The sequence below is a fragment of the Glycine soja genome, chromosome 11 (genome assembly GCF_004193775.1).
Source record: "Glycine soja cultivar W05 chromosome 11, ASM419377v2, whole genome shotgun sequence".
Lineage (NCBI taxonomy): Eukaryota > Viridiplantae > Streptophyta > Magnoliopsida > Fabales > Fabaceae > Glycine > Glycine soja.
This window is the reverse complement of record NC_041012.1, coordinates 33210918-33273134: the sequence shown is the minus strand read 5'-3', so window position 1 is coordinate 33273134 and position 62217 is coordinate 33210918. Positions and strand designations below refer to the sequence as shown.

The window sequence follows — 62217 nt, the reverse complement described above, 5'->3', positions numbered from 1 at the left end:
AGAAGCGAATGGTCATTAACAAATGCAAGATCAGACGCCACCCTAATGGGCATAGGGGAGAAAACACTTATGTGGAGGCACACAAGAAACCTCAGGTGGCAAAGCACTTAGCTAGCTTGAGCATTGACTGGATAACCAAGGATGCACCCTTGGTTGGCTTGATAGTAAAAGGAGAAAGGAGGGAGGAAAAAGTCATGAGCTCGATTTTTTTACTAACAGTTAATAACTAACATTGACTGGATAACCAAGGATGCACTCCTTTGTAGTCACAACTTTGATCACTCATAGTTCATCTCAAAACAAGGGCCAATCTCACAATAGCATATGTTTGTCTAAAAGCTTTGAATGAGACTTCGCATAAGATGAAATGTAAGAGCAAATGGTTTAGAAAGTTGTTCAATAAATTTATATAATGACCAATTTTGTGAAGTTATGAGTCGATTACGTAAGTTATTTGTGTATATGCAAGTTAATTATTTTAAAACCGTTGTGCTTGTTTTTTTATTACAAAAAGTTGTGCTTGTTGAGTTTCAATAAACAAAAGTACATGTCTAATTGTAGTTGTGATGTGGCTATAGAAACCTCAAATCATATTATTACAGACACAACAAGGACCGTGGACAACAAGTTAAAATTGACTAAATTATATTGACATTTCAGATGGTTTCATCAAATTTCGATCGATACCTTTATTTTTTATACCTCTACAGATAATCATTCTTAATTGATTGAAATATGTTACATTGATATCTCCTATGTACACATTACACTGACTTCCCGTTACTAAGGGAACACGTACATTATACAATGTAACCATGTAAGGGTTGCCATAAATCCTAAAAAAAAGGAAGGAATTATGTGCATTCTTTACAAAATTCAAGTGTAATATGCTATTTAAAATAAGATTTATTAAACATATATACACTACAAGAAAAATAACCTATGCCTACAGACGTTTTTTTGCTACAGACATACACTAGTGTAGGTAAATCTCAAAAATACTTTTACCTACAACTAACTAATGTAGGTAAAACTCAACCACTTATACCAACCATTATTTGGTGTAGGCAAATTCATTAAAACTAAAAAAATACTTCTACCTACAACTATGTTATGTAGGTAAAACTCCAAAAAACTTGTGCTTATGAGTGATTAGTGTAGATAAAACTCAAAAGAATTACTACCTACAGAAGCACAGTGTAGGCAAAATTTTAAAAAACTTATACCTACAACTACGTGATGTAGATAAAATTTCACAAAATCTATGTCTATAATTAGTTGATGTAGGTATAACCTCAAAAGCCTTATACCTACGATTGTTGGTGTAGGTAAAACTCTTTAAGACTATTTGAATTTGAATACTAGTCTCTTGTTTTTTTTAGTAAATACTCAATCTCAAAAAATAATTTTCAAAATCTAGTACAAAAATTGAAAAGTTCCACTCATAAATAATTTTTAAACTCACTTTAAAAATATATAAGAATAAATTGAACTATTAAAAAAATAAATGGTCAAATTGAATATAATAAAAAATGTAATGGCAAAAAAATATATCTTAGCTTTCAATTTAAAGTACCAAATCCATCACCATTATTTTACAATCTTAAATTTCGCACCAGTTCTTGAGTGTTTCTACCTAAAATTTAAAAAATGACAATTGGATGATGAAAAATGTATACTTTGTACCACTAATGTTTCCTTGTTTAATTTACATAGCCGTGGTCTTCAGACGTAAATATAAAATTAAAACTTTAACCATGTTTTAGGATAAGATAATAATCAATATCCAAACGATTTGTTTAGTATGGATTTCAACATGAATTCCACTTTTGTCCCGCTACTGAGATACTTTGGTTTTCCATTACGCGTTGGCTTCTCTTTCATAATGTGTTTCTATAACTAACCAAAATTAATGTCAATTATGCTAGATAACATTTTGATTTCAAGAAGTAACAGCCAAGAAACAAAAATGGGGATAAAAAGCCTGATTGGTTTCTTAAAAGAGATTACGCGACGAGAGATTTTTAAATTCCAGTGAGAAAATGACAAATAATCTTTTACAGAAAAAACAAGAGGCATGAGCTTTAATATTTGTTCACGCGTATAGATCACTCTTCGAGCTCTCATCCTCTCTCTTCCTCTCTCTTCGAGCTCTCATCTTCTCTCTTCCTCTCTCTTCGAGCTCTCATCCTCCACGGCCCCGTGTTAATGCTTTAATCTGTAACTCTCTTTCCATTCAGAGGTTACTACTATTGTACGTTTTTCTTTCTCACACTCTTTTTTATTTTTCTTTAACCTAAAACTCACTCTTTCCCCGGTTTCTTCAGAACTCCATTCTCGGCTTTCTTCGAAGCGTTGAGCTAAGGGACTTGAGGACTGAAGACAGAATCACTGTGAGTTTCCTTTTTGACGTTTGTTTGTTTGTTACATCAAAATTTTCGCCACTACGCAGTGGTATTTTTTTTTGAGTTTGTATGTGACTTTAGGTTAGGAAGGAAAAAAAAAAGGGATTGGAAACTTGGCCTTGGATTGCAATGTTACTTAGTATTTGTTCTGTTCAACAATTTCGCATCGTTGTATGTACTTAAAATTTGATAGAATTTAAAGCATTTTAATTGGAAAAGATTGTTTCTAAGGGAATGGGGTTGAATCATTTGCCCTAAGCCCCTAAGTTAATTTGAATTCAGTTGGGGATTTAAGTCACTAAACTGTGTTGTAGGAGATATGTTAGTTGCCTGAACCTCTGTTCATGGCTTTTTTGAAAACCTATTCAATTCACATTGTTTCTATTGGTCCAAGTTTCCCATATAGACTACACTCTGTATGATTGAATTAATTATTATTTTGTGAGAATCTTACTTTGTACTCTGTTAGATCTCTATGAAGTTGAATATTGGGATTCGGCTTTGTACAGACCTATTATTAGTTTATTATTATGTCAAAGTTAGATTACATGATTGCTTATATATAGTTAACTTAAGGTGAGAATGAAATCCATGTAGTTTTGAGCTGGTTATTAGAGAACCTAAGACCAATAGCTTCAAATAACCCCTCTAGAAAATTGGGCTCACTTGGTGGTATGTTAAAATACACATCTGTTGAAACTTATTCAGTCCTTCAAGCAAGCTGCCTTCAACACTGGTTTAAAAACTGGCAAGCACTTAGGAGAAACAAATTGACAGCTAGCACTTTTGCTGCTGCTATTGGGTTCATAGTAAAAAAAAATAAAAAAGTGGGCAGGGTATTTTCTCTGTGAATTTTCGGTTCTCAGTTACTAACTTTTACAATGAAAGCATCTTATGGTTTAGTTTGGTGACAATTTTACCTAACATGCTTGGAAGACTGTGGCTAAGATTCTCTTCCTTTTTAATCTTATTGCTTCTTGATTTTATTTCTGTGTCTTTATTTTAAATAATCTCAGACTTTCTAACATGGAATTGGATTCTCAATTATCGCATAAATTGGAAACTTTTATGTTTAATTGGTTTTTCAACTTTTTACCAATCACGTTATTTGAGTTTGTTATAACAATTCTTTATTAATAAGTTATATGGGAAACTGTTAAATTGATGTCTCCAGCTGTTAGAGAAGATTCATTCCAGCTGTTAACTGGAGTGAGACAAGCTTAAAAGGTGATAGAACTTAATATCGCATGTTTGGAACTTTTAATTACGTGCATTTTTTTATATACGTGTACGTCTTACCCAGCTTCAATTATATAAACATGCTTCTGCAGTGGTTTTATCTTCAACACTTCTTTCAAAACCAAATTATTAGTGTGATTGTAACAGACACATTTGGTCATTCTTTGAAATTCAATTGGAAGGTGACTTTTGTCTTTTAATTTCTTGTATATGTTTCTTCCTTTTAATTATGTTTCAGACATACAGAGATTAATCTTATAAAATAGGAAGATTTATTTATGAGAATAAACTTTTGACCACGTATTTAAAAAATATAATTATTTGTCCATCATATCACACAATCAAGATATTAGTAAAAATAAATTATCACATAAATGTTTTTACTCAAACAAGTAGAGGATATTTATGATTTTAATAAAGAAATTAAGGAAGAAAAGATATAGCACATTTTTTTTGTGGATTGAGGTAGCCTGCCTACCTAATTTTCCATCTAGTTTTGGGTACTTAATTATAATCACACAACCGGAACATAATGATATTAAGTTTGATCGAAATGTATACTTGATTAGTAGGTGTGTCTTATTTTGTTGTTTTTTGGCTTGTTAGAAGTATGTGATTGTTAGATGTGATTTTTTAATATATTTTTAATTACAGGCATTGGCAGAGGAGATCAAGGCAAGATATGATAAAGCAGCTGTCAAAGTTGTTGACCTGGTAAGTTGGATCCAAATGAAATTTTGGCCATTCCTACATTCCTACATTCCTATTTAATTTGAACTAAAGATATGAGAGAAGGTTAAGAATTTAAAGAAAGTTGATAAAAACTTTGTATATACCATGAAAGAATCTTATAATTGGCCCATAGCTTAGTGCATAAATTATTTCTTATTGATAGCTAAAGATGGATAGTGCCAGATGTTGCTGTCTATGCCAAGATACATATATATGCTCTACCAATAAAGTTGTAATTCTAGTTGAAGCCATTCTCCTAAGTCCTAATCACTAATTCACTATACTTCCCAAGCTTCAATAACATGATTAATATAGACTGCAAGTGTCTTTCCTTCTGTTGTTTAACGGAAAAAGGCATTGCAATATTTGACTATGAGATTATTTGTAATGCTTTGATATATTGTTGTAGATTCTTACACTTCTACAATTTGGAGGATATACACTAGTGCAAAATTCAATTGATCTGTATCGAAGCTTTGGGTTTGATACACAGCCAGTCCTCATTGGGCTCAACATATTTCAGGTACTTTTCAAAATTATGGTCTTTCCATCTAAATAAAAAAATTTAGAAGATTATCTATTATTATTTGTTAGTTTTTTTTATTCGTGAGAACAAAAGATAATTTTAAGATAATTTATCTTTCATTAGAATTTGATATTAAAAATTTAAAAAAAAATCATTGAAAACACAATCTCAATTAAATGAAAATATTTAGGTGATAATGTCATTAAATAAAATAAATTAGTTAATAATAAAAAAGGATCACCGAAAACATAATCTCAACAAACATGTGATTTATCGTAAAAATAAATAAACATGTGATTTTTTCTTATGAGATCAAATGAAGTAATCATTAAGGAAAGAATATACTATTAATTTATTGATTGACCAGTAGCTTGTTAAGCGCCAATATGCTAACCGAATCAATGATCAATGCAATTTTTTTATTTTAACCGAATCAATGATTCAACTGCTAATATATTGGTGGTTGTAGGCTTCCAGTGCATTAGACATTTAGTTATTAGTTAAAATTCTCACAAGAGTCAAAGTTATTGTTTTGGTTCATTAATGCAGAATTAGTACTCTCAATTTGGTTCTTCAAAATTACTTGTCATCATGTTAGATTTTTTTAATTGTCATTAAATTAATCTTGTTAACATATATATGCTATGCTTGTATTCTTGTGTTTTATTTTTCATATTTTGTTTCCAGCTAGGCAATTAAAATAATTTGTCCTTTTCACTGCTAACATTATTAATTTTATAGTTGCTAACACGGTTGTGATTGACTTATACCTGGATATTTTAGTTATATTAAGCACTAATTTATTATGTCTATTTTATTCTACTTTTTCAGTTTATTTTATCAAATGGATAAGAGTTGGATAGACTACAATTCTCTTAATAAAGAGAAGTATATTAGAGGAGTTTTAAACTTTCTAGATTTTGCATTTGCGAAATCGTCAAAGGATGGAAAAATTTTATGCCCTTGTACCAAATGTGTCAATTGCAAGTGGCGCTCTCGGATGAATGTTTATGAGCACATTATTAGTAATGGATTTCTAAAAGGATATGTTACTTGGATCTTTCATGGTGAACAAGTTGGCCCATCTAGTTCTTTAGATACATCCCAAGTGGAAGGGGAGTTTGATCATGACATGGATACATTGGTTCATGATGCATTCACAATGCATGAAACTAATGAGAGTAATGACACAGATATAAATATGGAGGATGGAGATTCTAGAGAATTTATGAATGGACCTAGTGTTCAACAATCTGAAGACAATAATAATTCAGAAAAGTTATATCAGATGTTAAGGGAGGCAGAGCAAAGTCTTTATAAAGGTTGTAAGAAGTTTACAAAATTGTCATTCCTTGTACATTTGTATCACTTAAAGTGTCTAAATTGGTGGACTGATAAAAGTTTTTCGATGTTGTTAGAGCTGTTAAGTGATGCATTACCAGAGGAAAATACTTTGCCCAAATCATTTTATGATACAAAGAAGATTATTTCAGGGTTGGGTCTATCTTATGAAAAAATTCATGTTTGTCCCAATGAATGCATATTGTATAGGAAGGATTTGGCTGATGCTGAAATTTGCCCTAAATGCAATTTGTCAAGATGGAAATATAACTCTGATGATGTTGAATGTAGAAAAAAGATACCAGCAAAGATTCTTCGTTGGTTCCCTCTTATACCTAGATTGCAAAGACTTTTTGTATCACCAAAAACAGCTTGTTCTATGATATGGCATGAGGTTGGTCAAACTAAAGATGGACTCCTGAGGCATCCAGCTGATTCATTTGCTTGGAAGAATTTTGATTGTCAGTATCCTGATTTTGCTTGTGACGCTCGTAATGTTCGACTAGGTTTGGCTACTGATGGCTTTAATCCTTTCAAAACTATGGCAATTTCCCATAGCACTTGGCCTGTTATCTTGATTCCGTACAATCTTCCTCCATGGATGTGTATGAAGCAACCTAATTTTATACTTTCATTGCTTATTCCTGGTCCAAAAGGTCCAGGTATGAACCTTGATGTTTATATGCAGCCTCTTGTGGAAGAATTAAAGGAATTATGGGAAATTGGGGTAAAAACGTTTGATGCATGTAAAAAAGAGTCATTCCAAATGCGTGCTGCAATTATGTGGACTATTAATGATTTTCCTACTTATGCAAATTTGTCTGGTTGGAGCACTAGAGGCCAATATGCTTGTCCATGTTGTGGTTTTGAGATTGGCTCAAAGTGGTTGCGTTATGGTAGAAAGTTTTGCTATATGTGTCATCGTCGTTGGTTAGAGCCCGATCATAAGTGGAGATACAATAAAAGAGATTTTGATGGAACCCAGGAGTTTAGAGCTCCACCTGATCTACCTAGTGGAGCTTTTTCTTTGAGACAGATGGAATATCATGGAGTTGGGGATTGGTCACCATGGAAAAAGAGAAGTATTTTGTTCACATTGCCTTATTGGCAACATAGTGTGCTCCGTCATAATCTTGATGTTATGCACATAGAAAAGAATGTGTGTGATAACATTATTGGGATGTTGTTACAATTAGAAGGTAAGTCAAAGGACAATGATAAGGCACACTATGATCTTGTTGATATGAATATTAGAAGCCAATTACATCCAAAGATGCACCCAAGTAAAGGCAAACAATATTTTCCTAGAGCTTGTTACCAAATGACTTCAAAAGAGAAAGAAACATTTTTGGAAGTTCTCAAAACAATAAAAGCTCCTGATGAATATTTGTCTAATATTTCAAGATGTGTGCAAGTGAAGGAACACAAAATATCCGGTCTCAAAAGTTATGATTGTCATCTTTTAATGCAAGAGTTTCTTCCTATAGCTATGAAAGGTTGTTTGCCAGACAAAGTGAGTTTAGCTATATCCGATCTTTGTTGTTTCTTCAAGGAGTTGTGTGACAAGGTGCTTAATGAGAGTAATTTAGAGCACCTAGAGCATCAAGTAGCTCTAACATTATGCCAATTAGAACAGATTTTTCCTCCATCTTTTTTCACCGTAATGGTACATTTGGTAATCCATTTGGCACATGAAGCAAGAGTTGGAGGACCTGTACATTACCGATGGATGTATCCTATTGAAAGGTATGAATACTTTTTAATCATTTTAAAACATTCTAGAGTTATAAAGTAAAATGATATTATCTTAATTTGTAACCTAAAATTTTCTTTTTAGGTTCCTTTTGACTCTAAAGTCATTTGTTCGTAATCGAGCACATCCAGAAGGATCTATTGCAGAAGGATATTTAGCTCATGAATGCTTGATATTTTGTTCAAGATATCTATCTAGGGTGGAGACTCATTTTAATCAATTTGCTCGAAATGATGACTCATGTTTTGTGGAAAATGTAAGTGTTTTAAATCCTAGAGGTAGACCATTGGGGAGAAAGAAGCAAGTTGGATTCAATGTGAAGAAGAGAAAAAGAGCTTCTCGGATTTCTCTTGATAAGAAAGCATTGGTTCAAGCACATAGATATGTGCTTTTCAATAGCAACAATGTTGACCACTTTCGAAAGTAATACAATTTTTTTCATGTTCATTTATTTATTGAATATTTGTATAATATCTTTCTATCAATGATAATGCTTACTTTTTCTAACCTTTTTTACATAGAGCCCATACTGATCTTATCAAGAGACAAAATCGTCGATTATCTCCATATGAAGTTGACAAAATTCATAGTAAAGAATTTCCAGATTGGTTCCGTGAAAGAGTAAGTTTAGGAAGACTCAATAATATTAAATTTTGCATTCATTTAAAATTTTAACCATTTGAAATAAAATTGTGGTAGGTTGCTCGATTGGAAGAGCAAGACAGCACTCTAGTGGCAAATGATATCAAGTGGTTAGCTCGTGGTCCACTAGAAATAGTGAGAAGATATAGCGGGTACATTGTTAATGGAGTTAGATTTCATACAAAGACACGTGAAAGGTGCTTGAAGACTCAAAACAGTGGCATTGTTGTAACTGTTAAGACATTAAGTTATGCCAGTTCAAGAGATAAAAACCCAAAGGAGGGAGAAATCCACTACTATGGTGCACTAACAGATATAATTCAATTGGATTATTCTGGAAAATATAAGGCTATACTTTTCAAGTGTGATTGGGTTGATATAAACAGGGGTTGCAAAATTGATAACTTCGGTATGACATTAGTGAATTTCAATTATTTGCAACATACAGGGAATGATATATGTGACGATCCATTTGTTTTTGCTTCTCAAGCTAAGAAAATATTCTATGTGGAGAATAAAACACAAAATGGTTGGCTTGTTGTTGTGCATGCTAAAATCAGAGATGTATATGATATGGGTGATGAGCAATCCAGTGACACGGATCAAGGGAATGAACAAGTCTTACAAGAGATAAATCATAATGATTTGATCAGACCAGAAGCCGATGATAGTGATGATATCATTGAAGTTACAATACCTATGGAGAACATTTTACCACATGACAAGGATGATAATTATATAGATGATGATGAGAGCGATGCAGACTTCTTTTGATTTGTTTTTATTTGTTCTATTTGAACATTTGGTTATAGTTTGAGTATACATGTATTGAACATTTTGTCACATTTATATACTCTTATTCCTTTCTTTAGTTTTTTGTTCTTATTATTCATTACTCTTGTATTTATTTTTTGTTATGTATAAAAATCACTCACAATATAATGATGTTATCCGTTTTTTATCAAAATTTGTTTCGTTGTTTCCTCAATAGTTTGATTCTTTGTGATTGGAGATTGGTGAAAAAATAGCTTACAAGCAATCTAAATTTGCCTTTTAGGTAATTACTTTATTCTTCTTTTATTTTTTGGCATGGTGTTTAAAAAAATCATAGTCAATAATGTAGTTATATCTAATTTTTATTTTATTTTATTTTTTGGATTGATTTATTCAGCATACTATGGGAAAGCGCAGAAAGTTGAATATCATTCAAAATGATGGTCAATCACAAGCAAAAGAGCAATCAATTGAAAGCTCTACTGAAGTGAACCAAAATAACAACTCTATACTTGAAGAAAATGCACAATTTGAAGGAGGTATAAAGATTTTATTAACTTAATTTCTTTATTTTATATTAAATTATTTATAACACAATTGTTTATTAACTAAATCAACAATCACAAACAGAACAACACATACAAGAAGATAGTCATGTTCAGTCTCATACTTCTCTTGAAAGTGCAAATGAAAGTTCAACTAAAGGTATTTATACACATATGCTTTTTTGGCTTAGAATTATATGTACAATTCTGTTTGAGTTGAATATCTTTTAGAATATGATAAGATTAAATTTACTAGTGAGTTTCTTTTTTCCATATAGTTCAAATATGTGTGTGTGTGTGTTTGATAAATGTCATATCCATGAATGATTTAGATAAAAAGAGAACCAGAGGTTATACACATATGCTAGATGTGTGGGACTTGCCAGATGGAGAATTCATACTTGTTGAAGTAGATCATTGGGGCAATCCTATGGGTTGGGAAGGGAAAACTCTACTGAATGCAATTGGGAGCTTGGTAAGGAGACACCAATGTGCTCCTATCAATTTTCTTAGCTGGAAAGACATGCCTAAGGACTATATTACTGACATGGTTGAATTAATTCAGGTCTGGTATAAAACTTTATAAGTGTTGTTTCATCTCTCTTCTTGTAAAATTTTATGTCTTCTAATGTCTAACAAAATGATCTTTTTTGTTTGTTAATGATACTCATAATAGAGTAAGTTTCGATTTGTTCCTGAATTAACTGAACAAACAAAGAAAATATTGATTGATGACATGAGTCTGAAATGGAGGCAATTTAAATATGAACTGAAATCAAAAGGATATGATGAGAGCAAAACTAAGGAGGAAATGATTGCTCACATCCCAGATCCAAGGGTTGATCCTTCTCAATATCGTGATTTAGTACATTATTGGTGTTCTGAGAAAGGGCAGGTATACATGACAATGTCACCAACCTTTTGCTAACATAACAATTATATATTATATGTTTATTTTTATTATTGACTTTTTATATTTGTTGGTTATAGAAAATAAGCAAAATCAACAAAAGGAGCCGCTCAAAATATGAGGACTTGCATTGCATGGGAACCAATAATCTTCCAAGAAGGATTCATGAGATGGTTTGCCTTTTTTATATTTTTTTATTTTTAAATTGCTTAATACAAATAGGATGATTGATCTTTTTAACTAATGTTAGACTACAAAGGCTAAGGGAGTGCAACCTTCTAGGACAGAAATTTATATTGACACTCGAACTCGAAAAGATGGAAGCATTGTTACTGAAAAGGCTGCTATTGTAATTGTAAGAATTTTAATTTTTATTTCAATACTTTTTCTTTGTTTTGCTCAATTTTCTAATAGAAGGTTATGGGGTGAGGGGGAGTAACTAATGTGGAGATGAGTTTTGTTTAGTGATATTGAAGTATTCAGGATATTGATGTATGATAATAATTTATAAGGTGTATTTATAAGGTGTATTTATGTAGGATGAACTAAAAAAGAAAATGGTTGAAGCAGAGAGTTCGCAAAATTTACAAAGCACGCAAGATTCTACTGATTGGACAAATGATATATATTCAAAAGTCAAAGGACCTGAAAAAAGAGGACGTGTGCGTTGTCTTGGCAAGCTTCCACATCAAGCAAGTTCATCTCAAAGCTCTTATACAAACAATAGAATTCAAAAGTTGGAGAATTTGCTTGGAAACCTTGTAGCTGTGCTTAAAGTACGATTTGCAGAAGATCCACAAATTAATCAAGTCTTAGAAGCTATAGATCAAGAGGTATGAATTTATAATTCTACTTATTCAACGATTTAACTATGATATGATACTTTACAAAGAAAAAACGTTCTTTTAATTTAGGTACCTACAAATGATTCTACCGGTAAAGATCATCAAACTACAAACAATCTTAGCTAGAGGTGAGTTGAAATATAGTACTATATTTTAACTATATATATATATAGAATATATCATCATTATGTTATTTTAATAGCAATTGAATGTTATAATTTATGCTTCAGTCTTGTTCCTTTTACTTGAATGATGATTTGGAAAGCCCTCGTGCAATTGGACCCTTCTTTAGGCTCTCACGGTCAAGGAAAAGATGATGGCAGCATCAACCACATGATTATTCTGTTTGTGTGCCCACTATAAATATATAATTGGGTCATCTAATTGATCTTTTCTGGATGGGATCACCTAAATGAATTATTGATTAACTGGACCAGCTTGTGATAATATATTGTTAAATTTACACGTCCCATTTTTCTTTTTTGAGGTTTGTTTTCTTGTATATGTTATTGGGTGATATATACTTGTTAAATACATACTTGAAAGACCTATGCTAAAGCAAGAGTATTTTACAATTGGAATGAGGGTGGGAAAAATGTGAAGCAGAAAAGCAACCTTATTTTCATGTGAATGTTTGGCTATTATTGTTGCATACTCATTTTGTTTGACCATTCCATGTCCTTCCTAGGTTTTAATTATTCTCATCTGCATATCAACTTCATAAAATGTAACCCTTCAACAATTTCTAATTAATTATAAGTTGATGTAATTAATTAGTTGTGCAGAAGTATGCTAGATAAAGTAATCTTTTTGAACTTTCAACATAAAACACAATCAATTTGGCTTTAGGGTCATCTTAATTACAGTTGTCATGTAGCCCTTTGAAGTATGCCATATCTAGTAAAACTAAAAGCTAAGAACAAATATCTTTCTTGCTGTGAAACAGGCTTCATGGAGTTGCTATAATTTGTTGCTTCTTAGAGAAAAAGGTAGGAGCATGCCAAGCTTATGATGGAAGAAACATCTAGTTAAAACAAGATTCCAAATTAATTGCTGCACATGCAACATTTTAATACTACTGGGCTCTTTTTTTGTTCCATGATATTACGTATAGAAGAACCATGTTCTAAAAACATTCCCTTTTTTGTTCTTAAATCTTGCCACTGTAACCTTTTTCTAGGCAAAAGTGATGTTAATATGTTAGTCATTAGTCATAACTCCACGTGATTAGCACACAACATATACATTTAATTTGAATTTCAAATTGAGAGCAAATAAATTCTGAGGTCAACCACTAAAGATATGTTTGGATTTCTTCCATTCAAAGCTCACAATCTAGTTACAACAATCACAAATTAGGCTAACAAAAATTTAATTGTATGTAGCAGGTTGTTGTAACTTTTCAAATTTAATTAAGCTCATGTATATTTAATTAAAAATTATAATAAAAAAATAATGTAATTAGGAACTAGTTTTATTATTATATGACATTTACCTACAGAAGACCGTAGGTACAAGTAAATTGACTTTTACCTACAGTTAGAGATTATAGGTATACATTAATATCTTTTACCTACACATTTAAAATAGTAGGTGTTACCTATAGTGATAGTTAAATTTGACTGTAGGTAAAAATATATCCGTAGGTAAAGCCTATAGTGACAGACTATTAGTTGTCACTGTATACCCCCTCAAAGTTGACGCAAAAAACGTCTGTAGGACAAAGTCCTTTATACATCTACCTATGGATTTTGGACTTCTAGTGACAGATTTTGACTGTAGGTATAAGTCATTTTCCTTGTAGTGATAATTATATCCATCGTGAATAATGAACAAAAAGGAATTTTCATTTGCATCATATAATTAGTAATTTATCATTGAGTTGGTAGTATAGAATTGGAGGTAGTAGCATCAGACGTAAAGGAACCAATTGAAGCAGAGATATCTTTATCGGACCTTAAATTCGACTGAATTAAGATAGGCATTGAAGGTCTCATATGCTCAAGTAAGTCATTGCCATTGAGTAGAACTACTACGTCAGACATGGCTGGCCTCATTGCAGCTGATGCTTGAGTGCACATTAAAGCAATGCCTATGACTTTCTTCACGTCTTCTACATCATAGTTATTAGGGTTTAAGCTTTAGTCCACAAACTCGAAGACCATGCCTTGCTCATACAACTTCGATGCCTGTTATAGTCAAAACCAAGGGTCATACATTAAAATGTTACAAAAAAAAACCAATTTTTGGAATAGTTAATAGGGAGTTCCTTACTTGCCGAAGAAGATATTCTTCATTATCATCATCATCAACTTTCACATCAGTACTCTTTTGACCGCTTATGATTTCTAAGACTACAATTCCAAAGCTGTATGTATCAGCCTTTTCTGATAATTGACCATGGAGTACATACTCAGGTGCTATGTATCCCCTGACGGGTGAATATAATACAAAGTCCATAATTAGTAAAACAACACTTACACATAGCATGTTATATTTTTCCCATGTAAGATTTTAATTCTCTTTAGCTACAACTTGATGCTCAAATAAGTGTCAAAAAATTCAAGCGAATGGATATGGAGCCAATACATTTTTCCCTTTAAAATTTTCAAGCCCGGGCATTGAAGTTTTACTTTCACTTACAATGTTCCTACAACTCTTGTGCTAAGATGAGATTGGTCCCCAGGTAAGAGTTTCACCAACCCAAAGTCAGAAATTTTGGGTTGAAGTTGTTCATCCAAGAGGATATTGCTACTCTTAATATCTCTATGTATGATACAAACATGAAATTCCTCATGTAAATAAGTCAATCCCCTTGCAATGCCCAAAATTATATCATACCGTTGTTTCCAGTTGAGGGAACCTTTTCTTCTTCCTGTTTTCCAAGTTTACATGCTCAAAACATTAGAGGAAAAAAGAAGAGGGTTAAAAAAGTAAAACATACACAAATCACATGTTATTTACCAAATACGAATTTGTCTAGGCTAGTGTTTGCCATGTATTCGTAAACAAGGATTCTTTGTTGGCCTTTACTGCAATAACCAAGAAGCTGAACAAGATTTTTGTGATGAACATTACTTATAAGCATTACTTCCCTTTCAAACAAGTCATCTATCTTGCTGGAATTTCCAGGAATATTTAATTTTTTGACTGCTACATCTTTCCCATTTTTCATAGCCCCCTATTAAATAGAATCAAAATTAAAAATTATCACTACATGTATAGCTTATATATAATTAATATCGTCTTTGATCTTAGCTTATGTTATGAAGATCTTAGTTGACAAGATTACATTAAAAAAGAGAGCTTAGTATTGCAATTGAAATGTGTGGATCAACTTGAGTTTACCTTGTATACAGCGCCAAAGCCTCCTTCGCCTAATTTATTTTTCTCACTAAATTTTTTTGTTGCAGCTTTCAAGTCATTATACTTGTACTTGATTGGACCTTTCAACTCAGTTGCTCCCATTATGGTACCTGCTAAGTAAAATATGAGTTAGATTTTTCTTTATAAATAAAGTAATGGAAATTATAACTTTTTTTTTTAAAAAAAAGACATGATAATTGTGTAATAGTTGAATACAAAGCATCACTTAAAGACTTTCCAAATTGTCTTACTTCTAGGAACTCTCTTGGGACTTTGGGATCTTCTAGACCAAGCAAATAATGAAATAAGTGTCAGAATAAGGAGTGCACATGCAACACCCCCGCCAATAACGACCCACTTCTTCATTAAACCCCTTCCTCCTTCAAGACACAAAAGAAGTTGACCTCAAATATTTCCAATGATGTGTCCATTCAAGATGTTTATAATACAAAAATGTTAGTAATATATTTTTAACATATTAATTAAAATTTAAAGTATAATTTTTAAACAATGTTAATATAATCTTGTTTACAACACATCTCAATGAATCATAAATCTTATTAGGTACTATTATATCTTTTAACATAATTATTATAAAAATTAATAAATTCATCGTATATTAATATGTCAATTTAAATTTGATGAGTATAAATTTTTTTTACAATTTATTATTTTCTCTAAACTTGTTTGGACAAAGAAAGTACGAAATTATACCTAGCTCTTTAAAAAGAAAAAGTGTTGCTTAGAAAATGTTGTCATTTTCAATATATTTCAAATATTAATATAGTGTTTTCAAAAAGAGATGGCACCACTCTAGCCCATTTTTATTCAGTCAAGTCAACATCTATTAAATGGAGTAATGACATTTGTACCTTGTTTTAAGAAGGGGCTGATAAAAGTGGTTTGGTTATCAGCAAAGAAAGGTGTCTCCGAGTATCTCATAAAGCACACAGGAGGATTGACTCCCCTACCATTTGTATCTGGAAGACAATCTTGTATGCCGCTCTGTGCAATTGACAAACAATTCGAACAAGTGTCTTGTGTGAGAGTTTCAGCACATTGTGCAATGGCATAGATTGTAACACCAGCCACTTGTGTCTTGGTAGCTGTAAAGTAGCTACTAATTTTGGGTGTTGCTATTTGTAGATCCATCAGCACTTGCTGTCCAACTTCACCAAAAGCAGTGCTTTCATCTGCAGTCTCATTTCCACATATTGTGTGGCTGATAGAATTGATATTCTGGTCCAAGAACTCATTGTTCTCGTACCTCAACAGTCAAACACATTTGAAAGCATCAAACAATAAGTCAATTAATATTAGTTCTGACTTAGTTTTTCTTGAACTGCCAACCTACATGCATGTTCTTCTGATGAAAACAGATCTATGATAAAAAATTTCTTTCTGAGCTTTTGCTACCCTAATATTTCAAATGTGTATTTTCTGCAAGTTGTCAGCATGCTTCTAATATGATTCACTGTCGATTATGAACACCATATATTTGTTTGCTATTTATCTATTACTTCCTCCATTACATAAATAAAGAAAAACTAATATATATATATTGATGAAAGAAAATAATAATTTTATAAAATTAACCTTATAATTATTAAGTTAAATTCTTCATTTGGTTCTTATAGTTTCATGATTCTTACTTTTTTAGTTTCTTTAATTTACATTTTCTTTTAGTCTCTGTAGTTTTGAAAGTGATTTTTTTAGTCCCTATAATTTCATGATTCTTACTTTTTTAGTTCTTATAATTTTCAAATTATAGGGACTAAAAGAGAATTAAAATACAAATTATAAGGACTAAAAATAACACTTTTAAACTACATAACTAAAGAGAATTAAAATGTAAACTATAAGGACTAAAAAGATCACTTTCAAATTATAGGAACTAAAAAGGTAAAAATCATAAAACTATAAAGACCAAATAAGTAATTTAACCTAATTATTATATTTATAGATTTTGTAACTCATATATTAATATTATAAGAAATATAGGTAAAAAAATAATTTATGTTATATTAAAAAATTAAAATAATAATTATTCTAAAATAAATGATTTTTTGATACACGATCATTATTATGGGAGAGAAAGAATATTATGTTTGTGTTAATATGTTTTCTTAGAGTTTAGGAATATGAATAACTTGGAAAGTTGTTTTTCCTTTTTTTAATCTTTGGAATGAAAATAGATGTTGGACATTTTTGGCTTTTGTAATTTGTTGTGTTGGTTGACGTGAGAGTAATTGTTTTATTGCTCTTAGGAGCTAGAGAAGAGAAGAGAAGGAAAAGGCGCAGCTGGTTTACGAGAGAAAGAAGCAACTCAACAAATTAAGGGTGAAAGCTGAGAAGGTTGCTTAAGAGAAAGCTTGGTTCCCGACTTGATATTCGTGCTCCTGTTAATTACTGACTAGGTAGTCTCGATAATTATAAACACCTAGCTAGCTTGTTGGTAATTTGTGTTACATGCTAATTCCCAGTTAGGCAGTATCACTAGATGACAAAGTTCGTTCTCTTCAAGTATTTAAGACAGATGAATATCTAAAATTTGAATTCAATATCACTAATTAAGTTAGAATATCTTGACATTTGTATTCAGTGGTTTTTTTTTGCTTGATAAAAACACAGTCCTACTTTTTTATAGGACTAGTGACAAGCTACTCTTGCTCATTTTAGCCCTCTATTTGTCACATGTAAAATTCGCTTTCCTTGCTCTCCTCAAAGGGTACACACCAAGAGTGTCGAAAAATCATTTTTGAATTATCAGCCATAAGAATGGACTATTGAACAAGTATTAATTAGATGGATGTGTACCTGAGGATGCAGCCGTCATAAACAACATGGGCACCATTTCCGGTGGAGCAGTTGTGGATTCTGGCGGCGGCGGCAGCGAAACAGGTGGCGCAGTCAGTGAAGGAGAGGTAATTCCTGCATTGGAACATGGCGTAGACAGGGTCTGCTCCGCTGGTTGATTGAGCCGTGGCAAAGTGCTTGCTTTGGTTGCTAATCTGCGCTCTAAGGTCTGCCAAACTTGCGTTTAGATTTTGGTTGAAGTTGAACAAGTCGTGTACCGTGACTACGCTGCACTCCCATTTGAGTAGAAAGAGTTGAGGGTCTCCAACTGCACCCTCAAAGCTCCACCATGACCACAACACCAACAAGGTTAAAGCTACGAGCTTGAGTTGCACCATTTTCTTGGGATTCTCAAATTACATGATTTGTATATATCTGAGTTTCAAAATATGGAATGATATTGGCCTAAAAAAGACGTCACTTTTTTTTTTGGGTCAGTCAAGAAATTATATTAATTAAAACAAGGGAAGGTACAAGATATATCTCCCTTGGAATGATCATAAACTACCTAACATTAATTTCATCCAGTATAACATAAAAGTGTGAGTGATAGAGAACATTGTTTTTGATCACCGAAGTGCTTCGTGCACCTATACGAGGTATATAGTCAACACGGATAATTAAGCTGCTAATCAATAACCGACCTTTGTAGGTGCATAATTAAGATTAAGATGTATAAAACAATCCAAGACTCATTAGCACGTACTGACAGCATAATAATGATCTATAACAGAAATAATTGGAATGCATTTCAACTCCATGATTGAATATATAATATTGGAAATGATATTTGTTAATCAAATATTTACCCCATGTGCTTAACGCTGGCATTGTTTTGTATTATTCAATGGAGTTTATTTCTTTTTCCCCTGAATTATCGAGTTCATTTTACTTGTAAAAAGTAAAATATTTTACGCCAATTTTACATCACTCTCCTTTAAGTAATAAATAAAAATAGACATTTAAATCAACAAGATTATTTCTATATTCGTCTTTAAAATGAACTGAATAAAAAATAATAAAATTGAATAACTTATTATTTTACATTAAATTAAGAGTTAAACCTGTTGGTGCAACTAATGTGGTCAGGAACAATACAAAGATTGACAACTGACAAGTTTAATTCCTAACAAAAGGATATATGAAGAGAATAAAACAAGCTGTGGTTCTTCATCAACGTACATAAGCCTCATGTTTTAAAAGCTAGATCACGACCTTTAAAATTTTATGCAATAAAATAGGTCTGGCTTTATCCTATGAAATGTCTTTTAATTTAGGCATTATGGGCTCTGTTTATCATATCAACTACTTTTAATTATAAAGTATTAATTGACAAGGCATTTTGACATTGTAACTATGGACGGATCCACCATAGTTTAGAGGGGCAATTGCTTCCACTAAATTTATTTTTTTACTTATATATATATATAATAAAAAACAATTACCCCTATAAAAATAGGTATTATTTCTATAACAATTTTTAATATATATATATATATATATATATATATTAAAAATAAAAAATAGAATAAAATGATATTAATATCCTTTAATTCATTTCTATGTTTGATTTTGTCCCTTTAGTTTTAAAAGGTTTAATTATATTTTTACTTTTTAAAATGGGTTCAATTTGATCTTATTTTCTTCCATTGTCTCCGAATATTTTTAAAAAATGAGACCAAATTGAATTCATTTTATAAAATAAAGATCTAGTTAGAAATTTTAAAAATAAAGAAACTAAATTGAATTTGATATATATAAATTAAGAGATCAAATTGAACATTTTAAAAATAAAATAATCAAATTAAACTTAAAAAAATTAGAGGCCAAAATAATAACCTAATTTTTAGTGTTCCAACTCCTTTAATAAACATTAAAAGAAATACAATAATTCATTTACTAACTTATAGTGCATGTTTTCATTTGAGTGATTGCATCTCAATTCCCAAATAGAGCAAGAAATGAATTAAGAGAATTTGTTATTTCAGATGCATGTTTCTCTACAATTAATTTTGTGAATGATAAAATGCGCAATCACATGGGACAAGATGAATTGTTGAATGATTATTTAATTACATAAATATTTTTTTTATAATATTAACGATAAAATAATTAAAAAGTATTTTCAATGAAAATACATATAGGACAATTGTAATTTATAAAAGTCTCAGTATTTTAGATTATTCTTTTGTTATGATATTATGTATTTTATAAAAACTTATTATATGTTTATTTTATAAAAATATTATAAATTATTTCTTGTCTCCACTAACAATTTTTTTTTTTATCCATTGTACCTATGGCAAAACTATGGTTTTCAGCCTTAGCAGGAAAACTTGCATGAAATAAATATGTAAATGTTCCAGAACACGTATATAAACCCTCAAGTACTTGGTTGTAGTCAACAAAGGTAAAGGTTGCATAATATACATACATACATACATACATATATATATATATATATATATATATATATATATATATATTTGGACCTTGTGGCCTCAATAACTTAAGAGGGATAGGCTTAGAATGCAGAAGAAGCAACAACAATCAATTTAATAATGTTCTTTAAACATGCAAGACAAAATTGATTGCAATAACATAAATGAGATAAGGGAAGAGAAAATGCAAACACAGTTTTATACTGGTTCGGCCACAACCTGTGCCTACGTCCAGTACTCAAGCAACCCACTTGAGATTTCCACTATCTTTGTAAAAATCCATTTACAACTTCTGAACCACACATGGACAACCCATCCCTTGTGTTCAGGAATCCTTACAACTCAAGAGACCCTCGGCCCCTTAATCAATTTCATTGAGTAAGAAGAATGGAAGAAGAATTCTCTCTTCAAGAGAAGAATATCACAATGAAGATCCATGGATGAACTCTTAATGGATTTGCAAGTGTTTGCCCAAGAGTTTCTTGAGAGAGCATTTGACAATGAAGTTCTCTTGGAATCTCTCTCATTTTCTTTTGAGAGAGGATAAAATATTTTGGCCAAGCAAAACTCTCTGTTTAATTCGTGCCCAAGTCACCTATTTATAGGCCTTTGATGGTCATTCATAAATCCAATGAAAAGATGTGACTGTTGGCAGATTTTCTGAAAACTCTCCACTGGCAATCGATTACAATGTTTGTGTAATCGATTACACAGTTGTTTTTCTTGAACAGTTGTAACCCTTCATTTAAGATTTGAATTCCTAATGTTCAGAGTCTCTGGTAATCGATTACATATGATGTGTAATCGATTACACACTTTCAAACCATTGGTAATCGATTACATGTGCCTTGAATGACTTGAAACCTTTCATTGTGAGACAAGGCTTGATCTTGAAGAAATCTTGAATTAAGGCTTTGTTTGTTGAAACAATCTTGTATTAATCTTGAAGCAAAATGAGCCTTGTTTGATTCTTCTTTTGACATCATCAAAATCATGTATACATACATTCACATATATATATATTTTATTAGGTGTTTGACAAATGTATCAAATGTCTAAGTAGTAAAACCTCGGAAGTCTGAGTGTCGAATTCACAGGAATTTTGTGTTGTACTTATATTGGATAACTTTCAATTTATAAGGGAAGAATAATAAAAGAAGAAGTAGAAGAATGACAATGAATTATAATTAAGCACAAAGAAGTAAAATAAAATGAAAATTTCAATGAGATGCAAGTGTTAGGACCTAGCATGCCTTAATTGCCTAGGATGTATGAATTCATAATTTTTCTTAATCAATGAAGTTAGATTTATCCTACCCACATCTATCCATTTACTTGCCTTTGATTCCTCATGATAACAAGCCTATTTTAATTACCTATCTCTCAAATTCTTTTGAAAAGATTCCGTAAGAAAAATGCATGAAGAGTTAATTCTAGATGTTGTGGAAAATGCATGGGCATAAGAAATGTCACTCTATGTCTAGTAATGAATTCTTATAAAATCCTTTCTTTTAGTTCCATTTGTGATCACCCTCTTTCGAGTGGTTAACCGCTAAAGCAGATACATGCATAATTCCTTAAATTCCAATTAGATGTTACCCTCTTCCGAGTGCCTAACCCCTAAAAAGGATAATAAGATGAAGATGCAAGATAAAATCAGAAAAGATCATAGGATAGAAAAACCTGGAAAGAACTTCTTTTGCATTGATAAGTCTAAAGTACACCATACATCGCTTGACTTTTTAGGCCTGCTAGACCCTAACTAAGGGATTAGCCACTCATGACCATGAGGACTTTATAATGAGAGGGGTGAAAGAAAGAATGGATACAAATGATAGAGAGAGAAGAGAGGAGGAGTTCTCAGGCTTAAGGTAGTGATAGGAGTACTCTGAGACTCGGTGTGTCGTTTCCCTTGGCTGAGCTCTCTATTTATAGTTGCTGGAGTGGGCTTTGGGCCTTCGCAGGGTCGCTCAGCGCGGCGCCCCTCGCTTAGCGCGTTCAGATCGTGCCCTTAGCGCGTGCTGCTTCTGTTGGATCGTGCGCTAAGCGCGGGCTGTGCGCTTAGCGCGTTTTGTTTTTAGTTACGCTGCTCAGCTGTGCTGCGTGCTTAGCGCGAGCCTCGAGCTTAACGCCTGTGCCACCTGTCTCGCTTAGCGCGAGTTGTGCGCTAAGCGTGAGTCTGGGCTGAGCCTTTTCTGTTTTCTTCCTTTTTTGTGTTATTTGCCCATGTTTTGCTATTGACACCTCGAGTTTTCAAATCTGCAGTCACAATCCTTTAAAACATCAATTCTTTAACATTTAAGCGCAAATAACTGTTAAATAATTATTTTAAAGTCAAATTTACTTAATTTTCTATTATCAAAGTATAATTATTTAGCAGTTATCTCTCTCACACACACACACACACACACACACACATATATATATATATATATATATATATATATATATATTAATTATGTGGTTTAATTTGTGTGTACTTAGTCTCAAAGTCAACTTAATCACTTTTTTTATATGTATTTCTGGAGGTTTAGTTGTGTAATATTATAAGCCAGTTTTAATTTGTCCTTGTTAACATTTAGAATAGTATAGCATGTGTTTAATTAATATACTATTTTTTAAAAATTGTGATTTTGAATGTATACAATGTTATTGCTGACTTTTGCACATCTTGTGATCAAGTAAGTTTTTTATAATAAAATCATTTTGCCTATAAAAGAAAAAAAACAATGCGATATTTTGTTGAGAAAACACAAGCCACACAAAGCAAAATATCTTCGTAGTACTGAAGCTCTCTTACGTAATTGCACAAAAAAACAACATTTCAATTTTAGCATTAGGCATAAAGCAAACTTTAAAGTGAGGCCTTTTTGAAATTATAACAATAGTTTTTTTTATAAAAAAAACTGATAATAATATTTTTTTTATTAAAAGTTTATCTTTCAAATATTTTGAAATGAAAAATCATTTACTAAATTACTATAATTGATAAATAAGCATATTTAAAAAAAAAATTAGTTTTTAACATAACTACACGTGCAAAATTGGATTTTGAATTACTGGAGAGTTTCAAAATGTAACATATAAGAAAAAATTTAAAAGGAAACAAATTAACACATTCACAAAAAATAAACAAAACAAATAAAAAAATAGCACTAGCCCTATACCTTAAAAAAAGAAGTGTGCAAATCTTATTGACTTTTTCGTCTTTGGAAACTGTTTATAAATTAGAAATCATAGTGTTATTATTATTCGATCTGTAAAGAATGGTTTCACTTTATTCTATTAGTATCGGTCTAGTGGTGGAGATTGAAGTAGATGCATGCACGAGGGCTTAATTTAACCTTTATTGATGTCATTGTATATTTTTTTTATAAAAAAATTATATTTATTAATTAAAAAATTAACTATTTGAATTTATATAATTTCAAAAGTTGTTATGCATTTAGTTAGAATTTCAATTATTGATTTTTAATCAATGTCTATAACTTATCAATTTAGAGAAACAAACTCTCTCTCTCTATAAAGAGACAGAGAGGAGAGATCAAGTTAATTACATCTAAGAGCAGTTATCCAAAAAAAAAGTTAGGTCCATGAGTAAATATTTTTATGTTTTTATTTCTCATTTTAACAATCCACTTTCTTAAAATTTAATCATTGTAACAAGTAATTAATCTTAACTATTAGATTTAATTTACTTACATATTCTTTATTATTACTTAAATTTTAGACATGGATTTTTATTCACCACTAGTGTAAATTTTTTTCAGTGCATCTCAATCAATTTGAAATCATACAAGGTATAACTTATAGGATAGTTCTTATAAAAGTTAACAATTCATATCATACATGTTAATTTAAAATTAAATGATAGTATAAAAATATTTACACTTGTTGTCCAACTGCACCAAAACTAGTGCACCAAAACTAGTGCTTCCATCTTGTTGTGCCTGACTCATATTTTATAGGGCGAGCAAATGTTGAATCAGAGTGTAAGGGTCACATGTTGGGTTACGAGGTGGGTTGAGGGTGCGGGTAAAGCCCGTGGTACCCGTGATATTATATATTGTGATGTAACCTTATTGTTTATCAATAAGAAATAGAAATAGCCGCTATGCTCCAGAGAATGTAGACACACTTATCGAACCTCATTAAATCTCTTGTGTTTGCATGTGTGCATGTGATTTCTCTTATTCCCTTTAGAATTTCAGTTGCTATTGCTAATAGTTGGTATTAGATGGCGCTTAGAATTTCGAATTGTGGCAAAAGTGAGTTAAGGATTTGTTGGCACAACAAAGTCTTTTGAAGGTGTTGCGCAAATCAAAGCCTGATAATATGGAAGCTTTGGATTGGGAGGAGTTGGAAGAGAGGGTTATGACAACTATACGCTTGTGTTTGGCAGATGAGGTCCTCTATCACGTGATGGAGTTGAAGTCTCTGGGGGAGGTATGGAAGAAATTGGAGTGTCAATACATGTCAAAATCTTTAACGAATAAATTGTATCTAAAGCAAAAATTGTATAAGTTGAAGATGTAGGAGGGTTTGGATTTCCAACAACATGTGAATGCCTTCAATAACCATATCGACGATTTGGCAAGGTTGGAGATGAAGATTAAGGACGAGGATAAGACATGTATTTTGTTGTGTTCTTTGCCATTTTCTTGTGAATATTTTGGTGATGACCTTCACTTACGGGAAAGACTCAATCAGTCTTGAGGAGATACAAGCTACATGTATATATATGTCTCATTCTCAACAGGGCTGCAGTGGGGAGTACGCAAGACGATGGTCTGTATGTGAAGAGGAAACATGAATGTCGAAGGACACAAGGCAAGTGTTCTGGTGGTAGGTAGGGGAAGAAGTCCAAGTCCAGAGAACACAAGAAAACAATAGAGTGCTACAAATGCAACTAGAAGAGTCATTTCAAGGGGGATTGCCCAGAGTTGAAGAAATCTGGTGAAATGGCATCCCACTTAGCAAATGTGGGAGAGACTGACAATTCAAACTACTATACTGAGGGAGATGTCTACTATAGTGAGGGAGATGTTCTCTCTGATTCATGCAGTCAGTTGACAAATGCATGGATTCTTAATTTTAGATGTTCTTACCATATGACTCCCAACAAGGACTGGTTCACCACATACAAGTCATACGATTTTGTGGTGTCTATATAGGTAACGATAAAGCGTGTGTTGTTGTTAGAATGGGACAAGTGAAGATTGCTATGGATGATAGTGGAGTGAGAACGTTGTGTGATGTCCGACACATTCCTGAGTTGAGGAAGAATTTGATCTCATTTGGTACCTTGTATGTCAATGGTTTCAGGATAAAGATTGGGATACCCTCTGAGTGTGTAAGGGGGCATTGATTGTGATGAAAACACAATGGATTGTAGAAAACCTTTATAGGCTACTTGGGAGCATAGTTGTAGGTTGAGTTGCATCTGTTGAGTTTGATGATGATACTACCAAATTGTGGCACCTGTGTTTGAGTCCTCTCAATGAGCGTGGGATGATAGGTCTTCATAAGCGAGAACTCTTGAAAGGAGTTCGGAGTTGCAAGTTAGACTTTTGTGAGTATTGTGTGCTTGGAAAAGAAACAAAAGTGTGGTTTAAAGCTACGGAGCATACCACCAAGGGGATTCTATATTATGTGCATACAAATGTGTGGGGTCCTACTAGAGATTCATCCTTGGGTGGTACTCACTACTTTGTGACATTCATTGATGATTTTTCTCGCAAGGTTTGGGTGTACTTCATGAAATAGAAATCTGAAGTCTTTTAGAAGTTCAAGTTGTGGAAGGTTGAGGTAAAGAACAAAACGGGCAGAAAAATCAAGTACTTGAGGTCCGATAATGACTTAGAATACACAGACTCGTTGTTTTAGAAATTCAGTGAGGAACACGACATTCAGAGACATTTCTTAATGCGAAAAACACCATAACAGAATGGTGTTGTAGAGAAGATGAATAAGTCTTTTATTGATAGGGTTCCATGTCTAAGGTTGCAAGCTAGCCTTTCTAAAGGCTTTTAGGCTGAAACGGTAAATATGGCATGCTATCTACTCAATCAATCAACATGAGCATCATTGACGGGAAAGTTGCAAAGGAAGTTTAGGCAGATAACCTCACCTCGTTGATTTTAATAATTTGATAATATTGGCACTACAAGAAAAATAACCTATGCCTACGGACGCCTTTTCCCACAGACATGAATTAGTGTAGGTAAATCTCAAAAGTATTTCTACCTACACTTGACTAATGTAGGTAAAACTTAACAGTTTGTACCAACCATTATTTGGTGTAGGCAAATTCATTAAAACTAAAAAAAGACTTCTACCTACAACTACATTGTGTAGGTAAAGCTCCAAAAAAACTTGTGCCTATGATTGATTAGTGTAGGTAAAACTCAAGGATTACTACCTACAAAAGAACAGTGTAGATAAAACTTCATAAAACTTATGCCTATAATTGATTGGTGTAGGTATAACCTCAAAAAGTCTTATACCTACCATTGGTTGGTGTAGGTATAACCTCAAATGATAGTTTAAAAATTATAATAATATAAAAGTTATACATTTAGAACTTTAAACATAAGTTACCTGGGATAAAATTAACTTAAAAGTTAATTAAAAACTAAAAAATTAATTTATTAAATTATAAAATAATAATTTATTGAATAAGAATAACTAATAAATTATTAAGAGTAAAAAAACATAAAAAGATATAAGTTAACATTTTAAAAAAATACTATCAAGTAATATTTTTAAAACACTCATTACAAAAAAAAAAAAGTTTTGATGTGATTTTTAATTTTTTAAATTATCAATTTGATGAACTTTTGGAACATGATTTAACGAGAGCTAGCTAGTTTTTGGTTGCTTTCTTTCACCTAATTTACTGCTAAAGTAATGCTTGCATGATTTAATCAGCTTAAATTTTTCATTATTAGTTGCAAATATATTTTCTTTTTAAAAGCCCATAAAACATGACCAGCTACAACTCCGTTTTCATTTCACACAAGTTTGGCTCTAACACAAAGGAAAAGGGCCCATAAATTCTGGCAGTCCCATGGAATTCCATATGCGGCGTTGTCCAAGTCGAAATTTCATTTGCATTTGAGTTTCATTTCACTCTCATTTAGCTCTCTTTACTGAATATAAAAGCTTCCTTCTTCACTGAAGCTCTTTCGTGATTCACTTCCTGCTTCTGCCTTTGCTCCACCACCGAACCGCTTCCCCTTTAAATAGCGTTTTGTTTGCGCAAGGTGCATTTTGACCACTGATTCTGCGATTTGTGTGTTTCACCTGATATTTTGGATGAATTTTTGTGCTTACATGCTGTTTTTGGTTACTTCTGTTGTGTTTTCTGGATCAAAATTCTTTTGACTTCATTTGCTCTTGCTGATGTGGATCTACTTCGTAGTTGTATCTTGTGTGTTTAGGTTTCGGTTTTTGCTTAATATTTTACTTGAATACGCAATAGATCATTTATTTGCTTGGATTGGAATTTTCCTAGCGTGCAATGTTCACACGAACTGTAGGAATAAGGGTGAACCATATGCCTATTAATTTATATTTAGTTATGTCCTTTTCTTTTATGGAAGTCTTTTTTTCTACTAGGATTGAGTGAAGGGAATGTGCTAGTCTAGTTGTAGCAGTGGATTGTTGGCTCTGTTTCAGGTTTTGCTTCTGTTTCTTTAGTGGCTTACCTCTCTTGGAATTTCATTTAGATGGGGTTGCTTTAGTTATTAGTTCGTCTTCTTTGGATTTTAGCCCCTCAATTACAATATTACAGTTAATAAAATTATTTATTCAAAAAATGGCCAACAAAAACTTTTGTAGAAATTTCAGTGGCAGGAAGATAGTGTACATGTATTGTTGATGTATTTTCAGCAAAAGAAAAGATAGTGTTTTCTTCTTTGTTCTTATCAGCGATGCTATTTCATTATAAAATTCAGAAGGAACAAATATTCGGAGGGATATTAACATGAACTTAGAAGTGTTGGCCAGCCTAGGAAAACAAAACCATACAAGAATATATTTCATAAAAAATCTGAAGGAGCAAATATTCGGAGGGATATTAACATGCATCATTTATTCTACAGCACTCATTACTTTTAACAAAGAGCTCATGTAAATGAAGAGTGTAACAAGCATTTTCTCAATTAAGCCAAAATCTATTTAGTTTCCATGAGAAGTTGCTATAGTAACAACATTTGATGCCAAATGATAGATCACTTTCAAATCAATCTATATCTACAATTCTAAATTGATGTCAGATTTTCCTTTTCTACTTCCAAAGTCTCCAGCATCCATTTCATTATTCTTGTTCCTTGGAGACATCAACTTGACTATTTACTATTTGTGCTGTTAAGAATTGTTTACAGCCTATTGCTGTATCTATTCCAAACATAATTGCACTCTCACTTCTCTATTTTCTTATACTCAAGATGACTACTAAGGTAATATGCTGCCAAAGAATCATATTATGACATTGATTAAGAACACATCAATTTATATATTAAGAGGATGAATAGGGACATAATCCAATAACGAGAAATTTATATATTAAGAGGATGAATAGGGACACAATCCAATGGTTGATGGTGCTAATAGTGTCTAAAGTTTGAGCTTTTCTGATAATGCTGCTATTTGTATAATATCTTTCTATCAATGATAATGCTTACTTTTTCTAACCTTTTTTACATAGAGCTCATACTGATCTTATCAAGAGACAAAATCATCGATTATCTCCATATGAAGTTGACAAAATTCATAGTAAAGAATTTCCAGATTGGTTCTGTGAAAGAGTAAGTTTAGGAAGCATCAATAATATTAAATTTTGCATTCATTTAAAATTTTAACCATTTGAAATAAAATTGTGGTAGGTTGCTCGATTGGAAGAGCAAGACAGCACTCTAGTGACAAATGATATCAAGTGGTTAGCTCGTGGTCCACTAGAAATAGTGAGAAGATATAGTGGGTACATTGTTAATGGAGTTAGATTTCATACAAAGACACGTGAAAGGTGCTTGAAGACTCAAAACAGTGGCATTGTTGTAACTGTTAAGACATTAAGTTATGCCAGTTCAAGAGATAAAAACCCAAAGGAGGGAGAAATCCACTACTATGGTGCACTAACAGATATAATTCAATTGGATTATTCAGGAAAATATAAGGCTATACTTTTCAAGTGTGATTGGGTTGATATAAACAGGGGCTGCAAAATTGATAACTTCGATATGACATTAGTGAATTTCAATTATTTGCAACATACAGGGAATGATATATGTGATGATCCATTTTTTTTTTGCATCTCAAGCTAAGAAAGTATTCTATGTGGAGAATAAAACAAAAAATGGTTGGCTTGTTGTTGTGCATGCTAAAATCAGAGATGTATATGATATGGCTGATGAGCAATCCAATGACATGGATCAAGGGAATGAACAAGTCTTACAAGAGATAAATCATAATGATTTGATCAGAGCAGCAGCCGATGGTAGTGATGATATCATTGAAGTTACAATACCTATGGAGAACATTTTACCACATGACAAGGATGATAATTATATAGATGATGATGAGAGCGATGCAGACTTCTTTTGATTTGTTTTTATTTGTTCTATTTGAACATTTGGTTATATTTTGAGTATACATGTATTGAACATTTTGTCACATTTATATACTCTTATTCCTTTCTTTAGTTTTTTGTTCTTATTATTCATTACTCTTGTGTTTATTTTTTGTTATGTATAAAAATCACTCACAATATAATGATGCTATCCGTTTTTTTTTTATCAAAATTTGTTTCGTTGTTTCCTTAATAGTTTGATTCTTGGTGATTGGAGATTGGTGAAAAAATAGCTTACAAGCAATCTAAATTCGCATTTTAGGTAATTACTTTATTCTTCTTTTATTTTTTTGGCATGGTGTTTAAAAAAATCATAGTCAATAATATAGTTATATTTAATTTTTATTTTATTTTATTTTTTGGATTGGTTTATTCAGCATACTGTGGGAAAGCGCAGAAAGTTGAATATCATTCAGAATGATGGTCAATCACAAGCAAAAGAGCAATCAATTGAAAGCTCTACTGAAGTGAACCAAAATAACAACTCTATACTTGAAGAAAATGCACAATTTGAAGGAGGTATAAAGATTTTATTAACTTAATTTCTTTATTTTATATCAAATTATTTATAACACAATTGTTTATCAACTATATCAACAATCACAAAGAGAATAACACATACAAGAATATAGTTATGTTCAGTCTCATACTTCTCTTGAAAGTGCAAGTGAAAGTTCAACTAAAGGTATTTATACACATATGCTTTTTTGGGTTAGAATTATATGTACAATTCTGTTTGAGTTGAATATCTTTTAGAATATGATAAGATTAAATTTACTAGTGAGTTTCTTTTTTCCATATAGTTCAAATCTGTGTGTGTGTGTGTTTGATAAATGTCATATCCATGAATGATTTAGGTAAAAAGAAAACCAGAGGTTATACACATATACTAGATGTGTGGGACTCGCTAGATGGAGAATTCATACTTGTTGAAGTAGATCATTGGGGCAATCCTATGGGTTAGGAAGGGAAAACTCTACTGAATGCAATTGGGAGCTTGGTAAGGAGACACCAATGTGCTCCTATTAATTTTCTTAGCTGGAAAGACATGTCTAAGGACTATATTACTGACATGGTTGAATTAATTCAAGTCTGGTATAAAACTTTATAAGTGTTGTTTCATCTTGCTTCTTATAAAATTTTATGTCTTCTAATGTCTAACAAAATGATCTTTTTTGTTTGTTAATGATACTCATAATAGAGTAAGTTTCGATTTGTTCTTGAATTAATTTAACAAACAAAGAAAATATTGATTGATGACATGAGTCTGAAATGGAGGCAATTTAAATATGAACTGAAATCAAAAGGATATGATGAGAGCAAAACTAAGGAGGAAATGGTTGCTCACATCCCAGATCCAAGGGTTGATCCTTCTCAATATCGTGATTTAGTACATTATTGGTGCTTTGAGAAAGGACAGGTATACATGACAATGTCACCAACCTTTTGCTAACATAAAAATTATATATTATATGTTTATTTTTATTATTGACTTTCTATATTTGTTGGTTATAGAAAATAAACAACATCAACAAAAGGAGCCGCTCAAAATATGAAGATTTGCATTGCATGGGAACCAATAATCTTCCAAGACGGATTCATGAGATGGTTTATCTTTTTTATATTTTTTATTATTAAATTGCTTAATACAAATAGGATGATTGATTTTTTTAAACTAATGTTAGACAACAAAGGCTAAGGGAGTGCAACCTTCTAGGGCAAAAATTTATATTGACAGTCGAACTCGAAAAGATGGAAGCATTGTTACTGAAAAGGCTGCTATTATAATTGTAAGAATTTTAATTTTTATTTCAATACTTTTTCTTTCTTTTGCTCAATTTTCTAATAGAAGGTTATGGGGTGAGGGGGAGTAACTAATGTGGAGATGAGTTTTGTTTAGTGATATTGAAGTATTCAGGATATTGATGTATGATAATAATTTATAAGGTGTATTTATGTAGGATGAACTAAAAAAGAAAATGGTTGAAGCAGAGAGTTCGCAAAATTTACAAAGCACCCAAGATTCTACTAATTGGACAAATGATATATATTCAAAAGTCAAAGGACCTAAAAAAAGAGGACGTGTGCATTGTCTTGGCAAGCTTCCACATCAAGCAAGTTCATCTCAAAGCTCTTATGCAAACAATAAAATTCAAAAGTTGGAGAATTTGCTTGGAAACCTTGTAGCTGTGCTTAAAGTACGATTTGCAGAAGATCCACAAATTAATCAAGTCTTAGAAGCTATAGATCAAGAGGTATGAATTTATAATTCTACTTATTCAACGATTTAACTATGATATGATACTTTACAAAGAAAAAACATTCTTTTAATTTAGGTACCTACAAATGGTTCTACCAGTAAAGATCATCAAACTACAAACAATCTTAACTAGAGGTTAGTTGAAATTTAGATGGTAATGAAGATGCGAGCCGGTGACAAAATGTTATTTCAGGAACATGATTTAGATGGTAATGAAGATGTGAGCCGGCGACAAAATGTTCAAGTGTTTGGTTTTTACTTTGTCTATTTGTCCAGCAACTCGAATTAACTCTTTTATACATTTAGAAATTTAGAAACTTGTTACATTTTAGTGATGATTCCCTCCATGTAAAGAGGGTCATGGTGCACCAAAAATATACACTTAGGAAGGACTATGCACATGGTACTAAAAAATAAGGCAAAGTGAATTGGAAAATTTTCTATAGCACTACTAATGCTAGATCATTTCACAATGACAATGGATCAAGGGCTGCAATATGTTAAAAAGCACACAATCTAGTTACAATAATCACAAATTAGGCTAACAAAAATTTAATTGTATGTAGCAGGTTGTTGTAACTTTTCAAAGGCCATGTTGTAGCAGATCTCTAACTTTGTGCAGCATAATAATAAGCTCATGTATATTTAATTAAAAATTATAATCAACAAAGAGTGTAATTAGGAACTAGTTTTATTATTATTATATGACATATACCTACAGAAGACCGTAGGTACAAGTAAATTGACTTTTACCTATAGTTAGAGATTATATGTATAAATTAATATCTTTTACCTACACATTTGAAATAGTAGGTGTTACTTATAGTGATAGTTAAATTTGACTGTAGGTAAAAATATATCCATAGGTAAAGCCTATAGTGACAGACTATTAGTTGTCACTGTATATCCCTCAAAGTTGACGCAAAAAACGTCTGTAGGACAAAGTCCTTTATACATCTACCTACGGATTTTGGACTTCTAGTGATAGATTTTGACTGTAGGTAAAAGTCATCTTCCTTGTAGTGTGGAGTGTTCTGATTTTGTGCATATATCTAGTGATGAAAGACCTAAATTTGATCCAAAGTATAAAAAATGTGTTTTCATAGGTTATTCCAAAGGTGTGAAGGGGTTCAAGTCTTGGGGTCTAGTTTCTAAGATAATTAATACAACTATGGTAGTGTTTGATAGAGCTTTCCCCAACTCCATGGAGGTTCAGGTGGACCTAGGCAAGTTGTTGGTAATTCCTGACAGTGCAAAACCATGCAGTCCAAGACCTAAAGCTCGCCTAGTAGCAAAATGGGTATGCACAACAAAAAGGGGTTGAGTATGATGAGATTTTTTCCCTAGTCGTGAGACAAACTTCTATCAAGATTGTGCTAGCCTTGGTAACTAGTCATGAGATGCACTTGGAGCAGATGGATGTAATGACAACCTTTCTTCACGGTGATCTAGAGGAGCAAATTTACATTAAGCAGCCACAGGGGTTTACTAAAGGTGGACCAGATCAGTTGGTTTGTAAGTTGAAAGGGCCAATGTATGGATTGAAGCAGTCTCCAAGGCAATGATACAAGCAGTTTGATTCCTACATGTTTGGATTGGCTACAGGCGATGTAAGTGTGATTGTTGTATTTATGTGACAAGCCTTGATGATGGCTCTTTTATATTTTTTTACTACTATATATTGATGATATGTTGATTTTTGGTAACCATTTGTATGATGTGAATGAGTTGAAATCATTGTTAAGCAAGGAGTTTGAAATGAAAGACTTGGGTCCTGCCCAAACAATTCTTAGGATGGAGATTCACAGGGACAAGAAATCCAAATGATTGTGGCTCTCACAACAGGGTTATTTTGAGAAGGTGTTAGACATGTTCATTATGAACAATGTGAAGCCTGTGAGTACTCAAAACACTTTAAGCTTTCTATAGATAAATGTCTGAAGACAAATATTACATGTAAAAAGTTCCTTATGCCAGTGCAGTTGGTTGCTTGATGTATGCAATGGTGTGCACTAGACCGAATTTGGCAGATGATGTAAGCCAAGTTTGCAAGTCTATGTGTAACCCAGGCATGCGACATTGGGAGGCAATGAAGGGTACAATCGGTCGTGGTATTATGTTTGGTAGTCAGCAGGGTGATCCTTTGGTCATAAGGTATGTGGATTCTGACTATGTTGGTGATCTAGATGATAAAAAGTCTACAATAGGATATGTCTTTACTCTTGCAAGTGGACCAGTTTATTGGAAGTTCATTATTCAATCACTTGTGGAAATGTCAACAATTGAAGTGGAGTACATGTCAGTAGTAGAGGCTAGCAAGGTGGAGCTAGTGAAGGAACTAGGCATTGAGTAAGGTGGAGTTTAGTTGCATTGTGATAGTCTGAGTGTTATTGATTTAGAAAAGATCAGGGAGTTGATAACATTTGGTCAGATTTTGCTTAGAAGGGTTCATACATTAGAGGATGCAATTGATATGTTAACCAAGGCGATCACAACTGATAGGTTCAAGCGTTGCTTGGACTTGTTGAATGTTGCTTAGTGCTAGATGTGACAAGACCCCCAACCCAAAAGACCAACGTGGATTTGCTATTTATCTTCCACAGGGCTGAATATTCGCCAAGGTGAAGATTGTTGTGCATGACTCATATTTTATGGGTTGGGAAAATGTTGGAGCTGAGGGAAAAAGTCACCTGTTGTTGGGTTACGAAGCAGGTTGAGGGTACAGGTAAAGCTCACGGTACACGTGATATTATATATTGTGATGTAACCCTATTGTTTATGAATAAGAAATAGAAACTGTCACTCTGCTCCCAAGGATGTAGGCATACTTGTCAAACCTCGTTAAATCTCTTGTGTTTGTGTGTGTGTGATTTCTCTCATTTCATTTAGAATTTTGGTTGCTATTACTAACACATCTACAAACTGATTTCCACAAAGCTTGTAACTGCTAGAAATTAATGAAGTGGTCGAAGAAGTACGTCATTGCTCTCTTACCTAAGAGTGAAACACATTTGAAAGCATTAACCATCAAAGTCAATTCTGACTTAGTTTCATGAACTACCAACTTACATGTTCTTGTAATGAAAACATATCTAAAAAGTCTAATCCACACAGTCTCGATCGATAATCTATAAACATCTAGTTTGTTTGTAATTTGTGTTAATTTAACCTTTAATTTTTTAGACAATAAAAAGGAGAGAAATAAAAAACTAAGAAAAATAAAGAGAAAAGTCTATGTTTAAAAAGAGAAAAATATAGAGAGAAGTCTATAGTTTGTTTTTTTTTTTTTTTATAAATCATATGTATCTTCTACAGGAAGAAAACGTAAGTGTGAAAACTCATTCTCTTCAAATACTTAAGTAGTTAAATATCCAAAATTTAAACTCAATATACTAATTAAGTTGGAACAATCTTGTGACATTTGATCTAAGCACACTGTTTCTTTTTTACATGTTTAAAACTCAGTCCTACTCATTTTGTACCCCTCTATTTGTTACTTAAAATTCTTTCTTTTCTCTCAAAGGGTACACACCAAGAGTATCAAAAAATCATTTTTGAATTAGCAGCCATATAAGAATAGAATATTGAACAAATATTAGATGAATGTGTACCTGAGGAAGCAGCCGCCATAAACGACGGGCACTGTTGTTGGTTCCAGTGGAGCAGTCACGGATTTGGTGGCAATGGCGACAAAGCAGGTGGCGCAGTCATTGTTGGAGAGGTAGTTCCTGCATTGGAACACGGCGTAGACAGGGTTCAGCTAGTTGATTGAGCTTTGGCGAAGTGTTGGCTTTGGTTGCTCACCTGTGCTCTCAGGTCTTCCAAACTTGCGTTTAGATTTTGGTAGAAATTGGACAAGTTCGGTACCGTGAATCCGCTGCACTCCGATGTGAGTAAAAGGAGTTGAGGGTCTCCAACTGCACCCTCAAAGCTCCACCATGACCACTAGAACACCAGCAAGGTTAAGGCTACGATCTTGAGTTGCACCATTTTCCTGGGATTCTCAAATTATCTCGATAGGTATATATATCTAAGGTTCAAAAGACTGGTTGATATAGGCCTCATAAGAAAAATTTCTAGTTACTTATATATATGTTCATGCGGTGCACTAAGGCTAATGAGAAATTACGAAGTGATCTAAGACTATTATACATCATAGTCTCAATAAATTGTTATACAACATGTAATATGTTATCAAGTGTTACTCATTATTTTTTATAAATTAAATAATTTGAATACCTATAATTTAAAATTTCACTGAAATATTGGACATGTAATGATTCGGATTAATAATTTCTTCAAGATAATATCCAAGTCGGAGAGACGGCAGACAATGATTTTTATATTCTTACCATGGAATGTGTTTTGAATTATGATGACAACGAAGTGCATCGTGCACCTATATGAGGTGTAGTCAATGAGAGGATAAGCTGCTAAGCAACCTTTGCATGTGCATAATTAAGATTTAAGATTAAAATAATGATCTATAATAGAATTGCAATGCACTTCAACTCCACGATTGTATATCGATCTAATACTGGAAATCATATTTGTTAATAAAATATTTACCCTTTATGTGGCTGCTGGCTAATTTTACTACTTTTGTTAGCCACACTAACCTCTAGATCTGGCACAACTTGCGCCTAACGTTGGCATTCCTTTAATGTAATATTCAATCAAGTCTTTTCTCTCTCTCTCTCTCTGAAGAATCGAGAGTTCATTTACTTATAAAAAATAAAATATTTTACGCCAATTTTACGTCACTTTCTTTTAAGTAATAAAATAAAAATTTAACTATTGTAATTTATATAAAATAATTTATTATGCATGTACATGCATTTAATTACAATTTCAATTATTGATTTTTTTAATCTTTTTTTTACTGCATTATTGATTTTTTTTATCATTGACTATAACTCATCAATTTAGTAAGCCAATAATATAAAATGAGGCATTTTTGTTAAAAGAATAATAAGTTACTCTTAATTGACTTATTCATTCATAAAATACTAATAAGTAAAATTATTTTAAAAAATAATTAAGATTACTTACTCATTATTACAACTATTAGATTTTAAAATAATAAACAATAAGATAAAGAATAATTCTTTTAGTGTCAGGTACCATCTTAGAAGAATGAATAATGTAAGAGGTCTAACTCAACCCCAAAAACTAATTCAAGGAATGAGGTTGTCCCTTATTTATATATTCTAATGTGTGATTACTTTTAACCGATGTGGGACTTAAATTATTTCCAACAATAATTTTATAGGTTTTATAATTCCATATAAATTTAAGTATTTTTAACAAAAATTTACTCCAATATCAATATTGCTAAAATAAATGTTTAAATTAATTTAATGAGTCCTGTGATACTTTAAAATATGTTTTTTACAGTACAATGTTGTTAAGCAATGGCACTTATATAACATAAATAACTTCACATCAATGCTTTAGTGGAAAAAAAGAAGCTTAAACAACATTATATAAAATTAAACAAATCATATAAACATCCCATTGAAAATACTCTTACACTGCCATCTTCTATGAAGTACGAAACTTCTTCCATAACCTCCCCCCGGCACACACATGCACTTATATTCATTCATTCTTCCAACTCCATTCCCCATTACCATGGTTTCCCTTTCAACCACCGCTTTTCTACCCTTCACTGCACAAATTGCTTCGACTAATTTGGCCGATTCTTATTGTTAAGTTCTTTATTTTACCCTTCAATAATCACATGTTCTTACTATTTTTATTGTTGGGGTTGGTGTTAAGTGAGTTTTGCTTTTTGGGTAATCAAAAGTTTTGTTTTTATCTGCTGGGTGGCTGACATCGGGGTTGTTGCTAGGGTTCGTCCAAAACAGAACAACTGTACACCGTGTAGGATCATGTCTAAGGATGATCCTAGGGTTGACATTGATTAGCAACGGAGTCTTCCTCATCGGATTGGATGCCTCAAATTTTTTTCGGCGGCATTTTAACGGAGAATGTGGTCGAGACTCGAGACGGAGAATAACCAAAAGGACAACATTGTTAATCATCCATTATCACTGACTTGTAATCATTAATGACGTGACAACATTTTATTGGATGAGACAAGAGAATGAGACAGGGTATTTGACAAGTGATTTTGATGGTATAGTGTTAATCCTAGAATATCTTGATGCCTGATAATTTTAAAACAGTTATTTTTTTTATCTCGACGCATAATTTTCTTAGTCTAAGGGTTCTAATGATTAATTTGTTTATTTGTTAGATTAAAGAAATGAAGGTGGCAGATAAATTACTCTTAAAATAATTTAATTCTTTCTTTTTCTCACACTTATACGCGTTCGTGTGTATATATATATATATATAAAAGAAGAAGAAGAAAAAAAACTATAGTTATAGTTTGCAATGGTTGTATTTATTTATGGACTAATTCTACATGGTGGATAAGAGACTCATGATTTATTTATGGTTTAAATTAATCTACATTAATTGTACATGCTTATGTAGTCTCGCCCCCATTAGATCCTGCACTCCACGAATATAACCTTCTTTTATGACTTGTCTCCAGAGCTTAATTAAAGGAGAAACAATAAGTAAAGGTCCCTAATATTGTTCAAGCATTTTAAAATATAAATAAATGTATATTACATACAAAATATTTTTCCTACGCGCCAAATATACACAGATACAAAATATCACATATAAATCGGAGTTTAATTTTTAGTGGAAATTAAAATTGTTTCTTGTAACGCTTGAAAACAACACTTAGGATCGCCCTTGTTCCTAACTTCCACCACTTTCAGATTGGTCCCACCGGCATGAGCAGCCATAATCACAACAGCAGTAGTTCAAGGCACCGCAACCGCAGCGGCCATTCAATATAGATGCTCTTCTATTAGCTAGAAAGGTCCATCCGTGCAGTGCACCCTCCGCACCACCGTCTCTTCCTCTTCCCAACAACCCTTCCTCTATTCCAACTAATCATTAATCAGATGAAACTATACCCAAAAGCATTTAGCAATAAATAATCAACACCCTAACGTTTGGTTTCAGTCCATTATGAGAAACATTCTCACCATGTGGTTGCTGCTCCAAGCGGCATTTGGATGTTGACGACGGTGATGATGAAGGGTGTCATGGTTGTGAGGAACAAATGAGGGTGGAGTGAAAAAGGATTTGGGGAGGAATAAATTCAGTCTGTGAGGATGTAGATTACAACCTTGGAGATGAGTTGAATCCAATGGTGATTAAAACTAGTTCACCATAAACAATAGGAGCTTCTTGTCCACCATAGAATCCGTCCTATTTACGAGACTACAGAAACGGGAAACGTGCACTAGTGCAAAAGGGGTTTGATACGATGTCCTTTTACGAACATTGATTTATTGATAACCAATGTGAGAAAGAAGGCAGCAACAATTTTGTAAATATTTTGAAGCTTTCTGCATTGGTTAACCGATGTAAAAAGTATAATTTTACAGATAACCTACGTAATAGGGTTTTAAGAACCTCCCTGTCCTCTATGCAAAACTCACTTTGTCAGAAACTACGCAAACTTGCCAATGCTCCCCAACCCTTCCCTACCAAACCCTCGCCACCGACAACCTCCTAAACCTTTCTTCTTCTTCTTCCTCAAACTTGATTGTGTGCTTGAATTTGAAAGCTGCTGGTTTCAGACCATGGATGGTTGGGGAGTGCATGTGTTGTGGTCTGGTAGGAAACTTCGATTTGCTTCATTCTAGAATATTGTATATGGAATGTTGAACTCTTGTATGTTGGAAGAAGAAGAAGATTTTATTTCATTTGCCACACAAAATACAAGAGTATGATTTCCTATTTATACTAGAATAGAGTGACCACTCACATAATTTGCTTATTCAAGAATACTGAATGCTCACATAATTGCTTATTCAAGACTTTGTAACTCACAACCTTACAACTTTCATCTTCCACAATTTAAGGCTCATAAAACTTGTAATTATTATTTTTCTAATTAATATCTAACATCCTCCCTTAATTGGAAAATTCTTCTGCACACCAAGTCTTGCTCGCAATCTTCGAAAATCTTCAAATTTGAGAGACTTGGTGAAAATATCCGCAACTTGATCTTGAGTTTTCACATGAGTCAACTCTACTTCTTTCTTTGTAATGCACTCTCTAATGAAATGATACATTGTATCTATATGCTTACTTCGTTCATGGAACACCGGATTCTTGGCAAGCTCTTGTGCAGATCTATTATCAACATAGATCTTTGTGCTTTCCTTTTGCAACAACTGAAGTTCCTCCAATAATCTTCTTAGCCAAATGGCATGACATGTGCAAGAAGTTGTAGCTACATACTCGACTTCACAAGTAAAAAGTGTCACAATGCCTTGCTTCTTAGAACTCCATGTAAAAACACAATCACCCATAAAAAATACAAATCCAGTAGTACTTTTCATATCATCAACATCTCCGGCAAAATCACTATCACAAAATCCCACAAGCTTATAGTTATTGGAGGGAGAATAAAATAATCCAAAAGCAATTGTACCTTTCAAGTAACGAAGAATTCTTTTTGCGGCTTTTAGATGAGGAGAGGTAGGAGCCTCCGTAAAGCGACACACAACTCCCACCGCATATAGAATATCGGGCCTTGTATTGGTTAGATACTTTAAACTCCCCACAAGACTCTTGAAGATCGTGGAGTCTACCTTCTCTCCTTCATCAAACTTTGATAACTTCAAGCCACCTTCCATAGGTGTGTTCACGGAATTGCAATCAAGCATATTAAATTTCTTCAACACTTCTTGTGTGTAGCTTTCTTGTGAGACAAAGATATCATTCTCCATTTGCTTCACTTCCATTCCCAAGTAATATGACATGAGTCCCATATCTGTCATATCAAATTCATGAGACATGGACTCCTTGAAGTCTTCAAACAAATTTGGGTATTGCCGGTAAAGATAAGGTCATCCACATAAAGACAAATAAATAAGACATCACCATTATTAAAAGTTTTAACATAAATAGCATTCTCATTTTGACAACAAACAAACCCATTGTCTTGGAAGTACTTGTCAATGAGAGTATTCCATGCCCTCGGTGCTTGCTTTAGACCATATAACGCCTTGTTCAATTTCAAGTCTTTTCCTTCTTGACCTTCGATGACAAAACCCATTGGTTGTTCAACATAGACATCTTCTTCAAGATAGCCATTTAGAAATGCCGATTTTACATCAAGCTGAAAAATTCTCCACTTCATTTGAGCTGCCAAGGAAATAAGAAGACGAATGGTTTCCATGCGGGCAACCGGTGCAAACACTTCATCATAATCAACTTCATATTGTTGCTTATAACCTTTAGCTACAAGTCTTGCTTTGTGTCTCTCAACCTCTCCTTTTGCATTCTTCTTGATTTTGAACACCCATTTGACTCCAATTGCTTCATGACCTTTGGGAAGGCTTGATAACTCCCAAGTGTTGTTCTTCTCAATGGCTTTGATTTCTTCTTCCATGGCTTGTCTCCACCTTTTGTCTTTCATTGCTTCATCAAAGTTTAAGGGTTCACTGTCAACAAAAAGACAACAAATCATTTATAACTTCAGTTTCATCATATAATTCTTGAATATTTCTCATTCTTCTTGGCCTTTCACTTGAACTCCCTTCGGAAGATGATGAGGCTTCATTGGTTGAAGGAGTTGGTGAAAGTGTTGGAGTAGAATCATTTGGAGTCAAGGCTTCTTCATCTATTTCTTCAAAGTACGGGAAAAAATCATAAGTGTCTTCTTTCTCCTCCCAATTCCATGTGCCTTCTTCATAGAACTTGACATCTCGGCTCACAATTGTCTTTCCATTGTTTGGATTGTACAATTTGTAGCCTTTTGAGCTTGCATCATAGCCAATGAACATATGTTTCTCACTCCGATCATCAAGCTTGAATCTTCCTTGGTCGGGTACATGAGCATATGCAATGCTCCCAAATACTCTTAAATGATCAACTCTTGGCTTCACTCCACTCCATGCTTCTTGTGGTGTTTGATCTTTGACATTCTTTGTTGGGGAGCGATTGGACAAATAAACGGCACATGCAACAGCTTCGGCCCAAAATTCCTTTGGCATATTTTTAGCCTTCAACATACATCTAGTCATATTAAGAATAGTTCTATTTTTTTTCTCCGCTACCCCATTTTGTTGTGGAGATCTAGGAACCGTTAGAGGGCGACGAATCCCATATTTTTCACAAAATTCATTAAATTCTTTTGATGTGAATTCGCCACCTCTATCGGATCTTAGAGCTTTGATTACATAACCACTCTCCTTTTCCACAAGAGCTTTAAAATTTTTAAAAGCTACAAATGCCTCAGATTTTTGCTTTAGAAAATAAACCCAAGTCTTTCTACTATAATCATCAATAAAAAGCAAGAAATATTTATTGTTACCACATGAAGGAGGATTGATTGGGCCACACACATCGGTGTAAACAAGTTGGAGAGGCTCCTTTGCTCTTGAATTAGCTTCTTTTGGAAAACTCCTTCTTGCATGCTTTCCAAGGAGACATGCTTCACACAATTGATTAGGATGGTTGATGTGAGACATCCCTTTCACCATCTTCTCCTCTCCTAAGGATTTTAGTGCTCCAAATTTCAAGTGACCAAATCTCATATGCCAACACCATGATTCATCTTTTATGCTAGCCTTCAAACATTTTGCTTCATTGGTTTAAATGTTCAAAGTGAACATTCTATTTCTTGACATAAACACCTTGGCAATCAAATTAGAATTTTTATCTCGAAGCCATAAACAACAATCTTTCATATGAATTTCATACCCCTTTTCAACAAGTTGTCCCAAACTCAAAATATTGCTTTTTAGTTTAGGAACATAGTAAACATCCATGATTAATTTGTGAGTACCATCTTTTAAAGAAATTAAAATGGTACTTTTTCCTTGGATTTGCACCTTGGAAGAATCTCCAAAAGAAACATTTCCTTTCACCTTCTCATCAAGTTCCACAAATTTCTCTTTGCATCCACACATATGATTGCTTGCTCCATTGTCAAGATACCATAAGCATTTGTCTTCCTTCTCACCATTATTAAGTGATAGTAGTAGTGTTGACTCTTCAACTTCTTTATCTTCTTTATCATCAACAAGATTGACCTTCTCTTCAACATTTGTTCTACACTCCCAAGAGTAATGTCCATATTTATGACAATTAAAACATTCAACATTAGATTTATCATACCTCCTTTCATATGCTTTTTCATAATTGTTTCTACCTCTTCCACGACTTCTAGTGGATTGATGGCTCCTCCATTCATTATTGTCAAAATTATCACGATCTCCTCTTCCTCCTCTTCCTTGGCCATGACCACGTCCACGACCACGTCCTCTTCCACGTCCACGTGTTTTTTGACTACTTTCTCCCTCATTTTCTTTCAAAGAAGCTTTGGCTTTGAGGACTTGCTCCAATGGCTCATCATGTCTTCTATTGAACCTTTCTTCATAGGCTTGAAGAGAACCCATCAATTGGTCTACGGTCATTGAGTCTAAATCCTTAGACTCTTCAATAGCACAAACCACATAATCAAATTTAGCGATTAAGGAGCGAATGATCTTTTCCACCACACAAACATCTTCCATATTTTCTCCATAACTCTTCATTTGGTTCACAATAGCCAATACCTTGTTGCCAAAATCTGAGATAGATTCGGATTCCTTCATATGCAATGATTCAAACTCTCTACGTAGAGTTTGTAGGCACACCTTTTTTACCTTATCAACACCTTCAAGGGAGGTTTTCAAAATCTCCCATGCTTCTTTGGATGTGGTTGCATTTGACACCAACTCGAACATAGCTTCATCCAAACCTTGATGAATGAAAGTAAGTGCTTGTTGATCCTTCTTCTTTGACTTCAACAAAGTCTCCTTCTCATTTGGTGACAAAATAGCCTCATTTTGAGGTTGGGTATAACCTTTCTCTACAATCTCCCATGCATCTTGAGAACCTAACAAGACTTTCATGCGACGACACCAATTATCATAATTCTCTTTGGTAAGACGAGGGAATTGAAATATGCTCAAGCCATTGCTTGTCATCTCTCAACTCACAAAGTGTTTCTCTCTCAACACTCTAGAACTCAAGCTCTGATGCCACTTTGTTGGAAGAAGAAGAAGATTTTATTTCATTTGTCACACAAAATACAAGAGTATGATTCCCTATTTATACTAGAATAGAGTGACCACTCACATAATTTGCTTATTCAAAAATACTGAATGCTCACATAATTGCTTATTCAAGACTTTGTAACTCACAACCTTACAACTTTCATCTTCCACAATTTAAGGCTCATAAAACTTGTTATTATTATTTTTCTAATTAATATCTAACATTGTATTCATTAATATTGCAGGTTTGGTCGTAAGCTCTGGTACAAAAATAATGTTTTTCATTCCTTTTGTTTAACAGTGAAGTGCATTGTGCACCTATATGAGGTGTAGTCAACGCGGATATATAAAGATAAAGATGTATAAAACAACCCACAACTCATTAGCACTGACACACAGCATAATGATCTATCACAGAATTAATTGGAATGCATGTTCAACTCCATGATTGAATATCTAATATTGAAAGTGATATTTGTTAATAAAATATTTACCCCTTATATGTGGCTGCTATCTTTAATAACTACTTTTGTTAGCCACACTAACCTCTATATCTGGCTCATTTTGAGCTTAATGTCGGCATTCTTTAGAATCATTCAATCGAGTTCTTTATTTTATTTTTCTTCCTGAAGAATCGAGTTCATTTTACTAACAAAAAATAAAATGTTTTTCGCCAAGTGTACGTTTTAAACCATAAGATTATTTCTATATCATTAAATGAAAAACAAACTTTTTAAAAATAAGTTCGTCTATGTAATTGCATAAAAACCAACATTTCAATTCTGGCCATAATTGTACTTATCTAGAATAATGAACTGGACAGGAATATTCATTGGCTTCATATAACTATAAATTAATCATCAGCAGAGATGTCTTCGTGAGGACTTAAATTCGACTTCAAAAAGATAGGCATTGAAGGTCTCATATGTTCAAGTATTTCATTGCAACTGAGTAGAACTACTACTTCAGACATGGCTGGCCTCTTTGCAGGCGATGCTTGAGTGCACAACAATGCAATGGCTATGACTTTCTTCACTTCTTCTGCATCATAGTCATTAGGGTCTAAGCTTTTGTCCACTAATTCCAAGAGCATGCCACTCTCATACAACCTCCAAGCCTGTTATAGTCAAAACCAAGGTTCATATAGTAAAATGTTACAAGAAAACAACTAATTTTCGGTATATATTAATGGGAAATTCCTTACTCGTCGAAGAAGATATTCTTCATCACCATCATCATCAACAAATTTCACATCAGTACTCTTTTGACCACTTATGATTTCTAATACTACAATTCCATAGCTATATGTATCAGCCTTTTCTGATAATTGACCATGGATTACATACTCAGGTGCTGTGTATCCCCTGACAAGTGCATATAATACAAAGTTCGTAATTAAATAAAGAACACCCAAATATATAACATGCTACAATTTTCGCACGAAAGATTTTAATTACCTCTTTTGTTAAAACTAATCTCAAGAAATTCAAGTAAACACATATACATGGGGGAAGTACATTTTACCCTTTAAAATTTTGAATTTGAGGCATTCGAGTTTTATTTGGACTTACAATGTTCCTGCAACTCTTGTGCGAAGATGAGATTGGTCCCCTGGTAGGAGTTTCACCAACCCAAAGTCAGAAATTTTTGGCTGAAGTTGTTCATCCAAGAGGATATTGCCACTCTTAATATCTCTATGAATGATAGAAACATGAAATTCCTCATGTAGATAAGTCAATCCCCTTGCTGTACCCAAAATTATATCGTAGCGGTTTTTCCAGTGGAGGGAACCTTTTCTTTTTCCTGTTTGCAAGTTTATATGCTAAAAATATTAGGTCTTTATTTGGTACAAGCGATGGAATTAACTTCCCGGTGACAGAAATGGGGGAGGAAATTTGTTTGGTATGATTTTGATAGGAAAATAAGTTACCAACATATTTAATTTCCTATTATATCTCTACTAAACAACTTTCTAATAGTATTTCTCACTTATTTCTCTTAAAACAAACAACAAAATATATCATTTTATTTTTACTTTTTCTTTTCTTCCAAATTATGTATATTTTTTTATTTTTATCTATTCTATTTTTCTCCTCTAAATCAAACACAGTCTAAGGGAGTAAAGAATAGTGTTAAGAAAGTAAAACTTACACAAATCACTTGATACTTACCAAATAAGAATTTGTCTAGGCTTGTGTTTGCCATGTATTGGTAAACAAGGATTCTTTCTTCGCCTTTACTGCAACAACCAAGAAGCCGAACAAGATTTCTATGATGAACATTACTTATAATTGTTACTTCACTTTCAAATTCATCATCTATCTGGTTGGAATTTCCTGAAATTAATATTTTGACTGCAACGACTTTCCCATTTTTCATGGTACCCTATTCAATTAATAGCATCAAAATTAAAAATTATTACTAGATGCGTTGCTTATAATGAATATTGTCTTTCATTTTTTTTTCTGAACACAGTATTGATATATGTAGTCACTATTGGAAGCTGACTAATGTTTGTAAGGTCTGTGAGCATAAAGAAGGTGACTATTTTTCTCTAAATATAATTTATACCTGATGTGAAAATTCAAACTTTGAATTACTTGATTAAATAACACAAAGTGTCACCACTTGTGTCAAACTAGTATTGGTTGATCTTACAATAAGTTATTGACAAGTATACATTAAAAAAATGTTTCAATGTGTTTTTCATACATGTAAAATAGCTCATTTGGGTTTTACTATCTAAACTTTATTTTTCTTTTACTACCTAAAAATTTTATGTAGTATCAAAATTGAACATATAATTTTTTTAGGTAGTAAAATAAAATAATAATAAAAAATTTAGATGGTAAAATAAAAATGAACTATTTTACAGATATAAAAAAATATATTTAACAAGAAAAAAAACTCCATAGTATCGCAATTGAAATGTGAGGAATACTTCAAGTTTACCTTGTATACAGCACCAAAGCCTCCTTCTCCTAATTTATTTTTCTCACTGAAATTTTTTGTTGCAGCTTTCAAGTCACTATACTTGTACTTGGTTGGACCTTTCAATTCAGTTGCTCCCATTATGGTACCTGCTAAGTAAAATATAACTTTGATTTTTCTTTACAAATGAATAAAGTCATGGATTCATATAGTTTTTATTTTTTTAAAAAAGAAAAGAGCTGATAATTGTGTAATAGTTGGATGCAAATTAAAGTATCACATAAAGACTTTCCAAATAGTCATACCTCTAGTAACTCTCTTGGGACTTTGGGATCTTCTATGCCAGGGAAATAATAAAAGAAGGATCACAACTAGGACTGCACTCCCAACAACACCACAAATAATGAACCACTTCTTACTTGAACCTCCTCCTTCAAGACAAAAAAACAAGTTGACCTCAAATATTCCAAATGCCGTGTCCATTCAAGATGTTGATGTTGATATTACATTATATGAAGAGTGGAAGTGGTACGTATTTAACACATTCCTTTACTATTAGTTAAAATTTAGAGTTTAATTTCTAAGCATTGAAAGCATAATTTTTTTTACAGTGCATCTCAATTAATCATAAACCATATACACTAGGTATAACTTTTAAGGTAAATGATGTAAAAATTAACAAATTTACTCTACATGTCAATATATATAAAATTGGATCACAGGATAAAGACCTTTTACAGTTTCGCTGCATGCATTATTTTCTCAAAAATCCTCTGGACAAGGAAACTGCAAAATTATAAATGAGACTCCTTAAAGAAGAAGTGGAGCTCATAATTTTTTTCCAGCATATTTCATTTTCGGGTAATAATATAGTCTGTTAGAAAACGTGTTCATTAAGAAAATGTATAACTATCTTTATACCCATAAGAGATGACACCACTCTAGTCCATTTTTATTCATTCAAGTCAACATCTATTAAATGGAGTTATGGCATTTGTACCTTGTTTTAAGAAGGGGCTGATATCAATGGTTTGGTTATCAGCAAAGAAGGGTATCTCCGAGTATCTCATAAAGCACCCAGAAGGATCGACTACCCTGGCATTTGTATTGGGAAGACAACCTTGTACACCAATCTGTTGAATTGACAAACAATCCAAACAGTTGTGTTGTGTTAGAGTTTCAGCACATTGTGCAACGGCATAGATTGCACCGCCAGCAATATGTGTCTTGGTAGCCGCAAAGTAGCCACTAATTTTGGGTGTTGCTATTTGCAGATCTATCAGCACTTGCTGTCCAATGGTACCAAAACCAGTGCTTTCATCTGCAGCTTGATCTCCACAAAGTGAGTGGCTGCCAGTAATGCGATATTGGTCGAAGAAGTCATTGTTCTCGTACCTCAAAAGTCAAACACATTTGAAAGCATCAAACATTGAAGTCAATTAATTCTGACATATTTTTTCATTGTAATGATATTCGAACATTCCATTACTTTAAACACACCGTGAACACCTCTCTTCCTATCAGATCATATTACTTATCATATCTATATTTTTTAATCTTTTTTTGCCCTATCTCTGTAGATGTCAACAAGCATTTATATTTTTCCTTCACATGAACTGACAACCTACCTGTTCTAGTGATGAAAACAGATCTAAAAAGTCTAATTCACACAGTTTCAATAATCTATAATCACCTTGCCCGTTGGTAATTTGTGTTAAATGTAAAATTAACCTACATGTTCGAGTTGGATAAAAGCACTATAGTTGACGAAGTGCATTCTGTGGATTTGTTTTTTACATGTTTAAAACTCAGTCCTACATTTTATAGGACTAGTGACGAAGCTAGTCTTACTCATTTTAGCCCTCTGTTTCTCACGTAAAAATGTCTCTCTTTGCTTTCCTCAAAGGATACACATTAACAGTGTCAAAAATCATTTATGAATTGTCAGCCATAAAAGAATCAGTTGAAGATATACTTTTGTAATTGTATAATATTTTATTTTTCAGTTTTTAAAATAGAATTTAGTAAATAAGTTGGTTTCCTATATTTTAGGAGTAAGTCAGTTTTAATATTCTGTTTTGCTAATATCTTGTTATCTAATTAGTTTATCTTTTGCTATTTATTATATCGCTGTTGAGAATAATTTGAATGAGAATAAAATAATTATATTTCCTCCGCATACATATTGTCTCTCTTCTCTCCTCTGTTTTTTATAATTTTCTCCACAAAACCAACAATTGGTATCGAGAGTCTTATTCTCACGGGACCTATACCATGGAAGGTGAAGCAAGTTTTTTCCACATAACTCTTCCAATCTTTGATGGAGAGAATTATGATCTTTGGAAAGTGAAAATGTAATCCTACATGGAGTCTTTGGATTTGTGGGATGTTGTGGAAGATGATTATGAAATATATCCGCTGCCTGAAAATCCCACCATGGTCCAAATTAAAAATCACAAGGAAAGAAAGATGAAGAAGGCAAAGGCGAGGTCATGTTTGTTCACTGGCGTTTCACAAATGATATTCATCAGAATCATGACTCTTAAATCACCCAAAACAATTTGGGATTATCTGAAAGAGGAATACGCTGGAGATGATAGAATATGAAGCATGCAAGTGCTGAATTTAAGGAGGGAATTTGAGTTTCAAAGGATGGAAGAGTCAGAGACATTCAAAGAATACTCAAACAAATTGTTGGGTATTGCCAACAAGATAAAGTTGTTGGGAAGTGATTTTGCTGATTCAAGAATTGTAGAGAAAATTTTGGTAACGGTGCCGGAGAGGTATGAAGCATTTATAGTTTCATTGGAGAACACAAAGGATCTGTCGAAAATCACATTAGCAGAAGTGCTACATGCCCTGCAAGCTCAAGAGCAGCGAAGGTTAATGAGGCAAGATCGTGTTGTCGAAGGTGCTTTGCTCGCCAAACATCATGAAGTTGATGAAAGCAAAAAGGATTTTTTCAAGAAGAATCAACCAGCAAGCAGCGAAAACAATGCAAATAACCAAAACAAAGGTAAGGATAAAAAGAAAAATTATTCACCTTGTTAGCATTGTGGCAAAAAAGGTCATGCACCTTTCAGATGTTGGAGGAGACCAGATGCAAAATGTAACAAGTGCAACCAGATAGGGCATGAAGCGATGATCTGCCCCAACAAAAATCACCATGATGAGGGAGCTCAGATTGCTAATCAAGACGAGGAGGACCAATTGTTTGTGGCCACATGCTTCTTGAGTAGTGAATCAAGTGAAAGTTGGTTGATTGATAGTGGTTGTACGAATCACATGACATATGATAAGACTCTATTCAAGGATTTGAAGCCAACTAATGTCTCAAAGGTCAGAATTGGAAATGGTGGCTATATTTCAGTAAAAGGAAAAGAAACTGTTGCAATTTCAACATGTTCAAGTATCAAATTAATATCAGATGTTCTTTATGTACCTAACATTGACCAAAACTTGCTAAGTGTAGGACAGTTGATTAAAAAGGAATTTAAAGTCTCCTTTGAACATCAACATTGTTTTATCTATGACAATTTTGGCCGAGAAGTTCTAAGGGTTAAAATGAAAGGTAAAATCTTTTCATTTGATCCAGCAGAGGAGGAGCATACAACTTATTTCACTCAAGTCACACCCATGGAACTCTGGCACAAGAGACTTGGTCATTGCCATCTTGAAAGAATGCTAAACATGAAAAAAAGGATATATGCAAAAGAAAATTTGAAGAAGTTTCAAATGGAGGAATGCAAATCTGTTAGCACACCAATGAATCAAAAGGAGAAGTTCAGCAAGGAAGAATGTGTTGATAACATTGATGAAGGATATTATGAGAGTTTGATTGGATGTTTAATGTATCTCACTACAACAAGGCCAAACATTCTATTTGCTCAAAAGAATAAAACTGGTATTTTTGTTGACAATCAAGTAGTCATTGCTATTGCAAACAATTCTGTGTGTCATGGGAAGACTAAACATTTCAACATCAAATTCTATTATTTGATAAAGATGCAACAAAGTGAAGAAGTGAACTTAATTTACTGCAAGTCTAAAAATGAATTGGCTGACATGTTTACAAAGTCACTACCTATCAACAAACTTGAACTCAAAGAATTGAAGTTTGTTCCAAAAGCAAGGAGTGTTGAAGATATACTTTTGTAACTGCATAATATTTTATTTTTTAGTTTTTAAAATAAGATTTAGTAAATAAGTTGGTTTCCTATATTTTAGGAGTAAGTCAGTTTTAATATTCTGTTTTGCTAATATTTTGTTATTTAATTAGTTTATCTTTTGTTATTTATTGTATCGCTGCTGAGAACAATTTGAATGAGAATAGAATAATTTTATTTTCTCCGCATACGTATTGTCTCTCTTCTCTCCTCTGTTTTTTATAATTTCCTCCACAAAACCAACAAAACCGACTATTATTGAACAAATATAGGATGCATGGTTTTAAACTGCATTCCGCAACCACTTTTGTGGCCGAAATATCAAGGTATTTTGACACTCTACAATCGCATCACAACTGCAATTGCGGTCCGTTCAGTCGTATTTTCCCACAATTGCACACAATATAAGAGTTTTTTGGATGTGTACCTAAGGATACAGCCGTCATAAACGATACGGGCAGTATTTCCCGTGGAGCAGTTGCGGATATTGGTGGTGGTGGCGGCTAAGCAGGCGGTGCAGTCAGTGTTGGAGAGGTAGTTCCGGCATTGGAACATAGCATAGACAGGGTCTGCTCCAGTGGTTGATTGAGCCGTGAGAAAGTGCTTGCTTTGGTTGCTCACTAGCTGCAATCTCAGGTCTGCCAAACTTGCGTTACGATTTTGGTTGAAGTTGGACAAGTCATGAACCGAGACTACGCCGCACTCCCATTTGAGTAGAAAGAGTTGAGGGTCTCCAACTGCACCCTCAAAACTCCACCATGACCACAACACCGACAAGGTTAAGGCTATGAGCTTTAGTTGCACCATTTTATTGGGATTCGATCTCAAATTTACTCGATCAGTATACATGTCTAAGGTTGAAAAGATGGGTCTATATAACCTTGAGTTGCATCATGTTCATGAGCAGGGACGATAGAGACTTACAATGGGAATATTTCCTCCACAAAATTTAAAAAATTCTTATTATCATATACATATATAATTATAAATGCCTCCATAATATGAAATGAAATATAAAAATTTAATTTATGATATAAGTTTGCCCTCGCAAAAATATTATGTTCACAACATAATATTTTTGGATTTTTCACTATTCATGGGCTGGACCAAGATAATTAAAAATTATGAAGTGATCTAGAACTATATTTCATTGTCCGAATAAATTTCTACACACTATGTAATATATAATTAAATATTTTAGGTTCTTATTTATCAATTAAATTTTTTGAATATTTATCATAAAAAATTTAATGGAAATAATAGACATCAGCAATGTGATCTAAACTACCTAGTATATATTTTTTTCAAATATAATATCCTAGTCTGAGTGATCGAGGACAATGTTTTTATTAGCTTATATATATATATATATATATATATATATAGTCAACGCGGATAAGCTGCTAAGCAGCCTTTGCATGTGCATAATTAAGATTGAGATGTATAAAACTACCTACTATTAGCACTAATAGCCGTAATGATCCATAATTAAATTAATTGGAAGCATGTCCAGCTCCATGATTGAATATATCTAATGTTGGAAAATGATATTTGTTAATAAAATATCTACCCATGTGGCTGCTGGCTTTAATTACTTTACTTTTGTTAGCCACACTATATAACCTGTAGACCTGGCACAATTTGTGCTTAACATTGGCTCTCTTTTTAATAATCAATCAAAGTTCATTTTTTTTCCAAAAAATCGAGTTCATTAATTTTACTTTAAAAAATAAAATATCATACGTCACGCGAATTTTACTTCACATTCTTTTGAGTAATAAAATAAAAATATACATTTTAATCAATAAGATTATTTCTATATGATTAACTAAACAAACATATTAAAAGGAGTTCATCTTTAAAATGAACTGAATAAAAATAATAAAATTTAATGACTTATTTTATATTAAATTAAGAGTGCAAACCCTTGGCGCGCAACTAATTAATGTGATAACACCAGAAGCACATTACAAAGAGTGACAAGTTCAATTCCTAATAAAAGGATATATAAAGAGAATAAGACAAGCGGCGGTTGTTCATCAATAAATAAGGCAAAAGGATATATTTAAAAAAATTGCCGGTTAAGACTTTATAAAATTTTATTTAACACAAGAGGTCAGGCTTTATTCTATCTATGAAAAGTCTTTTATGCATTATGGTGCTGTTTATCATAGCAACTACCTTTAATTATAAGAGTATTAATTAGTTGGCAAGGTATTTTAACAATATTACGTAACTATAACAAAAGTATGCATGGTTTTCAGCCTTAGCATAAAACATGCATTAAATAAATATGCAGATGTTTCATAACACATATATGCACTCAAGTACTTAGTTATTAATAAATGTTATGCATACGTTATTTGTATACTAAAATCACATAGTAATTATCTCATTTTCTTCTTCTTCTATGGTTTATTTTGTATTAAAACAATACAAACTTAACTTTTTATGAGTTTTTATCCAAAAAATGCTAAAGTTAATTATTTTAGAATAATTCTTTGGCCGATCCATTTCTCTTCCATTTTCTTCCCTTTCATCCCACTTTTATATTTGTAAGTCTTTCATGACAATGAGAGGCTAAAATCATCTGTTGTTGGGAGCTCTGCAAACTAAACTCTCTTTGATGTAATGATTCTAAACTATCTTTTAATGTAATGTTGTTATTATTATTCATCCTTGCGCTTATTTACATACTTATGGTTTGATAATTCATATTTATATACTATTTTAGGATATAAATATTGAGAAATGTTTGTATGCTAAAAATTTATGAAGAATATCTAAAGTGAGTCATATCTAGGGACAAAGTGATCTTCTTTAGCCTGTTCATGCATCTTTGCTCTTAATACAAATCATTTAGTAATCAATCACCAAGGGATTGAGAGCGATATTAAGTGATTTGGATTCTTTCACTTGAGGGATCTTGGTTAGAATAGACTAGTAGATGCGGGTTATAATTATATTAATGTTAAAAGAGAAAAATCTATTAAGATTACATCAAGAGTGGTTTCGGAAGCGAAGCCCCTAACACGTTCCTTAACTCATCACAATACCATCTCACAACTCTAAGCATTTGTTTTATTAACCTTCATGTTCCTTGCTTTCTAGTTAATTCCTTTTAGTTTATACTTGTAGTTAATCAATGAACAAAATTCGATTTGAGTCACTAATTGCTTAATAACTATATATATATATATATATATATATATATAACTCAGAGTACAAGCATAGTTCCTATGGAATTCGATACTTGGTCTTAATGTTTTATACTACTTGTGCAACTTGGTATGCTTGCCAAAGAGTCAACAATTTTTTGGCGTCATTGTCGGGGACTTTGTTCCTTGAACTCGGTAGTAAAATAATCTGATTTTAAGCAATTATTTTTTATTCCTTGATTCTTTGTATTTAATTTGTTAATACATATTAGATTCTTTGGCTTGATAGCATGTTCTCGAGCTGTTTTTGCCTTCTTGTATGCAGGTAAGGCTTCTAAGGTAAACCTTGTTCCACTAACCCCAAAAATCGAGGCAACCTGTAGGAAGAACAATGCCTTAAGGAGGAGGAGAGAGCACCTAGAAAAGCAGGCACATCAAGGAGATAGAGGAATCTCATCCTTTACAGCATCCTCGCCATTTCCACTTGATTTGGACGAGCCAACTACATCCACTCCTTTTTCTATTTCTGTAGATAACTCAATGGCAGGAGATGAGCCACAGAGAGTTACCTTAGAGGACTATTCCAACTCCTCAACACCACAATACTTCACAAGTATTGTGCGGGCAGAGGTACAAGCAGCTAACATCTCATATCCCTATTCTCTCATACAACTTATATAAGGCAACCTATTCCAAGGATTACCAAATGAAGATCCTTACGCCCTCTTGGTCACTTACATGGAGCTATGTAATACAGTCAAGATAGTTGGTGTTCCGGAAGGTGCTATTCACCTCCACCTATTCTCCTTTTCCCTTGCCCGTGAAGCTAAGAGATGGCTTCACATGTTTAAGGGAAATAGCCTGAGAACATGGGAAGAGGTTATGGAGAAATTATTGAAGAAATACTTTCAGAATCCAAGACAGCACAAGGCAAGGCTGGGATTTCTTCATTTCATTAGTTTCCAAATGAATCACTCAACGAAGCTCTAGATCGCTTACACGGTTTACTCCGTCGGACTCTAACGAATGGATTTAGTGAGCCAATACAACTTAATATCTTTATTAATGGCTTATGAACTCACTCGAAGAAACTTCTAGATGCTTTCACTGGTGGTAAGGTAAAGTTAAAAACATCCGACGAAGCTATGGAGCTGATTGAAAACATGGCAGCCAACGACAATGCAATTCTTCGAGATAGAGCTTACACTTCTGCAAAGAAAAGTCGGCTTGAGCTCACTTCCCAAGATGCATTACTAGCTCAAAACAAGTTTTTAGCAAAGCAACTGGAAACCTTGACAGAAACCCTAAGCAAACTTCCTCAACAACTACATTCAGGTAATCCTACTAATGTTTCTGTAATGTAGGTAGGAGGTTGTGTTGTGTGCGAAGGAGCTCATGAGTCAAGCGCCTGCATGACTCAAGAGGAAGCATAAAAAAAGTCAATTATATGACCAACCAAAATCACCAAGTGATGCAATCCTCCCTAGGAAGGGACCAATCACTAGAACCATGAGCAAGAGGCCCCAAGAAGATTGGGCTAGAGCTGCTGAAGAAGGCCCTAGGGTTCTCATGAACCTTAGGGTAGATTTCTGAGCCCATGGGCCAAGGTTGGGTCCATTTATCTTTGTACATATTAGACTAGGATGTCATTATATTTGGTCCTTGTATTTAGGGCTCCATATTGTAGGTAGGGTACCCTAGAAATATAGGATTTTTCAGCCCTTGTATTTTTGGGCACCTAGACTAGTTTTTGTATTAGGGGTAGTTTTGTAATTTCACATGTACTAAGTGGATATTTGATGTGTGTGGTTGGAAATAAATTTAATTGAATTGGTAGAAGCCCAATCCAATTAAATTTTAGAGGGGGAGGTGAGCATTTGCTTACTACACCCCATTGCCACATCATATAGTCACACTTTGTGCATGTCCTTCATGCTTTTCATGCCTCATGACACCTAAGCACACTTAGTGGAGAATCTTGGAATTGATCTTGGATTAGTGGGTTGAACCATAACTAAAATTCACTAATCATAATTAGTGAAATTTTGGCTCCAAAGTTTGGCTCCACAAATTCAATTTCAAATTCAAGTGAAATTTGAATTTCCCTCCAATTTTGTGTGACACTTAGGCTATAAATAGAGGTCATGTGTGTGCATTTTTTTCAACTTTGATCATTTGAATATTAAACTTCAGATTTCAAAGCTCATTTGGAGCACAAAATTTCGTGCTCTTCTCTCCCTCTCCCTTCATTCATCTCCTTCTTCCTCCAAGCTCTTATCCATGGCCTCCTATGGTGGTGAGCTTCTTCTAGACTCATCTTCTCCTTGAAGTGGCGTCTCCTCTCTCTCTTCCTTTCTCCATTCCGCTGCCATTCATCTTCCAAGAAGCAAAGGAATCCATTGATGAAGAAGATCCTAGGCCTACAAGCTCCAATGGAGCTTGCATCACCAAGGATATAATCAAGGAGGCAATGCAAGTTATCATCCATGAGGCAATGCAATTTTTCGGCAAGGAGGAAATTTTTCTTAGAACCAAGGTCAGGCTTGGAGGTTCCATCTAGGTAATAACTTCAATAAAGACCAAGGGGGTCCATCTAATTGGCCACCTAATCAGGGTCCAAATTTGTATGAAAGAATCACCAAGCTGGAAGACACTCTGGCTCATCTTATGCAAGTTTCTATTTCAAATCACAAGATCATTGAATCGGCTACTAAGAATCTAGAGGTTCAAGTGGGCCAACTTGCTAAGTAGTTAGCTGAGAAACCTAATGGAGAGTTTGCAACCAATACAGAGAAAAATCCTAAGGAAGAGTGCAAGATGATCTTCACCAGGAGCAAGGTACAAAAGAGTTCGGAAAAGAATGAGAGTGTAGAGGGAGTAGGAAAAGAAGTGGAAAAAGATGAGGAAGATGATGAGATAAAAATAAAAGAGACCAAGAAGATAATCTTAGAGGGAAAGAAATATAAAAAAATTAGAAGAAAAGGAAAAAGAAAAGACTAATACCAATGAGGATGGTGATGAGGTCTTGAACTCAAAGACCAAGAACCAATTAGCCGCTCTCCATGTGCAGAAGACTGAGAAATTTAAAGGTGGTCCCTTCTAGAATGACACTGCAACTTGCAGACCGCTTAATCACGCAACCCTATGGTGTGGTTGAGGATGTCTTAGTTAAGATAGAGCAGTTCACCTTCCCGGTGGACTTTGTTATAATGGACATCATGGAGGACACCAAAAATCCCCTAATTCTGGGCCGACCTTTGATGCTCACTGCTAACTATGTGGTGGACATGGGAAAAGGTCATCAGGAAATGAGCATGAATGACCAAAAGGTTTCTTTCAACTTGTTTGACTCAGCAACACCCACCAGTATTGATAACATCTGCTTCAGACAAGGAACAATTGATCCAAACCCATGAGGGTCCTTTGTGTCAAGCTAGTGACGTTAAAGAAGTGCTTATTAGGAGGCAACCCAAGATTTCTAACCTTTTCTCCTTTTTTGTTGTTTAAATTATATTGTTTATATAGTTGCATAGTTTTTGTGTGATATTTTTTTTTGTTATCTTGTGCTTGCTATGTTATACTTTGATTGTTTAAACATTCTTCTGGCTTAATACATGTTATATCAATAATTTGATCAAGTTCAAATTCTAATTGCTAGTATGTTGGTTGTTATTGAAATAGGCTATGTTGCAATTCTATTGTTGTGCGCTAAGGGCGCCTTGTCACACTAAGTGCGCACCTACCATTTTTGCCTATACGCTAAGCCCAAATATCTCTTTGTAAAAAATTTTTGCTAATTGGGCTTAGCGGGAGATTACACGTTAAGTGCGCACTTCCTATTTTTGTATTCCCGTTAAGCGAGAACGTCTTGCTAAGCCCAAAAACCTCTCTGTTTGAAATTCACTCGAATTGGGCTTAGCGCCCATGGGCAAGCTTAGCACACACATTTACTTGCTAAGTGCACCATGCAGGCTTAGTGGATCTTGCATGCCAAAATAACCTGCAACTAATGTTAAGCCGGGTCAACCTCCACCAAGCCTAAAACTCTCTTAGGTTAGTAATTATCCGAATTGGGCTTAGCGTACATGCTCGCGCTTAGTGCGTGTTATTATTAAAAAAAATTAATGATAAGTGAGCCAGGAAGGCAGGAATACCAAAGGTCACCGCCATTGCGCGCTAAGCAGGAAAAGCTTTCGCTAAGCGAGGTCATAATTAATATGTCTGAAATTGTCAGAGTTGTGCGCTAAGCACAAAGCTCGTGCTAAGAACGCAACTCGTAACTGTTAAAGTCTTTTCTTCTTCCCCCCTTCTCTTTTCTTCTTCATCACGCATTCGTTCTCCCCTATGCTCTCACTCACTTTTGCTCTCGCCCCCACTCACTCACCCATTACATTTGTAAAATTCCTTCCCTTCGTTTCGTGCATCAACACACTCACGCTCCCAAGTACATTCCATTTCCTATTATTTAATTTTCATGATTCTATGTTAATGTTATATGTTTTGATTTTTTCTCTTTTAACTTAGTTTATAGTTTGGTTGTGTACAAATTAGTGTATATATATATGTTTGTTGCATATGTTTGTTTTGATCATGTCATTTTGGTTTTTGAAAATCGATGAACTTGCTAAGTCAGACCTCTGTGCTTAGCAAGTTCAAACGATTTGGGTTTCTGAACATGAACGCACTTGGCCGGCATGCCGCGCTTAGCGAGTTCATCCATTTCTGGGTTTTTGTATGAGTTTTTGGAAAATTTTGGATGAACTCGCTAAGTCTATGTTGCATGCTTAGCAAGTTGATATGTTTGTATGTCAATACGTATGCATTTCTGGGTTTGTGTTTTTGTTTTGTTGCATGTTCATCAACATTTTTACAGATCTAGGAATATTTTCCAAAATCTGTTGCTCGCTAAGTGAGACTTGTGTTCAGTGTTTTCTCTTCTTGGGCTTAGCGTGACCTACACTTTAAGCCCACCTGTTGTTTCAATTCTACATAAGTTTTTTCGTTTCCAAATGCACGAGCTTAGCGCCAAATACGCAATAAGCCACACTATCTTTTTGTGTCCCTAAACCCAGGCTTAGCACACACTCTCACGCTAAGCCCATAAGTCTTTTGGTATTCTGTCTATCAGGCTAAGCACGCCTCGTGAGCTAAGCCAAAACGTTAAATAAATGTTGAACACCCAGGCTTAGGGCGCTCACTCGTGCTAAGTCATTGAACCCCTGGGACATTTTGTCGTTCATTGCCTAGGCTAAGCGCACAATGACATGCTAAGCCCAAAAGTGGCTCTGTTTGAATTAATTTTTGAATTGGGCTAAGCGCGATACTCGCGCTAAGCCCAAGCCTCTCCCAGAGGTTCTATTTTTTGTATGGGGCTTAGTGAGCCATACGCGCTAAGCCCAACTATTTCTTTGTCTGCTAATTTTCAGAAATTGGGCTTAGCGCACAACCTCACGCTAAGCCCAAACTTAATTTCATAGTTTTTTTTAGGTTGCGCTAAGCACCCACCAATGGGCTTAGTGCCCAACCACTGCAAGTATAATTTATTTTATTGTTTGAATTTGATTGTTTATCTTTTAAACTTATGTTTCTTTTTGTAATTTTTGTAGATGGCATCTAAGAGACACGGAGCCAGTAAATGTGGCACCCTCTACCCCAACATGCATATAAATGAAAAAAAAAAATACATAGAATGCGAAATCTAATTAAGTCAATTTTATTCAATAAAATCGTAAGTAAATCCACGTGGATAAAAGGTTCACATTCGTGTTAATCACCAAATTAAAAACTTATTAATTAAGGGTATGAAACACATCACCGACTCAAAACAAGGTCGTTCAAAACTCCAAAGAATGAACTAAAGACTCAGCATGTGAAACAAAATGATAAAAACTACATGCCCAAAACTTTATGCAATTAATACAAAAACCTATGCCCCAATGTCACATTGTATCAGAGCATTGTGTTCCAGTGTCCTCTAGCATGAGGTTCTCCATAGCAATCCACCTAACCATCTACTCCCACGAACACAAAGTTGGAGATCATCACAGGATCCAAACACAAACAACACACAGGAAGTGAGTTATCACATTCCTAACTAATAGAGAGAAACAAGACAACATAGATATGCATATCATTTAGATGAAATACAACTTACTTAAGCACACGTCATTTCACCACTTATCGTGTAACGTCACATCTCAACACTACATGTCTCACACAATTTCACATCATTTCCATACTAAAGGATCAAAACACAATATCACTCAACCAATCAATATCGATCAATACACATGCGTTATGCAACAAATATACTAAAACTCAATCCTATATGCAATGCAGTATCATGTCAGTGAAAAACCTCGTAAGGGTCACGTTGTTAAGTCAAGACACTCTCATTAGGTAAAATCATAGGGAGACCAGTCAGGGTCACACTGTTTTGCGAGAATGCTTCAACCATGTGGGATCGGCACAGGTGTCGCAACATGCCACGATAGGATGATGTCATAAAATTAGATATATTGTTTCCCAAAAAGGAAAACTTGGGGAGTCGCCCCCAACATTTATTTAGTAAAAACATTGGAAAAACAAAAAAGATAAGGAATGGTCTACGATTTGAGGAAAAAAGGATTCGAGAGTCGTTTACGTACGGGGAAGGTGTTAGCACCCCACATGCCCGTCATGAAGACGACAACCTTTAATCGAATGTGCTAAAAAATAAAGTGACTCTTTTAATTATTATTTTCCCTTGAGAACATGAGTTATGTTTGTTATATTTTTTTATTTATTTAGAAAAAGAAAGTGAATTTTTATTTTTTTAGAAAAAAAGAAGGGAATTTTATGTTTATTTTTTAGTTACTTTTATACTTTTTTAGGCCGACAAGGTGTTTGCCCTTGCTCCTACGTATCCTCAGGTGCAATGAGAAAATCAGACTTACGTAGTTCTTTGTAGAAAATGAGCTTGCATGTTGGATTGATTTTATTTTATTTTATTATTAATTTTTGAAAGATTTTTGATTTTGTGGTAAATTTTGTGAATTCAAGCAAGTCGGAGACCCAACATGACATTCACAAAATTTACTCACACTTTATTGAAACACCACCAACCAAGTCAGAGACCTAGCATGGAGTGCATAGAACATAAGCGTGTACTAAAGAATACTAATGCTGATTTACAAAAATAAATAAATAATTGACATAGTATTACAAAATCAGATAAATAGAATGAGACTAGAAAAGGATAGAATAGAAACGAGGAGTACACTTAGTAATTAAGGATATAAGATTAAAACATGAGGAAAATAAGATGAATAACGAGATATTTGCAATACATGATCAATTAAACTAACTAACTAGGTAATGATAAAAACAAAATAACATTGAAGGATAAAATAAACGATGGAGACAATAAATAAATAAAATAAAGTAAAGAGCTATCCACTAATATTTATAATTACTTTTCCCTTTTTCTTTTTTTTGGTCAAAGTCAAAGGGTTGACTTTGACATACTAAACACTAACGGAGTGTTGACATGACGGGCCCAATCACTA

At 33.4% G+C, this 62217-nt stretch overlaps 6 protein-coding genes, 3 long non-coding RNA genes and 1 pseudogene across 9 annotated transcripts; 5 read left to right on the top strand and 5 right to left on the bottom strand.

Annotated features, from left to right (window-relative positions):
- Positions 1 to 1571: 1571 nt before the first annotated feature.
- LOC114374422 lies at positions 1572 to 4863 on the top strand. Its single transcript, XR_003658562.1, has 4 exons — positions 1572 to 2254; positions 2328 to 2393; positions 4299 to 4358; positions 4786 to 4863. It is a non-coding gene; the product is annotated as an uncharacterized LOC114374422 (long non-coding RNA).
- A 1039-nt stretch (positions 4864 to 5902) lies between these two features.
- On the top strand, positions 5903 to 9412 carry LOC114373214. Its single transcript, XM_028330734.1, has 4 exons — positions 5903 to 7989; positions 8081 to 8419; positions 8518 to 8617; positions 8696 to 9412. Exons 1-4 carry the CDS (start codon positions 5903 to 5905, stop codon positions 9410 to 9412), a joined length of 3243 nt encoding a protein of 1080 aa, XP_028186535.1.
- A 158-nt stretch (positions 9413 to 9570) lies between these two features.
- Positions 9571 to 11098, top strand: LOC114373213. The gene is made up of 7 exons (XM_028330733.1): positions 9571 to 9695; positions 9810 to 9951; positions 10043 to 10117; positions 10290 to 10522; positions 10634 to 10852; positions 10948 to 11040; positions 11090 to 11098. Exons 2-7 carry the CDS (start codon positions 9816 to 9818, stop codon positions 11096 to 11098), a joined length of 765 nt encoding a protein of 254 aa, XP_028186534.1. The 5' UTR covers positions 9571 to 9695; positions 9810 to 9815.
- Positions 11099 to 11151: 53 nt separating this feature from the next.
- On the top strand, positions 11152 to 12064 carry LOC114374421. The gene is made up of 4 exons (XR_003658561.1): positions 11152 to 11222; positions 11407 to 11700; positions 11782 to 11840; positions 11943 to 12064. It is a non-coding gene; the product is annotated as an uncharacterized LOC114374421 (long non-coding RNA).
- Positions 12065 to 13524: 1460 nt separating this feature from the next.
- Positions 13525 to 14886, bottom strand: LOC114374418 (annotated as a pseudogene).
- Positions 14352 to 16230, bottom strand: LOC114373212 (cysteine-rich receptor-like protein kinase 2). Its single transcript, XM_028330732.1, has 4 exons — positions 15951 to 16230; positions 15061 to 15188; positions 14677 to 14893; positions 14352 to 14587 (listed from the first exon to the last, which is right to left on the bottom strand). Exons 1-4 carry the CDS (start codon positions 16228 to 16230, stop codon positions 14352 to 14354), a joined length of 861 nt encoding a protein of 286 aa, XP_028186533.1.
- A 1087-nt stretch (positions 16231 to 17317) lies between these two features.
- On the bottom strand, positions 17318 to 18313 carry LOC114374419 (cysteine-rich repeat secretory protein 55-like). Its single transcript, XM_028332059.1, has one exon. It carries the CDS (start codon positions 18270 to 18272, stop codon positions 17880 to 17882), a length of 393 nt encoding a protein of 130 aa, XP_028187860.1. The 5' UTR covers positions 18273 to 18313; the 3' UTR covers positions 17318 to 17879.
- A 3736-nt stretch (positions 18314 to 22049) lies between these two features.
- LOC114374424 lies at positions 22050 to 36350 on the bottom strand. The gene is made up of 2 exons (XR_003658564.1): positions 35878 to 36350; positions 22050 to 22634 (listed from the first exon to the last, which is right to left on the bottom strand). It is a non-coding gene; the product is annotated as an uncharacterized LOC114374424 (long non-coding RNA).
- Positions 36351 to 45207: 8857 nt separating this feature from the next.
- Positions 45208 to 52340, bottom strand: LOC114374416 (cysteine-rich receptor-like protein kinase 2). The gene is made up of 8 exons (XM_028332057.1): positions 51940 to 52340; positions 48347 to 48741; positions 47652 to 47771; positions 47368 to 47495; positions 46587 to 46800; positions 45987 to 46218; positions 45620 to 45779; positions 45208 to 45532 (listed from the first exon to the last, which is right to left on the bottom strand). Exons 1-8 carry the CDS (start codon positions 52317 to 52319, stop codon positions 45269 to 45271), a joined length of 1893 nt encoding a protein of 630 aa, XP_028187858.1. The 5' UTR covers positions 52320 to 52340; the 3' UTR covers positions 45208 to 45268.
- Positions 52341 to 55408: 3068 nt separating this feature from the next.
- On the top strand, positions 55409 to 56034 carry LOC114373211. Its single transcript, XM_028330731.1, has 2 exons — positions 55409 to 55600; positions 55759 to 56034. Exons 1-2 carry the CDS (start codon positions 55409 to 55411, stop codon positions 56032 to 56034), a joined length of 468 nt encoding a protein of 155 aa, XP_028186532.1.
- Positions 56035 to 62217: the final 6183 nt, after the last annotated feature.

Coding starts and splice junctions, on each gene's coding strand:
- LOC114374416 (XM_028332057.1), bottom strand. CDS start 52,319: ATGGTGCAACTAAAGCTCATAGCCTTAACCTTGTCGGTGTTGTGGTCA. Junction 47,496..47,651: donor TCCCAAGAGAGTTACTAGAG/GTATGACTATTT, acceptor TTTACTTAGCAG/GTACCATAATGGGAGCAACT. Junction 46,801..47,367: donor GCTTTGGTGCTGTATACAAG/GTAAACTTGAAG, acceptor TTAATTGAATAG/GGTACCATGAAAAATGGGAA.
- LOC114373213 (XM_028330733.1), top strand. CDS start 9,816: ATGGGAAAGCGCAGAAAGTTGAATATCATTCAAAATGATGGTCAATCA. Junction 9,952..10,042: donor AAATGCACAATTTGAAGGAG/GTATAAAGATTT, acceptor AATCACAAACAG/AACAACACATACAAGAAGAT. Junction 10,118..10,289: donor AAATGAAAGTTCAACTAAAG/GTATTTATACAC, acceptor TGAATGATTTAG/ATAAAAAGAGAACCAGAGGT.
- LOC114374419 (XM_028332059.1), bottom strand. CDS start 18,272: ATGGTGCAACTCAAGCTCGTAGCTTTAACCTTGTTGGTGTTGTGGTCA.
- LOC114373212 (XM_028330732.1), bottom strand. CDS start 16,230: ATGGATCTACAAATAGCAACACCCAAAATTAGTAGCTACTTTACAGCT. Junction 14,894..15,060: donor GCTTTGGCGCTGTATACAAG/GTAAACTCAAGT, acceptor TCTATTTAATAG/GGGGCTATGAAAAATGGGAA. Junction 14,588..14,676: donor CCTAGACAAATTCGTATTTG/GTAAATAACATG, acceptor CTTGGAAAACAG/GAAGAAGAAAAGGTTCCCTC.
- LOC114373214 (XM_028330734.1), top strand. CDS start 5,903: ATGAATGTTTATGAGCACATTATTAGTAATGGATTTCTAAAAGGATAT. Junction 7,990..8,080: donor TGGATGTATCCTATTGAAAG/GTATGAATACTT, acceptor TTTTCTTTTTAG/GTTCCTTTTGACTCTAAAGT. Junction 8,420..8,517: donor AATGTTGACCACTTTCGAAA/GTAATACAATTT, acceptor TTTTTTACATAG/AGCCCATACTGATCTTATCA.
- LOC114373211 (XM_028330731.1), top strand. CDS start 55,409: ATGGAGCTATGTAATACAGTCAAGATAGTTGGTGTTCCGGAAGGTGCT. Junction 55,601..55,758: donor AGAATCCAAGACAGCACAAG/GCAAGGCTGGGA, acceptor ACTCACTCGAAG/AAACTTCTAGATGCTTTCAC.